The 72,089-nt window shown below is 36.2% G+C and overlaps 1 protein-coding gene across 1 annotated transcript; it reads left to right on the top strand.

Annotated features, from left to right (window-relative positions):
- The first annotated feature begins 55,635 nt into the window (after positions 1-55,635).
- On the top strand, positions 55,636-68,724 carry LOC144444370 (solute carrier organic anion transporter family member 1B1-like). Its single transcript, XM_078133786.1, has 11 exons — positions 55,636-55,648; positions 57,045-57,237; positions 58,277-58,722; positions 59,452-59,760; positions 60,457-60,615; positions 61,354-61,534; positions 63,669-63,807; positions 66,349-66,527; positions 67,411-67,472; positions 67,988-68,271; positions 68,677-68,724. Exons 1-11 carry the CDS (start codon positions 55,636-55,638, stop codon positions 68,722-68,724), a joined length of 2,013 nt encoding a protein of 670 aa, XP_077989912.1.
- Positions 68,725-72,089: the final 3,365 nt, after the last annotated feature.

Raw genomic sequence — 72,089 nt, 5'->3', positions numbered from 1 at the left:
GAATAATTACTCAGAGACACTTAAGAGCTGTGGTTCAATTTAGGATAGAACTTGAAAAGTTCCCATTTCGAGAGTTTTGGTAACCCGCAATGGAATTTAATTTTGCAGTCAAGATGAGGTAAACAGACTAAATAATCGATTTATTGCGAATATTTGACCACTGGGTGATTTTATTCCTTAGTTACCATCATTTTTAGTAAGCCCGTGTTTCACGGTTGGCTCTTTCCAGGACGGAGGTATGTAGGAGGGACAATTGTCAGAATCGAGTCCCGGATTACTCCGTATGCAAGCAGGACTTTAATGTACATTGATGTATTCGATTTCCGCATTGTGAATTTGTGTCTGGTGGGTACAGTCGACTGGGAATACTGGGTTATGGTCATGAACAAATTTAATTATGAGTTATACACAGTCAATTACGCTTCAAAATTCAGAACAAATCAGATAACAAATAATTTTGGATTTAAAAAGTTGTCACTGGATATTGCCATGCACCGCTCATACGAGTGTGCACATAGGCGTACGGAACCGATCGTACAGACCATACGCAGGGCGTAAAATGAATGTTTTTTGCTGCATTTTAGGTAAGACCGCTTTTTCTCATAGTAGTCATTTTCATAGGACTAATAAAAGGATAAAAATTTAACACAGCTGTGAAAATATACAATAAAATGTATCGTTCATAACTAACATACCTTTTTACCAACATTGTCGCAACAAAACGATGTTGTAAAGCTAGCGATAATTGGACGATGGTAAACTTCTTGGCCAATAAGATACATTATTACAACTTACAATTGTGCGACATGTCAAAGGTTATGTTGTCATCTTAATCGCTTCTGTACATCACCTAGCGAGAACGTAACGCGTTCGGTGTTCCGCGTAACATTCTCTCTGTTTTCCGTGTACTTGACGATCGCACAGACACGTGAAAAGATGAACGATATCCCTGGACACTTTCATAGATTTGCATCCTTGTAGCTATAGCCTAGAAGATGTTAAGATACTTCATACACGATTCATTCCATTATCGTTATGTCGGTACATCTTGAAACAATGAAAGACAAGATTCACCGACAGTGTTCGAACACAGACATGCACAAGTCGATACTTCTGAAAACAACAACAACAACAACAAAAACAAAACATCAACAACAACAACAACAACAACAACAATACAAAACAGTCTGCACAACACGCTATCTTGTTACATGTGCTAGCATATCATATTTCACGAGTTGATAACGGACCATAACATCTCCATAGGAATTCTAAAATGCATGAATCTGTTTGTTTTTAGGCGACCGGTGTCATGCGCCAAAGTTTGCGGTTGTATGATATGCGCATGCGTCGAAATTGTCCGAAAATTCTTCGAAAATTCTGTCGCACATAACAATGCGACATTGTTTCCACTGCGACACAATTTCCGATCATTGGTATTACTCAAAGAACCGTCCGATCTAATAATTAAAGGCAACTATATAGAAAATGAAACTTGCGACAAACTTTCCGACTGTCAGACATACACTTAATTTAAATTATAACCCATGAAATTTATTATATGGTGATTGGTACCCTTTAAAGTTGATCTGAAATTCTGTTCAATTTGCATTTGCCCCTTTTTATTTCCATTGTAACAAACTTTCCGACCGTCACGATCTACATTAAACCAGTCGATGACATTTATTCGTTGTGATTAGTATGTTTTGAAAGTTGATCCGAAATTCTGTTCACTTTGCCCCTCTTTTGTTTCCTTTGCGACAAACTTTTCCTACCGTCAGATCTACATTAACTCATAGCCCATGACATTTATTCTATAGTGATTGGTATGTTTTGAAAGTTGATCCGAAATTCTGATCGCTTGTGTTGTGTTTACATCCGGTATATTGTCTCGATAGTAACCTTCGACATCGATGCCTCAGGTGTTAGCACAGTTGAACTTGGAATTTTAGATGTGGAATTTTATGCAAATGTATGGTTTACGACAAATGAAGCAAATGCCCCCTGCGTAGGCCAAAGGTTGTACTTCCGTCTTCCGGTGATGGTCTTACCATTGAATCACACAGTCTGTGATATAGTGCAAAATATATGTTCGTACAACCCTTACGTCGTCAGTATTACTCGTCTTACCTATGGAAGACTTATAATAACACTTTAATATTTGGTAGTTCATTGTAAAAGTACTCCAGAATCACGTTTATTCAATCCACGGTTTGAGTTTCTTCCCTTTTCTCTTCCTTCCTAGTATATGCATGATCGACATGGATTAACATTCATTGGTCATCCCAGTGACAAATTCATCTAGTTAGTACCTTATACATTCCGGAAATTTCCAAGGACCCGTGTAATAATAGACTGTACAGCTTTTTTTTTTAAATTCAGAAATCGTCATCACCCACACAGCAAAGTCAGTTACCTGGTCTGAAAATAATACTGCAAGTAATTGAAAAACTATATAATTCCTGAAAGTTTTATGAAGAATCAATTATGGGAAGTAAATTCAGAAAAAATACGCACCCATTATATATATGATGTTCAAATTATTGGTGTAAATGTCACTATTGATAGGATGAATTTTACCCAAAATGGAAAATGATAGATTCATGACAACAATATTGATGGGATTGAGACATTTACCCGCTAAAATGGAAATGATACATTCATGACAACAATACTGATGGGAAGACTTTTACCTGCTAAAATTTAAAATGGAAATGATAAATTCACGAAATTATTAAAAGCTGGGAGAAGATTGTTTCCCTTTACAACATTTTGCCACGTGTATAATAGTCGTTATTTGATTGGCAAAGAAGAAGGGAATAGCATAACAACGATAATCTCTTATAAATATTCATTTATTCATATTTCTCGTTCTTTATATGACGATCTAACTTGATATAATCGTTGGATACGGTCACCGTGTACCATTTATGGGTTACGGAGTGACGGTTCCCTAAAATTGCGTCTTTACAATCTTGTATATGTTAATGACACCTCAACGTTGTCACAAAATCCTCGTCAGACTAATTGTAATGGCACTTTAAATTTCAAAAAGAATAAAAAATACACATACATAAATATGTGAGCAGGCTGGTTGTATACACGTCAACAGCCCCAAAGACAATAGGCGTTAACTTTTTGTGCACACAATTTATAACGGAAATACTGAGGAATGTGACTCTTTCGTCAGATATATCAATTGCAGAAGGTATTTACGGACTGGTATATGTCTCCGGCCTGAAGTAGGTCGATGGATTTTAGTATTAGCCAATAAAAAAATATCTGACTCCATATATAAAACCCAAAAGCAGGACATGGCCACCCCGTCATTTATTTCTAAAATACAGTACTAGCTGCATATCATATTCATATGCAAGGTATTTCGTCATCACTCGGAGAATGGATTGTTTGATTTATGTCTCGCAAACAAGTACTTTGCAGCATCTACTCAGACGTAAAGAGCTTAAGAGAGGGACAATGTTCACCACTAATGGGGAGGGGAGGTTCCTGGAGGATCTCCCCTACATATACAAACTACTATGACTATTCCTTTAGATCCTCGTAATTTTGAAACGTATAAATAACGAAATTAACAGATGGTACTACGTAATTATAACACCGGCTTACAGCAATTGGGTGTGGTCTCTTAGTGTACATATCTTGTTGCGTAGATCTGTATACTTCATTTCATTCTCAACACAGAAGGGTCGACTGAACAGGATATGTCATGAGAAAGTAAGTATTGGTTTTAGTGGCATTCTCACTGACAATTTCTCTCATGTTTTTTTTCGAACAATAGAAATAAAAAGAATGAAGGGGAAGGGAGGTAACGACAGCTACACTTGTGGCATATCTACATTATTTAGACTTTGTACGTGTTAAAGCTTCTTTTCAGCAGTCAACACTCTTTTGTGTGAAACAGGCTGTTGTCCCAATGTGTTGTTATATCTTAACAGTGTGCCTTGCATTATGAAATTAGTTCTTTCATGTCAATCGTATCTCTAAAGACCAGATTTAATCTGAATGTATAGATATGTGGGCCTACACACAATGTTGGAATGCAAAATTTCGAACTATAGGTACTATAGACTATAAAAGCATTATATTATATTATATTATATTATATTATATTATATTATATTATATTATACATGATTTAACACTTAATTTAGAATATTATGAAATATGAACCTTGCATAGCTCACATATTGCCTAATTAGCGTAAAATCATTAATTATGCATATAAAGCAATACATGCACATGCACATCATTTTCTGAAATGTAAAGCTTGTACTCTAAAGATATTGCCTAATATCAAAATGATTATTTGTATAAATTACACATTACAGGTAAAAACTATCTAAAAAAAAACTCCATCGAACACATGTGCTTTGTTATGGTTGATGTACCAAGTTAAATGAAGTTTGCATTCTTAGATATAGCCTAATTACTGAAAATTAATCAAAATTAATTAATCAAATTAAAAACTATACCAACAGGCTTTGAAAGATACACTTTGTTGTGGTTGATGTATTTGCCAAATGTTATTGAATTTGAAGTATGTATTCTGCAGATATAGCTTAATTACTGAAGATCAATAATTATTCAAATTACTTATTAAAAGTAAAAGCACTAAACCACACACCGTGTGCACATTATTATGGTTGATATATAAACCAAAGTGTATGAAATTTGATTATTCTGAAGATATACCCTGATTACAGATAATCATTAATTATGTAAATTATTCATTAAAGTTGTAAGCTACATAAACAAACTTTATAGGACATATGGTACGAATGTCTGTATCTTACAGACTAGTGATCATATGGGTATATTAATGTTGTTATGTTATACAATAGACAGTGTTGCTCGAGTAGAACTATGACCACTATTCAGTGAAAGGTTGTATTAGCACCAAACGTAACACGTGTATTTCTCTTATGGACACAATTTAAATGAAATGAATAAAGCATAAACACAACAAGCTGTGATATGCAAGAAATGGCTTGGTTTTTGATAAATAACTTAGAAGAAATCTTGCACCTGATAATTTGGGGGTTGTATGTATCAAATGATTGGTTATGCAGTCAATATTGATTACTGACTAAAAACTGTGACCACGATTTTGTCAAATTTGGATATGTGGCATACATGTGCTTCTACAATGTCACCTTTGGACCAGGTTTGACTGAAACCGGCTGTTGCATGTCAGAGATATGGATGTGAATCGATTGTGATAGCGGATATAGCTCCCTCACAACCGTCGGCCGAAGGAGGACTTAAGTTATAATAGAATTTGCATTCCTCTTAAAAGGAATGATTATCAGTGCCTAAAGAATGTAATACGTTTATTATTAAATTAATTAAGTATCACATTTCCATTAACAGATGACATTCTTGAAGAACAATAAGCCGGAAATTATTTTATATTGGATGCTCACACTGGCATTAGGTTACCCTGCACTAGTCCTATCGAACCCTATAAACAATGACGAGGAACATACAATTGATGGTAAGGCTTTGATACCACTCTGACCGTCTGTAAAATTTACCGCATTGCAACTTAACATTTGAAACATTACAGACTTTGACATGGTGCCACACTCATCCAACGTGGCTGGTTATATTGAGGGGTGAATAGTCTGTCTGTCTGTCTGTCTGTCTGTCTGTCTTCCACCATTTTCACAAAATGCACCCTTGAAATTGAATATAATTTGGTACAAGACTTTGCCCTTAGGGAAGGCAATCAGTTTGAATCTGGTTTTCTATGATTTTGTGTTTTGTATATAAATTTCTGTGTATCATTTTATGATTATTTTTATTTTTCTTCACAATCATTTTGACACTACTGCATAAATTGTTTCGAAGGCAATTGAATTGTATTTAGCGTTGTAATATACTGTGATTATATGAGCATACTTTATAAGATTATTTTGAAGAGGAAGAGTTTCTTTCAATTTTAATACTGTATGCAAGAGTAGCATAGATGTTTCTGGAAGATGTCTCTGGGAAAAGAAAAGAATAACAGAATCCCACACCCCATAGTTCTTTTAATGCAAATTCATAACAAATGATTCCAGACATCGTAACTGATGAGATCAACACTGTCTTTATTCTCAAAGACTCGCGCTGTGTTCCATTCAAGCAACAGGTAGATTTCATGTTTTTAAATATATGTAGAATAAGACATGGTGTAAACAACATTCTATTTAAAAATTCTGAACATTTCATTGACATATATACTACTACTTAGGGACTGATCAGTTTCTTTGGTCTGGAGGAGGATTGGTGGAGAGGGGTCACCCGGTTTTTGAAATTGTCAGTTGTAGGGGGGGGGGGGTCATGCTGATTTGAAAATTGTTGGGGCGGGGAGGGGTGCATTGTGTTTTGGATTGTGATGGAAGAAGAAAATCCTTTTCTACAATGGCATATAGCCTTGTCTGAATTGTGGTATATGTAAATATTTTTTCTTGTCCCTGATTCGTACATGAATTCTTTAATATTACTTATTAGTTCAAACATAACTATGCATATACATATACATGTTTTACCCTGCTACCACACTAGTTACGTAACATATCCTGTAAATGCTTGACTGTTTCACAATCAATGTTTCACTTATATTGCAAATTAAAATTAAAATATCAAATTCAAAACAATTTTACTATGCAGTACATATCATCTGGCTATAATATGTATTTTGCTGTGGCAAAGTTGCAAAATGTGTTGTATATGTACACTTAGTAAACGACTTCTCCTGAAGTTTAAATTGGTTTCAAAAAAATCACGACTAAAGAGCAAAACATCTCAGCCCCCCCCTCTCATTGTCGTAAATTGTGTTCATTCTCTTAGTGCATGGTGGATATACAAAAGCTTAGTTGTCTCTCAATTCATTCTTGTATGCATCATTAGAGCCAAATATAAACCACAGTATATTGACAATTGTAATGCGGTACACGAGCGTGACACTTAAAAACTCATTCAGCATGTAGTTCGACCCAAGTAGTTCATTTTTATTTGAAGACAATGTTTTTGAGCTTTATTTTCACTGATATATTTTGGTAAAACAATCTGACAATAGGCAGGTTCGTGAATGGCACTAATGGTAGAAAAAAACTACCAGCTGCAGATCGAGCAGTGATATACGACTAATCGAATATAATGTACTGCCCGAGAGTGCCAAATATTAAACTGAACTTTAAATAAAATAAATATGCTCTTTAATCTGTTAGTAGCAGTTACGATTTGATCATGGCCATTTGTATTTAGAATTCAATTCAATTCTTACCTATTGACAAGGCAGTGTAGGAACATGATCCACCACATACATTTCTGTTACACAAGTGATAAGCGCACGCCTAGTGTATGTAGCTTTATGGTGCAATTTTGTTATTTTCATTAGTCATTTCTTTTCTGTAATGGTCATTTTGGTATTTAGGCAACATCTTAAGAGCTTTAAATCTGTTACGGTTGGTAGTACATACATTAACGATAACAAGCACATCTTTCCTATAAACTAGTTGATGTAGCTTTTATAATTTAGCTTATATTTGCCAATTGCTTATTGACATTCTGATCCATTCCGTCAATGTGTATGAAAAACAAAAGTTTACGAACATTTCCGACCTGACGGAAGGCATTCAGTTTACATCTGGTTTTATTACATTTTCAATTATTATTACATTCACATACTCTCTATTGTGATTTTTGCATTTGTTATACATTTGAAACAATTAACCATATTTCTATATTGAGTAAGTTCTGCGATCATAATGGGTTCTAATTGACTGCTAATTACTATGTAGACATATCTAAAATTTCCTTTTGATTATCTAGAAACGCTATTGCTTGTGGTATGTGATGATAACAACGTTTACACTGGATATGAAGCGACTTTCCCGTATCTAGAAGGTCCAATTGGTGATACAAATATCATCATAGATTTGACAGTGATGAACGATGGTAATCTGTTGGGACTTGATGTAGACCATAAACTAAGAATAAGTTCTGCAGGTGTTTTTAGATGGTCCGCTCCACTTGACAATTCGTGCTGCATGAATGCAATAGAAGCCACGAAGGATGGTGAAGTATTTGGTGTCGGTAACGAAAATGAACTTTTTGTGAGAACTAACCTTGTTTCACCATGGCAAGGTCCGATACCAAACAGTGGTGGCATTGTCACAATCGCAATGTATTTTGAAGGTGTCATTCTACTCGCTCTGATGGTATCACGTATGGAATTCTGTTATGAAAACGAAAACGGATCTTTAAATTTCTGGCAGTGTGATGGACCACAGTTCGATGTCAAATTCCAAGATATGACATTCCCACCAAGCGGCAATGTTTGGAGATTTCCTGTAGGGTCGGCAATGAGTGGCGATGCATTGGGAACGACAGGGATGAGAATAACTCACGTTAAAACACCTTACATTGGTAGGAAAACTCCCTCTGACTAATACTCCCTAGCTAGTAGGCATTGTCAGAGAAATTTGAAACACCCATGGCCACCACTGATAAACCTTTGTCAAATTCCGTTGGCATGTATTGATTTTCATAGTTCAATAAACTAACCAAATGTAGCTGTTCAATATATATTGTAAATGATGTCGTTGCATTGATAGTACTAGTATAGCAAGCTGATTGTAATGTTTAAATATCTCTCTCTTTTCTTCTATGCAATGAAAACTCTGACATAATATGTGAACATACTTCACCGATTTACTATTTCAGGAAGTGGTGGAAATAATCCTGACTATGTTTTAGCAAGTAAATATCTGTTTGGTCCAATGAATTCACTTAATGTACTTGCAGTGGGAAATGACAACCATTTATACACAGGCCGACCAGTTGGTAAAGGTGTCTATGAATACATAGGACCCCTCGAAGACACTTGTTGTATCATTGATATTGAAGTTCTACCTGATGGTTCTTTTCTCGGTGTTTTGACTGGCTATAGTCTAGCTAGGAAAACCGCATTCGATGGTAATGGTTGGTCTGACACTTTGCCCAATAGCTGCTGTGTGATTGATATCAGTGTTACAGAATATGGTAAACTTATTGGACTAGACACAGATAGAAATTTGGTTATTCGTCATGATTTACATATGCCATGGAGCGAACCTCTACTTAACAGTGGCAATGGCTCAAAGGTAGAGGCAACAGTGAATGGTGTCATCATAGGTCTTGAAGCTGGCCATCTGATGGTGAAGGAAATGCTCGACAGATCCTGGGTAAATCTCATCGATGATGTACATCTAAATTCACTGCCAATTGTTGATCTGTCAATCGGTAACGAAGGCTTTGTAATAATCCAGGATAATGGTTCAAACAGTCAAGTCACCATTGTATCACTAACAATTGGAAACCTTTCTGCTTTTCAAGGTAATATATTATTCATAATTTACTTTCTCTTCCATGTTATATTCATAAATATCCTTACTTTCTAAATACATTATTGTTTAAATCGGGTATTCAGGAACCGAACACGTTTACTGTCATTGGGTAAGCAGTACATGCTTTCATAAAACTAAATAAATTAACTTACAATTGCTTTACTGGGCAGAAATGATTTACTGTTGTTGTTGTTGTTGTTGTTGTCACGTGACAAACAAAGTCTGGGTTGACCGCAGGATTGAACGAACGACCACCATGATATGAAATAGCTTTTATTCAGCAGCGAAACTGCATGTTAAAATATAAATAGTTACACTTGTACGACAATTGCAATCTATTCAAAGTTATGCGAGATGAAATGAAAAGTTGGAGCTTTTATTTGTAGAGAAGGTGAAGATAATTATGTGGTACAAATTAACGATTGTTCGAAAGTGAGAATATGCCCCAAGAATAAAACGAGCATAATTATGTAAAAGTGGTATTATACCAGCCAACAATGTCAAGAGTTAAATAAGCAATACAACATACGAAACGTTTGATATGAGCATTATTCACGAACAAATAAATATGCAGACAATTTCAATGGTTTTATATATTATAAGGATATATTAGAGATAGTATTGGTTCGACACTCATTTTGATAGATTTGGTTATCAATGTGAGCAAATTAAATTTGACGGTTCATCAAGTAAGGATGCCTACTGACGATACTCACAATTACAATAAAAAATTATCACTTCCTGATTTTATCAAATCATCTTGATTTCATTTCCCCGAAACAAATGTGGCAGTGGTAATCATCAGCACTATGTAAGTGTATCCTGATAGTGATGTACTATTTCGTTTATTTTTATAGCATGGTCTTTCGGATCGGGGGTTGGGGTGGGGTTGGATCTGTCGACATTCCCGAATCTGATACGCAAATTGTGTTTGCGTCTCAGACCTTCAAAAACAGAAGCAATTGACGACTTTCAACTACTTTACACTAGATTTTCCTTTCGACACAAACATGCAAAATTCGCCTTCAAACATCTGCCATGCAAATCGACACGATAAGTCATCATAGCAGTTAACAAGCTTGACAGTATTATAAAGCTATATCAGCAGCAATCAGGTTTGGATATACAAACCGTTTTAAAAGCTCTTTTAAAAAGTGTGTTGTACTAAATTATGTCGACAAGTGTTTTAATATCCTTACGCTTTAATTCGTCACAGGTGTGACGACTCAAATGGAGAGCACAGCAGTAGCAACAAACTCTGAAAACAAAGGTAAGCATACTTAAAGACCAGGAAAATCTGAGGTTGAAGAATCTGAGGATATTACCGAATCTGGTACGCAAATTGTTTTTGCTCTAACACTGTCCAAACGAAAAGGGCAATTGCTACATTTTAAACAGTATTCTATATTCGATAAAAAAAAAACATGCACAATTAGCCTTTAAACATCTGCCTTGCAAATCGACAGGACCAGCCAACAAAGCAGGCAGTGTTAACAAAGTAGCCAGAATATTATAAATATATATCAGCAATCAGGTTTGGATATACTCAAACCGTTTGGAGAATTTATTTTAAAAAGTGTGTTGTACTAAATTACGTCGACAAGTGTTTTAATATCCTTGCAATCTAATTCGTCACAGGTGTAGCAACAAACTCTGAAAACAAAGGTAACCATACTAAAAGACCAGGAGAATCTGATGTTGAAGAATCTGAAGATATTCCCGAATCTGGTATGCAAATTGTTTTTGCTCTCACATTGTCCAAAAAGGGCAATTACCAAGGCTCAACTTGTAAAATTATGAAATGGCTCTCCAGAGCCACAATTTGATGAAAATATCGTTATATAATGGAGTTTGAAGGCTTGCTAATTTGCAAGAACGGGTTAAAACTGAGTATAGGGGGAATCGTTTCATTTCAATCAAAGACAAAGAGCGAATTGTCAAGTATGTATGTATGTATGTATGTATGTATGTATGTATGTATGTATGTATGTATGTAGAAAGAAATGCATAAGGAACTAATAAACCAGTCCGTATATATAGCTGTTAAATCCGACGTTTCGAATAATTATTCTTTTTCAAAGGAAAAATTGGCGAGACAGAGAAATGCCAGGTGAAAACTTTGTTATGTATGTATGTATGTATGTAGAAAGAAATGCATAAGGATTTTGTGAGACAGTCAGAACAATTGCAAATAGATGTAATCCGACGAATAAAAATTCCTTTTCAATGTATTCAAAGGCAAGACATAATAGTAAACACCGATTATATATTTGAATGTTATGAACAGGACGACAACCGTGTGTGTGTGTTCATAAAGTCAATGTATTTATAAAAGTGTATTTCTTTTCCGTGCAGTGCCTTTGCAATATTTCATGCAAACGAAAATAGAAATACTGACACTTATATGAATCACATTTCAGTAGCATACTTTTGCCACCAGCAAACTTTTGCGAAGAACATTTGCCACATGAGGCTTTGAGACTTGAGGTTCGACAGCAGGAAGGGTTTTTCAAATATTCTTTTCTGTACAGTATTAGTCTTTCTCAGAATGTTCCAATATAGAGCAAAAACACTTCAATGAAATACTATTAGACACTATGCAATCCTAAGACAAATTTTGAATGCGTCATGGAATCAAATGGAAGTATAGCTGTTGTTTATAGACGTTGTATATAGCAACGATGCAGTTTGTGCATGTTTATCTCTTTTAGATATTGATAGTACAGAATTAACATAACATCCATCTATACACATTCGCTTTATAATTGAATGAAAAAGATAATTATATATTCCAGGATCCAATTATTCTGGGAGTTTTCTACTGTTTCCTTTGGTCGTCGTTCTAATAGCTGGCTATATAATAAGAGCATACAGACAGAAGAAGAAAGAAAGGAATGTTGAATCTCAAGGTAGCTCTCCTAAAGTGCAACCAATAACCAAACCAAACCAAGAAAACGACCATGGAATTGTCATGACCGAAACGTAAACCGGGGCCACAAGACAAGGCGATAAACATGATTATGCCATGCACGAGCCACGTTCAACAATGAATATGGCATACATACTCTTGTCGACGTTCTACGTCACGACAACACACGTCTACTCATTGGTTCTGCTGTGTTTGAAATATGAGAAAAACGCTCACAATTTCCAAATCTGTTTATATTACTGTGGATAGTATAATTATATTATTCCCTAAGCAATAATGTTCTTCATTCAGACAGAAAATAATCATGACCTAAGCTACTCGTCTAGCGAATCGTACTGACAAGATCCCCTTATAGGCTGCTTTCACAAAGACTTGTTTGGGGTGGGGAGATTTTTTTCAACCCCTCATTTTTTTACTCTTTCCCCTTGCCATAGCCCACAATTTTGAAGTACCCTCTTTGCCTGGATCAACAATTTTGAAGTACCCCCTTACCATTTTAAATAGCAAATAATTTTTTTTTTACAATACACGCACTCTTACATACATATATACTGATCATATTACCATCCAAGTACCCTGCCTGTAAAAAAATGTCTACAAGAGACATTCTCTTTGCAAAAAATTAAAAGAATGTGTTTTACTGTTTCTGACCCTTTGGCACGTACTGAGATATTTGGGAACTTTTTTTCCTTTAAAAAAATAATCTTATCAAACACGTCATTGTCCTTTAGCTCAAGTGTTTTTGATGTAGGCATATGATCATTTTTAAATTGATAGCAACATTTCTGTAGATATTCACGTTTGAAAATATTTTGTCATTTTTGAGGATACATGGTCTCGGAGGGTCCTAGTTTTTCTCTGAAGACAAAAACCTCTCTGATACACGTAAAAGAAAATTATTGACATTACTTCATTAACAGACTACATGTAACTGTTGTTACATGTCCAACCGAGTCTTTGATTTCTGTTCAATAGTGTATCATTTCATTGATGTATTGCAGTTGAATGTCTTCTTTATAATTACAGTTGCAAATGTTGATGCACATGCTATTTAAAAACAGTTTTGTATTGGAATGTACGAGTTCAGTCCCTTATTATTGTGCAGTAAAAACTGACAACTAGGACAGAATGACATTGAATAACACTGTAAAATGCAGTCTTGTATCTTGTTCTTGTTTGATTTAGTTGAATATACTGTCAAGCGAAAGTTAATATATAACTCAAACAAGCCAAGACACATTTTCAAGTCACAGAACATTGCACTGGGCAAAAGGTTGAATAGACATGAATCTACGAAAATGTACTGTATCTGCAGATCTCACATATACGCTACGTGTACTGAAGTATACGAACACGTATACTAGACATTAAATCTACCGAAATCTACAGTTCCGTAGACTAAGCGTACACTTAAGTCTTTTGTTCCAGCTTCCAGTCATTTTTGCACACTGTATATTTTATGTATTCGTTACGTATACGTTCGTGCCGCCATAAGGAGTTGTTCTCTTTTCACCATTAGTCTAGTTGCTAGGCCTTCGGTCTTTCTTCCAATACGAGACGCTTGTCGTAACGTATGGGAGGAATGCCCGAATGACTCGCAGCTAGACTGTAATCACAGACAAGTAAGAAACTCTTTCTTGTATTATACGGCCGTGGAAGCGTACCAATCGGTACTCCTCGGCAATGTCGTGGACGACTTGTTAACACCCCAAAATCAAATCACAGATGGTCTGTGATCAAAATCTAAATACTGTGATCGCGTTCAACTTGTTTAAACCACAGACAAGTAGCAAAATCTCTTACTTGTCTGTGGTTAAACTCAAGTTGCGCAACAAATCTTACTCAAAACATCCGTTTGCATTTGATATTTTAGTGTTCTGTGATGTGCCAATTTGGTTTCCGATACAATTCACACAAAACATCGTTTTCGTTTCATTTTACAGTGTTTTTATATGTATCATTTAGACATCTGTACATTTTTCTCCACAACTTTCGGACTTTTGCAATGTGTTAAAGTACCGTCAATGGTTAAAACTATGCCCGGTTAAAAACAAATCTTTGATTTGCATATACATTGTACAAAATAGTACAACAATGAAATATCAAAAAGCCATCTGTCAGCTCATTATATGGCCTTCATCACTAGATCGCGATATCCTGTACACATTGTGCGATTGATAAAATTGTCCATCATAATGCTAGTTTCGTTGAAAAAAACTTAGCTATCCGAGCAATACGCCTTCCTTCGCCGAAAAGACAAAAACGTCAGCCTGTGATGGTGAATTAAAACAAATGAAAATTGAACATTGGAGTAAAACGTTCGATCGCCTGCCTCGCGGCTGTGCATATTCTACTGCCGTCCTGGGTACATACATGTACGACTTGCGGTTAGGTTATACCACATGGATGTATTAGTATTATCACTAATACATCCATGGTTATACATATAGAAATACAGATACAGTTTTGCAGTTTTAAGTGCAGTCTAGTTTAAAGGAAATACAAGATAATGACCATTAATTAAAATTAAACATAAGATAAATGGGACGTTCTTTTATATTGGGTCGTCAGGCCGGCCCTGGAGCATTGCATTGTGCATGTGTCCTGGAACTTGAAAATGTACATGGGCCAGCGCGAATATGACAGCGGAACCGATCTGCTGTAAGCCTACAACTGGTATTTCAAATGAATGTTCCTCAGTAGCTAGTACTGTATTACTGTGCAGACCATAGTGGTATCGGACACCGTTTCTCTCTAGAATTCCTGTGAAATTAGTTATGCCATGCCTGCAAATGCTCGAGATTGTTTTCAGTAAAGAGAAAGTAAAACGGGTCACTGCTGACGAAAAAAAAGAAACATGCAAACAAGCAAACAAAAAAGAAACAAACAAACACACACACACACAAACCAGCAAACAAACAAACAAACACACACACACACACACACAGTCTGTATTTGTAGAAATGTTTATGAATATTTTACTACGAAACTACAACTAGCCCAAGATAGTAGCCCAGGCCCTGCTTGTACAATTCCACAAGTAAAGTAAAATGAGCTGGATCATTTGAGTAGCTATTGTATAATATACTGCTCACACATTTATGTAAATATACGCAAATTAGCCACCCCTTATTTTTTTTCATCTGTGGAGAACACTGGTACTACTGACAATAGACTACACCCACCAAATATTATGGCAATCACTCCAGCGGTTTTTGATTTAAGTTGTTTGCACAGACAGACAGACACTTTGCCATGCCTTTAGCACTACTGAACCCTGTCAGTTCAGTTGGGCTAATAAAATGTGTACTAGAAAGTAGAAAACTGAATTATTCTGCAGTCAAATGCTGTGCAAGATAAAATGTGTACTAGAAAGTAGAAAACTGAATTGTTCTACAGCCAAAATAACATTATTTACCAGTGCCAGTAATATCAAAGAAACATTGGGGACAGTAATGGCAATTTTGAAGGTTTTGACTAATATTTTGAACACAGCAGAATCAGTGATGGTGACATACGTTGTGACATAGAACCAGAGTTATATATTCCATATTTTTTGTTCTAAATGGCTTTTGAGTGCATAGTGTAATTTCAAATTTAGACAGTGTTCAGACTGGTGTACATTTTAGGGACTATCATGATTGCAGATTTATGGTATCTTTCCTTTATCACATGCTATAGAAAATGTATTTAGTTGTGTCAATGTTGCTTTATCTACGATGCTGTCATGGTAGTATATAGTTTTATATTTTTATCAACAACAGAATATATACCAATTTAAAGTTGGAGAGAATTATAGTTGTAGTAAATGAAATATTTTAGTTGACACAAAATAGCATGATATATTAATTTGATTACTTTTTTGTCAAAAACAGGTCATCAGTTACAATGTACATACTGCTAACAAAGTATTGCAAAGAAAATGATCTAGTGTACATTTACATACATATAACAGTATCAAATGGATACAAAAATGATATTTTTACATGACTTTGTTTTACTTTCCTAAAGCATTTATGAAATATTAGTTATTGTAAACAATTTGGCTTTTGTGTGCATGTTGCACCATTATACCAGTTGTGTAGATTCCCATTTTTATCTACATAAATATAGTCTGTGTGTGAACATGTAAAATGTAATTGTATTTTGTACAGTGACATTTATCAATAATGTGTCCTCAGCTACACACTGTACCTATATGTTGAAAAGAACAATTTCTATCTACTGACATTACTTGTACAGTTTGGGTTATTCTTCTATGGAATTTAGTGGGTCAAAGACACATTGAATCCATATCTTGGTTCATTTAAAGAACATAAAAAGTGTATAAATGTAGTACCAGTACATGATATTTGGAATGTGTTGTTACTCCTGTAAAAGAAATGTCAAATTTACTGTTCAACTTTCTTTTATGAATAAAGTTTCCTATTTGTTTATTCAGAAGTGATTGCAGTGTAATTAAATTTCCTCTCCCCATATTTGTAAAATATAAATGTTACATTGTTGTTGTTGTTGATTTGTTTGTTGTTGTTGTTGTTGTTGTTGTTGTTGTTGTTAGCTCTTCCTTCTTGCTAGCAAAGGTTTATCTGTTTTGTCAAAGTATTAGAATACAAAATCAGGTATATGTGCATATTGCCAGTATCCACCATCATATAGCAATGGAGAACTGAAAGAATCATAATTACAGATAATTTGAAGATTAGAAGTGAATACGATCAAAATATGGTGATGTTACCTGCAAAATACAGAAAAATCTTTATTGAATAAACAGGTTTATAAGCCAATAACCAGGCACAACCTGTGTTCCTAGAATGCTACCCTATAGCTAGGGCCGGTACCCCGTGGGTGTGCCGTGATGGGATCGGCTGTGCTAGAATTCTTGTGACCTTTGACCACAACACTGACCTTTGGAGTTGACCTTTTATGCAAATCTTGAACGTTAGCAGGCCTATAACGTGGGGGTACAATGCTGGATATACGTTACGTATACTCCGTGTACGTTAGTCTGACGAAGATCTACTTCTATTGGCGATAGTATACGCACTGAGACACTTCCTGTCGGCGTTAATATACCGACAACGTACACTAAGCGTACTGGGATGTTCCGTCGATGGTAATATACGCTACCTAGATTTACTACACACGTACATGTTATCTGCGTTTGTGTATATTCAAGTACATCTCTGTACATGTTAAATCTACGAGTGCGTCCGCACACATATACGCTCAGTGTAGATCCACTTTTTTGCCCATTGATTGTTGTTGTTGACAAACAAGTACCTCTGAATTTAAATTGTCAAACAACAATGCTCGATGCACATGTACAAACTGTGTTGACAAACTGAAATCTTGATATTTGCACATTCTTTACAATGTCCAGTATGACAGGAAACTCTACATTAAACAAGACTCCAAAATTAAAATTAATTAAGAGCTGAAACATTGATATTTATTCTATGTTCCCAAAATAAATTCATGACACGTACGTCAATCCATCGAATGAAGAAGTCTTCCAAACTTTGTTGAAAGACTGTAATTTTAGTGTAAATATTATTCCGCCTGAATTGTGAAACAGTGTTCTAGTATTCTCTTACCTGAAATTTAAGGCAGTGCTTTCTTTTGTGGCCAGAAAATACAACCCTTTGGCCAGTATGTGGTCTTGAAATTGATCTAGTTGTTCCATCAATGAATCCCCAGCAATTATGCAGTGAGGCCCCCTTGTTATGGATTGCTGCAGCAAATGTATCTGGGTCAAGCCATGCCAAATTTAAGGATGTGAGAAGATGGTTAAATTGCCCATGGATATATTCTACAATCTGCATAAAAGAGCACACAAAAATCACACAAATTTGAGATAAGTATAACCACACTGACAAATGTAAAAAAATCAAATTACTGATTGCTATTAGCAAAGAGCAATGGACGTGGCGTAAATACGACACCAAAAGCAAAATGTATGCGCACCAATTGCAAGAGAATTGTCCACCCAATGATCAAATATTAGCAATCGATCGAATATCTACGCCATTTCCATTCCTCTGATCGTAGTATTCCCTGCTTAGATCACAAAAAGCGTCGAAATCGGACCTTTTCAAGTTCGAACTGCAACATTCAAATGACCCTCGTTCACACCGCCATATTTGATATGGTTGAGTGAGATGAATAATTACCCAGAGACACTTAAGAGCTGTGGTTCAATTTAGGATAGAACTTGAAAAGTTCCCATTTCGAGAGTTTTGGTAACCCGCAATGGAATTTAATTTTGCAGTCAAGATGAGGTAAACAGACTAAATAATCGATGTATTGCGAATATTTGACCACTGGGTGATTTTATTCCTTAGTTACCATCATTTTTAGTAAGCCCGTGTTTCACGGTTGGCTCTTTCCAGGACGGAGGTATGTAGGAGGGACAATTGTCAGAATCGAGTCCCGGATTACTCCGTATGCAAGCAGGACTTTAATGTACATTGATGTATTCGATTTCCGCATTGTGAATTTGTGTTTGGTGGGTACAGTCGACTGGGCATACTGGGTTATGGTCATGAACAAATTTAATTATGAGTTATACACAGTCAATTACGCTTCAAAATTCAGAACAAATCAGATAACAAACAATTTTGGATTTAAAAAGTTGTCACTGGATATTGCCATGCACCGCTCATACTAGTGTGCACATAGGCGTACGGAACCGATCGTACAGACCATACGCAGGGCGTAAAATGAATGTTTTTTGCTGCATTTTAGGTAAGACCGCTTTTTCTCATAGTAGTCATTTTCATAGGACTAATAAAAGGATAAAAATTTAACACAGCTGTGAAAATATACAATAAAATGTATCGTTCATAACTAACATACCTTTCTACCAACATTGTCGCAACAAAACGATTTTGTAAAGCTAGCGATAATTGGACGATGGTAAACTTCTTGGCCAATAAGATACATTATTACAACTTACAATTGTGCGACATGTCAAAGGTTATGTTGTCATCTTAATCGCTTTTGTACATCACCTAGCGAGAACGTAACGCGTTCGGTGTTCCGCGTAACATTCTCTCTGTTTTCCGTGTACTTGACGATCGCACAGACACGTGAAAAGATGAACGATATCCCTGGACACTTTCATAGATTTGCATCCTTGTAGCTATAGCCTAGAAGATGTTAAGATACTTCATACACGATTCATTCCATTATCGTTATGTCGGTACATCTTGAAACAATGAAAGACAAGATTCACCAACAGTTTTCGAACACAGACATGCACAAGTCGATACTTCTGAAAACAACAACAAAAAACACACAAAAAAACATCAACAACAACAACAACAACAACAACAACAACAATACAAAACAGTCTGCACAACACGCTATCTTGTTACATGTGCTAGCATATCATATTTCACGAGTTGATAACGGACCATAACATCTCCATAGGAATTTGCGGTTGTATGATATGCGCATGCGTCGAAATTGTCCGAAAATTCTTCGAAAATTCTGTCGCACATAACAATGCGAAATTGTTTCCACTGCGACACAATTTCCGATCATTGGTATTACTCAAAGAACCGTCCGATCTAATAATTAAAGGCAACTATATAGAAAATGAAACTTGCGACAAACTTTCCGACTGTCAGACATACACTTATTTAAATTATAACCCATGAAATTTATTATATGGTGATTGGTACCCTTTAAAGTTGATCTGAAATTCTGTTCAATTTGCATTTGCCCCTTTTTATTTCCATTGTAACAAACTTTCCGACCGTCACGATCTACATTAAACCAGTCGATGACATTTATTCGTTGTGATTAGTATGTTTTGAAAGTTGATCCGAAATTCTGTTCACTTTGCCCCTCTTTTGTTTCCTTTGCGACAAACTTTCCTACCGTCAGATCTACATTAACTCATAGCCCATGACATTTATTCTATAGTGATTGGTATGTTTTGAAAGTTGATCCGAAATTCTGATCGCTTGTGTTGTGTTTACATCCGGTATATTGTCTCGATCGTAACCTTCGACATCGATGCCTCAGGTGTTAGCACAGTTGAACTTGGAATTTTAGATGTGGAATTTTATGCAAATGTATGTTTTACGACAAATGAAGCAAATGCCCCCTGCGTAGGCCAAAGGTTGTACTTCCGTCTTCCGGTGATGGTCTTACCATTGAATCACACAAACGGTAGTCTGTGATATAGTGCAAAATATATGTTCGTACAACCCTTACGTCGTCAGTATTACTCGTCTTACCTATGGAAGACTTATAATAACACTTTAATATTTGGTAGTTCATTGTAAAAGTACTCCAGAATCACGTTTATTCAATCCACGGTTTGAGTTTCTTTCCTTTTCTCTTCCTTCCTAGTATATGCATGATCGACATGGATTAACATTCATTGGTCATCCCAATGACAAATTCATCTAGTTAGTACCTTATACATTCCGGTAATTTCCAAGGACCCGTGTAATAATAGACTGTACAGCTTTTTTTTTTAAAAATTCAGAAATCGTCATCACCCACACAGCAAAGTCAGTTACCTGGTCTGAAAATAATACTGCAAGTAATTGAAAAACTATATAATTCCTGAAAGTTTTATGAAGAATCAATTATGGGAAGTAAATTCAGAAAAAATACGCACCCATTATATATATGATGTTCAAATTATTGGTGTAAATGTCACTATTGATAGGATAATTTTACCCAAAATGGAAAATGATAGATTCATGACAACAATATTGATGGGATTGAGACATTTACCCGCTAAAATGGAAATGATACATTCATGACAACAATACTGATGGGAAGACTTTTACCTGCTAAAATTTAAAATGGAAATGATAAATTCACGAAATTATTAAAAGCTGGGAGAAGATTGTTTCCCTTTACAACATTTTGCCACGTGTATAATAGTCGTTATTTGATTGGCAAAGGAGAAGGGAATAGCATAACAACGATAATCTCTTATAAATATTCATTTATTCATATTTCTCGTTCTTTATATGACAATCTAACTTGATATAATCGTTGGATACGGTCACCATGTACCATTTATGGGTTACGGAGTGACGGTTCCCTAAAATTGCGTCTTTACAATCTTGTATATGTTAATGACACCTCAACGTTGTCACAAAATCCTCGTCAGACTAATTGTAATGGCACTTTAAATTTCAAAAAGAATAAAAAATACACATACATAAATATGTGAGCAGGCTGGTTGTATACACGTCAACAGCCCCAAAGACAATAGGCGTTAACTTTTTGTGCACACAATTTATAACGGAAATACTGAGGAATGTGACTCTTTCGTCAGATATATCAATTGCAGAAGGTATTTACGGACTGGTATATGTCTCCGGCCTGAAGTAGGTCGATGGATTTTAGTATTAGCCAATAAAAAATATCTGACTCCTTATATAAAACCAAAAGCAGGATATGGCCGTCATTTATTTCTAAAATACAATACTAGCTGCATATCATAGTGATATGCAAGGTATTTCGTCATCACTCGGAGAATGGATTGTTTATGTCTCGAATTCAAGTACTTTGCAGCATCTACTGTACATGTATACCTGAGAAGCTTAAGAGAGGGATAATGTTCATCACTAATGGGGAGGAGAGGTTTCTGGAGGATCCCCTACATATACAACCTACTATAACTATTCCTTTAATTCCTCGTAATTTTGAAACAGATATAAATAACGAAATTAACAGATGCTACTACGTAATTATAACGCCGGCTTACAGCAATTGGGTGTGGTCACTTAGTGTACATATGTTGTTGCGCAGATCTGTATACTTCATTTCATTCTCAACACGGAAGGGACTGAACAGGATAAATGTAATGAGAACGTAAGTATTGGGTTTGAGTGGCACTCTTACTGACAATTTCTCTTATGTGTTTTTTCGAAGGGAAAGGGAGGAAATGACAGCTACACTTGGGGCATATCTACATTATTTAGACATTGTACGTGTTAAAGCTTCTTTTCAGCAGTCAACACTCTTTTGTGTGAAACAGGCTGTTGTCCCAGTGTGTTGTTATATCCTAACAGTGTGTCTTGCATTATGAAATTAGTTCTTTCATGTCAATCGTATCTCTAAAGACCAGATTTAATCTGAATGTATAGATATGTGGGCCTACACACAATGTTGTGTTACATACAATTTTGATATGAAGATATATTTACAATTTTAAAACTAGAATGTAACGATTTTGACATGAAAATATTTACAGTCTTGAACAAGAAAACGATTCAACGAGCTATGGCCAAACGTATCGATATAATGGCTCCTATTGTCTTTTAGCCAAGCACTTTAGCAAAACCAACACACAATTATAGCTACAAAAGAGTACATTCCAATCAAGTACAAAGAACAAAAGAATACAATTGAACGAAACAATGGAAAAAGCTATCAGTAGCGAGAACAATAAGTGCCTAAAAACCTAATCTCCGGTGATGTTATTATAGCTTTTGTTAGTGATAATGTCAAGTTCAAGTTAGAGTGCTGGGCTTGAAACAAAGGGAACCATTGGATGAGCTTTCAACTCTAGAGACATCGGATGTTTGAAACGTCTCTTGACGCCGGATGCAGATTTAGAATAAGAATTGTGTTGTGATTTTAATATGCTTTGCATATCGAGAAACGCCCCTTTTCTGGGCTATAAGATAGGATAACTATTGTAACTAGAGATAGAGAGATGGATGGAGAGATGGATAGTAGCTTGGGACTTGTTGGGGAGATTCTAAGATTTTAAATCTCCCGAGATCTGTATTGAAGTGGTTATCCAGCCGGTGTCAGCTAATAAATCATCTTGAAGTTTTATTCTGGTCGTGTCCCTATACAGTGATTTCGTGTGTACCTCTTGCTGAGTGTAATTCCTCAAAATACGTTGATCGGTAATTCTATTTGACATATCGAAAAGAGATTCATAGATTGTCAATAGAGTGAATTTATCCCTTTCAACAGTTGGAATGCAAAATTTCGAACTATAGGTACTATAGACAATAAAAGTATTATATTATATTATATTATATTATATTATATTATATTATATTATATTATATTATACATGATTTAACACTTAATTTAGAATATTATGAAATTTGAACCTTGCATATAGTTCACATATTGCTTAATTAGAGTAAAGTAATTAATTATGCATATAAAGCATTAAGATTTGGAGTTACGCCTCTAAGCTTTCAACGACAGGTGCGCTTCTTTACCATCAATACATGCACATCATTTTCTGAAATGTAAAGCTTGTATTCTAAAGATATTGCCTAATATCAAAATGATTATTTGCATAAATTACACATTACAGGTAAAAACTATATTAAAAAAAATCCATCAAACGGATGTGCTATGTTATGGTTGATGTACCAACTTAAATGAAGTGTGCATACGTATACTTAGATATAGCCTAATTACTGAAAATCATTAATTAATCAAATTAACAACTATACCAACAGGCTTTGAAAGATACACTTTGTCGTGGTGGATGTATGTGCCAAATGTTATTGAATTTGAAGTATGTATTCTGCAGATATAGCTTAATTACTGAAGATCATTAATTGTTCAAATTACTTATTAAAAGTAAAAGCACTAAACTTCACACATCATGTGCGCGTTATTATGGTTGATATATGCACCAAAGTGTATGAAATTTGATTATTCTTAAGATATACCCAGATTACAGATAATCATTAATTATGCAAATTATTCATTAAAGTTGTAAGCTACATCAACAAACTTTATAGGACATATAGTACGAATGTCTGTAATCTTACAGACTAACGTGATCACATGGGTATATTAATGTTGTTATGTTATACAATAGACAGTGTTGCTCGAGTAGAACTATGACCACTATTCAGTGAAAGGTTGTATTAGCACCAAACGTAACACGTATATTTCTCTTATGGACACAATTTAAATGAAATGAATAAAGCATAAACACAACAAGCTGTGATATGCAAGAAATGGCTTGGTTTTTGATAAATAACTTAGAAGAAATCTTGCACCTGATAATATGGGGGTTGTATGTATCAAATGATTGGTTATGCAGTCAATATTGATTACTGACTAAAGACTGTGACCACGATTTTGTCAAATTTGGATATGTGGCATACATGTGCTTCTATAATGTCACTTTTGGACCAGGTTTGACTGAAACCGGCTGTTGCATGTCAGAGATATGGATGTGAATCGATTGTGATAGCGGATATAGCTCCCTCACAACCGTCGGCCGAAGGAGGACTTAAGTTATAATAGAATTTGCATTCCTCTTAAAAGGAATGATTATCAGTGCCTAAAGAATGTAATACGTGTATTATTAAATTAATTAAGTATCACATTTCCATTAACAGATGACATTCTTGAAGAACAATAAGCCGGAAATTATGTTATATTGGATGCTCACACTGGCATTAGGTTACCCTGCACTAGTCCTATCGAACCCTATAAACAATGACGAGGAACATGCAATTAATGGTAAGGCTTTGATACCACTCTGACCGTCTGTAAAATTTACCGCATTGCAACATAACATTTGAAACATTACAGACTTTGACATGGTGCCACACTCATCCAACGTGGCTGGTTATATTGAGGGGTGAATAGTCTGTCTGTCTGTCTGTCTGTCTGTCTGTCTTCCACCATTTTCACAAAATGCACCCTTGAAATTAAATATAATTTGGTACAAGACTTTGCCCTTAGGGAAGGCATTCAGTTTGAATCTGGTTTTCTATGATTTTGTGTTTTGTATATAAATTTCTGTGTATCATTTTATGATTATTTTTATTTTTCTTCACAATCATTTTGACACTACTGTATAAATTGTTTCGAAGGCAATTGAATTGTATTTAGCGTTGTAATATACTGTGATTATATGAGCATACTTTATAAGATTATTTTGAAGAGGAAGAGTTTCTTTCAATTTTAATACTGTATGCAAGAGTAGCATAGATGTTTCTGGAAGATGTCTCTGGGAAAAGAAAAGAATAACAGAATCCCACACCCCATAGTTCTTTTAATGCAAATTCATAACAAATGATTCCAGACATCGTAACTGATGAGATCAACACTGTCTTTATTCTCAAAGACTCGCGCTGTGTTCCATTCAAGCAACAGGTAGATTTCATGTTTTTAAATATATGTAGAATAAGACATGGTGTAAACAACATTCTATTTAAAAATTCTGAACATTTCATTGACATATATACTACTACTTATGGACTGATCAGTTTCTTTGGTCTGGAGGAGGATTGGTGGAGAGGGGTCACCCGGTTTTTGAAATTGTTAGTTGGAGGGGGGGGGGTCATGCTGATTTGAAAATTGTTGGGGCGGGGAGGGGTGCATTGTGTTTTGGATTGTGATGGAAGAAGAAAATCCTTTTCTACAATGGCATATAGCCTTGTCTGAATTGTGGTATATGTAAATATTTGTCTTGTCCCTGTTTCGTACATGAATTCTTTAATATTACTTATTAGTTCAAACATAACTATGCATATACATATACATGTATTACCCTGCTACCACACTAGTTACGTAACATATCCTGTAAATGCTTGACTGTTTCACAATCAATGTTTCACTTATATTGCAAATTAAAATTAAAATATTAAATTCAAAACAATTTTACTATGCAGTACATATCATCTGGCTATAATATGTATTTTGCTGTGGCAAAGTTGCAAAATGTGTTGTATATGTACACTTAGTAAACGACTTCTCCTGAAGTTTAAATTGGTTTCAAAATAATCACGACTAAAGAGCAAAACATCTCAGCCCCCCTCTCATTGTCGTAAATTGTGTTCATTCTCTTAGTGCATGGTGGATATACAAAAGCTTAGTTGTCTCTCAATTCATTCTTGTATGCATCATTAGAGCCAAATATAAACCACAGTATATTGACAATTGTAATGCGGTACACGAGCGTGACAGTAAAAAACTCATTCAGCATGTAGTTCGACCCAAGTAGTTCATTTTTATTTGAAGACAATGTTTTTGAGCTTTATTTTCACTGATATATTTTGGTAAAACAATCTGACAATAGGCAGGTTCGTGAATGGCACTAATGGTAGAAAAAAACTACCAGCTGCAGATCGAGCAGTGATATACGACTAATCGAATATAATGTACTGCCCGAGAGTGCCAAATATTAAACTGAACTTTAAATAAAATAAATATGCCCTTTAATCTGTTAGTAGCGGTTACGATTTGATCATGGCCATTTGTATTTAGAATTCAATTCAATTCTTACCTATTGACAAGGCAGTGTAGGAACATGATCCACCACATACATTTCTGTTACACAAGTGATAAGCGCACGTCTAGTGTATGTAGCTTTATGGTGCAATTTAGTTATTTTCATTAGTCATTTCTTTTCTGTAATGGTCATTTTGGTATTTAGGCAACATCTTAAGAGCTTTAAATCTGTTACGGTTGGTAGTACATACATTAACGATAACAAGCACATCTTTCCTATAAACTAGTTGATGTAGCTTTTATAATTTAGCTTATATTTGCCAATTGCTTATTGACATTCTGATCCATTCCGTCAATGTGTATGAAAAACAAAAGTTTACGAACATTTCCGACCTGACGGAAGGCATTCAGTTTACATCTGGTTTTATTACATTTTCAATTATTATTACATTCACATATTCTCTATTGTGATTTTTGCATTTGTTATACGTTTGAAACAATTAACCATATTTCTATATTGAGTAAGTTCTGCGATCATGGTGGGTTCTAATTGACTGCTAATTACTATGTAGACATATCTAAAATTTCCTTTTGATTATCTAGAAACGCTATTGCTTATGGTATGTGATGATAACAACGTTTACACTGGATATGAAGCGACTTTCCCGTATCTAGAAGGTCCAATTGGTGATACAAATCTCATCATAGATTTGACAGTGATGAACGATGGTAATCTGTTGGGACTTGATGTAGACCATAAACTAAGAATAAGTTCTGCAGGTGTTTTTAGATGGTCCGCTCCACTTGACAATTCGTGCTGCATGAATGCAATAGAAGCCACGAAGGATGGTGAAGTATTTGGTGTCGGTAACGAAAATGAACTTTTTGTGAGAACTAACCTTTTTTCACCATGGCAAGGTCCGATACCAAACAGTGGTGGCATTGTCACAATCGCAATGCATTTTGAAGGTACCATTCTAATCGCTCTGATGGTATCACGTATGGAATTATGTTCTGAAAACGAAAACGGATCTTTAAATTTCTGGCAGTGTGATGGACCACAGTTCGATGTCAAATTACAAGATATGGCATTCCCACCAAGCAGCGAATTTTGGGGATTTCCTGTAGGGTCGGTAATGAGTGGCGATGCACTGGGAACGACAGGGATGAGAATAACTCATGTTAAAACACCTTACATTGGTAGGAAATCTGACTAATACTCCCTAGTAGGCATTGTCAGAGAAATTTGAAACACCCACCACTGACAAGCCTTTGTCAAGATAGAAGAAAATTCCGTTGGCATTCATACTTCAATAAACTAACCAAATCTGTTCAATATATATTGTAAATGACGTCGTTGCATTGATAATACTAGTATAGCAAGCTGATTGTAATGTTTAAATATCTCTCTCTCTTTTCTTCTATGCGCTGAAAACTCTGACATAATATGTGAACATACATCACCGATTTACTATTTCAGGAAGTGGTGGAAATAATCCTGACTATGTTTTAGCAAGTAAATATCTGTTTGGTCCAATGAATTCACTTAATGTACTTGCAGTGGGAAATGACAACCATTTATACACAGGCCGACCAGTTGGTAAAGGTGTTTATGAATACATAGGACCCCTCGAAGACACTTGTTGTATCATTGATATTGAAGTTCTACCTGATGGTTCTTTTCTCGGTGTTTTGACTGGCTATAGTCTAGCTAGGAAAACCGCATTCGATGGTAATGGTTGGTCTGACACTTTGCCCAATAGCTGCTGTGTGATTGATATCAGTGTTACAGAATATGGCACACTTATAGGACTAGACACAGATAGAAATTTGGTTATTCGTCATGATTTACATATGCCATGGAGCGAACCTCTACTTAACAGTGGCAATGGCTCAAAGGTAGAGGCAACAGTGAATGGTGTCATCATAGGTCTTGAAGCTGGCCATCTGATGGTGAAGGAAATGCTCGACAGATCCTGGGTAAATCTCATCGATGATGTACATCTAAATTCACTGCCAATTGTTGATCTGTCAATCGGTAACGAAGGCTTTGTAATACTCCAGGATAATGGTTCAAACAGTCAAGTCACCATTGTATCACTAACAATTGGAAACCTTTCTGCTTTTCAAGGTAATATGTTATTCAGAATATACTTTCTCTTCCATGTTATATTCATAAATATCATAGTACTTACTTATTTACTTAGTACATTCTTGTTCAGGAACCGAACACGTTTACTGTGGGTAAACAGTACATGCTTTCATAAAACTAATTTTAGTATGCTTTACTGAGCAGAAATGATTTACTGTTGTTGTTGTTGCCACGTGACAAACAAAAGTCTGGGTTGACTGCAGGATTGAACAAACGACTACCATGTTATGAAATAGCTTTTATTCAGCAGTGAAACTGCATACCAAAAGATAAATAGTCGCACCTTTAAGACAAACGCAATGTATTCAAAGTTATATGAGATAAAAAATAATAAACCTGGAGCATTTGTTTGTAGAGAAGGTGAAATTTGTTTGTAGAGAAGGTGAAAATAATCATGTGATACACATTAACAATTGGTCAGTATTTTGTACTGTTTGAAGTGAGAATATGCATTGAGATGCAAATGGCTTATGTAAAAGTGGTATTATACCAACCTACAATGTCAAGAGTTCTGCCAGCGAATACTGGTACTTAGACTTTTTTCAATAAGTAGCAAATCATACGAAACCTTTGATAAAGAGCATTATTGACGAAAAAACACGATTTGCAGACCATGTCACCTTTAACGGTTTTTATTTATTTAAGGATATATTAGAGTTAGTATTGGTTCGACCCCATTCCAACAGATTTGATTATCGAGGTGAACAAATTAAATTTAATGTTTGGAGATGAAGTAACGATGCCTACTGATGATAGTCACAATTACAATTATATACTAATATCATTTCTCGATTTTATCAAACCGTCCTGATTTCATTTGCACGAAAACATTAGGCGGTGAAAACCATCAGTACTGTGTAAGTGTAACCTGATAGTGATGTACTGTTACGTTGTTTCTTTTTATAGCAGGCCTAGGGTCACAAACGTGCAAAATTCGCCTTCAAACATCTGCCTTGCAAATCGACACGATCAGTCAACAAAGCAGACAGTGCTAACAAAGTAGCCAGAATATTATAAATCTATATACAAAAACCGTTTGTAGAAGCTCTTTTAAAAAGCGTGTTGTACTAAATTACGTCGACAAGTGTTTTAATATCCTTGCAATCTAATTCGTCACAGGTGTGACGACTCAAATGGAGAGCACAGCAGTAGCAACAAACTCTGAAAAGAAAGGTAACCATCCTAGAAGACCAGGGAAATCTGAGGTTGAAGATTCTGAAGATATTTCTGAATCTAGTACGTTAATTGTTTTTGTTCTCACACTGTCCAAAAGAAAAAGGCAATATTACCAACGCTCAAGTACTTTTAAACTGTATTTTGCTTCCGACAAAAACATGCAAAATTCGCCTTCAAACATCTGCCTTGCAAATCGACGCGACAAGATCAGTCGACAAAGCACACAGTGCTAACAAAGTAGCCAGAATATTATAAATCTATATCAGCAATCAGGTTTGGATATACAAACCGTTTTAAAAGCTCTTTTAAAAAGCATATTGTACTAAATTACGACAAGTGTTTTAATATCCTTACACTTTAATTCGTCACAGGTGTGACGACTCAAATGGAGAGCACAGCAGTAGCAACAAACTCTGAAAACAAAGGTAACCATACTAAAAGACCAGGGGAATCTGATGTTGAAGAATCTGAAGATATTCCCGAATCTGGTAAGCTACTTGTGTTTGCTCTCACACTGTCCAAAAGAAAAAGGCAATTACTAACGCTCAACTGCGTTTAAACTGTATTTTGCTTTCGACACAAAAATTAATTTGCCTTAAAAAACATAACATGCAAATCGACATGATAAGTCACAAATGCAGACAGTTTTAAAAAACAAAATTGTAAGGTAATTATAATTCTACATCATACACTCTATTGCACTCTCAGTGGTACCTTGTGACCTTATGCTTCTTAACACACAGATACTCTTAGAACACGCTCATATAAATCGTCATGAATATTCATGATCAGAATTCATCTTATACATTGCGTATGTTTGTTCAGTCCCATAATATAACAGTGGAACACTATGAGAAGAATGAAGATGAAATAGTTTCAAGTTGGTGTTTCTAATTAATCGAGCGAAATATTTGTGAAATCATGATATGGCTCTCCAGAACCAAAATTTGACGAAATACATTATTTCATGGAGTTGTCTTCCCCTTTGAAAGCTTCATAATTTGCAAGAACGGGTTAAAACTGAGTAATGGGGAAATCGTTATATGGATGAATATGCAAATGAAATATTCTGATTTGACCTTGTGAACCAAAGGCAAATAGTGAATTTTCATATATGTGTGTGTGTTCATTCATTTAAGATTAAAGACCATGTATTTAGAAAAGTGTTGTTGTTTTTCGTGCTAGTGCCTAAGCAATATTTCTTTTAAACGAAAATAGAAACGCTGGCAATTACATGAAATATATTTCAGCAGCATATACTTTAATCAAGGGTCATTTGCCACATGGGGCTTTGAGACTTTGAGGTCCAACAGCAGAGCTGATTTCTCAATAATTGTTTTCTGTACAGTGTTAATCTTCCTCAAAATGTTCCAAAAAAAAGCAAAAAATTTCAATAAAATGCTAGACACTATATTAGACACTATCCATTCTTATGGAATTAAATGTATAGCTGTTGTTTATAGAAGTTGTAAATAGCAACGATGCAGGTTGTGAATGTTTATCTGATTAAGATATTGATTGTACAGAATTAAGATAATAGCATCCATCCATACACAGTTGCTTCATAATGGAAAGGAAAGAGATAATTATATATTCCAGGATTCCATCATTTTGAGAGTTTTATACTGATTCCTTTGGTCGTCGTTGTAATAAATGTGATTATGATAAGAAGATGCAGACACAAGAAGAGAGAAAGGACTGTTGAATCTGAAGTTAACATTTCTGAACTGCAAACAATAACCGAATAATGGCAAATACCCAGGAATGGTCAACCAAGGCCCACAACACAAGACAATAAACATGATACGCTAGATGGTGTATGTTATATAATTGATTGTTCACGATGTAAGCCACATTTATTTAAGAATCTTACTTAATATTAGAGCCCATTAGAGAACGCAATGTGAACTATCGATGTTAATTTACATGATATAATTAAAGCTTCTAAGTGACAAAGCCGTATATGTTTATCACACAATTACTGATACACTGCTACTAATGGCCTGTGATTAAAATTTGGATTATATACATATAGCTTCATATTCCTAGGGTGTGACATCGAAGTACAGTAATATGAAATACATAAAATTTTATATTACTATACTTTGACGTCAAAGGATAGTAATACTGTCGGAACTTCTTTCAAAGGGGGATTTGATAAATTTGGGGTTAGAAATAATAAACACGTAAAAATATGGTTTCTTTGTAAATGAGCGATTTGTAAGGCATTTTCTGTAGATGGCTGGAAATTGCAGACGAACCTGTCGTCTGCAGTGCAAAAATTAAATTTGTTCTATCAAATCTGTCGTCAAGCAACGGTACGGTATCGCCTGATGAAATACACGATTTTATCTAAAACCATAGGAAAAGAAACAGTGAAGTCAACCAGCTAGCAACGCGTTATTCGAAACAACTTGTCAGGTGGTCCACAGACCCCCCCTCCCCCCAAAAAAGGTCGTTGTGCCACACAAGGGAAGTTTAAAAATGACAATATTAGATGTACATATGGATATTTAGATTATATAAGAACAAATGATGTCCATTCAGTTATGTTCATGGACGAGGCCGGTGTGTAAACATGAGCACAAGACAATCCGACAAACCAAGTACGGACATTCAGTGAGAGGAGAGATATGTGTAGAACTGGGCAAGTACGTGACTGGCGAATTTGACGGCGTGAAGTACAGTGATGTTATTCGAGGTCCAGGTAACACTAATGAAATATATAACATATTTTGATGGGGCCTCTAGAGCTTATACTGTTGACGGACAACCAGCCCTTGCACCAGGCGACAGAGTTGTAGTTGACTATACTATAGTATACACCGTTATGAAGGTGAGCAACTTTTGGCACATTTGGGTTGAGGACATTGGGATCGAACTAGAATTTTACCAATGTACTCCCCAGAACTCAATCCTATTGAGGAAGCTTTTAACAAATTGAAAACTATTTTATGTCAAAATTTCTATTTCTATTATGTCCATTATAAATGACATTGTCACAGTGGCCGTTTTGGAGGCTGTCACAATCATCACTGCTCATGATACGAGTTTTACAGATTGAAATACCAATTACATATACCTTGTAATTTAAGATGTGTACATGAACCCTCTATTTCACGAAAGATGCTGAAATATTCATATGTTTATTTGTTTATTCAGTGTTATCAAAAATGTTTAACCTTTATAGTCAACGTAATAAATAAATATGTTCTCTGATGTTATTAAGTGCAGACTGGAATGTCGCTGGCGCATTGTGTGAGTTTAATATCCCCCAGTGTGTTGTGGCCACGCATAGCTGAGAACAAATCTGCTTACTCGTTGCAATCAGAATGAGACAAGTTTGCAGTTATTGTACTAGTATAACTTGTCAAAGCATACATGTACTAATTTGGAACATTGCATAAGCCTACTAATGATTGAATTCGACTTTTAGCGCCAAATTCAAAAATAATCTATAAGCCAACACTCTAATTTTATGTTGCATCATGACTAACTTTCACAGACATAAACACACTTGTTAGAGAGTCGGGTCAACATCTAGACGGACCCGGTGTTGTTTTTGTATCAACGTTTTTCAGTTTGATAGTGATAAAAAGTAGACTTTTTCTGGCACCTTCAAAGCCAGTTTTCATTGTCCACCACTGATAAAACGACGTTCTGATCACAGACCGTTCTATATCTCCTGCAATGGTTGTATTTAATTAATTTTCACAGGATAGAAAAAATGTGACATTTGAAAGTTATTATATTGCTCATGGAATGCATTGTTGACCCGTTCTGTGTATGTTCTGCTTTGGGCGGGAATAAATACTGTTACAGTACTTCAAATAATGCCAAGTTTGTGTAATTTGTTGCATGCAAATGAGTAGAATTTCATACACGAACACGTATATGTAGTATGGCGTAGAAAATGACATACTGCAGTTACACAATGAAACACTGCAATGCTTGGATGTCGTAAGCCGATTCGAGAATGTCATTGTGACTTACTGTCATAAAGAGATACCGTAACATTAAAATGACATACTGCAGTTACGAAATGAAAATACTGCAAAGCGTGGATGCCGTACGCCGGTTCGAGAATGTCATTACTACAACTTATTGAGATGATGAGATACTGTGATGCGAGTTTACCATTTGTGATTATTCACTTCCACGTGACGGTGCTACATGTTGATGTATGCCCCCATGTGAAAACTTTGCAATGATGAATTAAAGTAGTTCGAGAGGGTGATGATACATTTCAGGATAGGAATGGTATTTAATAACAGAAGTATAAATTTGCAGCAAATGGTGCTATCCATGTGATCATATATAATGATGTACGGAGAAATCCAAACGTTCATTCAGAATCTGATCAGGTTTTTTTGGACAGGATTCTGCCCATATTTCAAGAAACAAAAACGTTTGCAGTAACATGAATGGTATGAAATACTCTCGAAGATTAACAGGGGGGGTGAAAAGTATAAATGCCTAGTTCTGCAAAGGAAAAACACCATTTTTGTAAGTTGTGCTCAGTAACTGCAGAAAAGTGGCACAAGACAAATCACTCATGGGACATGACTGTAGCATCTTCAAACATGGAATCATGTGTTGACTCTCATCATAGGAGACGGAATGGACTAGCTTTGCTGTTTTCCATTCTCCCTTTACATTTTTACCTATTAAGATTGTAAAATATTTCTTCTTTTTCAATGATGTAACACATGGGTAATGAATAATAATCATGGTCAAACGGACATGAATATGGAATGGATTAATTGCAAGCAAAATCCGCAATATGGGAAGGATGATTGATGTACTGACTGTTGAGGCCACTTTAATAGATAAAAGGATAGAATACCTTCTAACGAATGCAGAATTGCCAATGGGTATACAAAATGAATTACATGATGAAGCCTATGAAAAAGATTTAGAAATTGTCCAACAAGAAGACCATCCTGGTACTTGATGTGGCCAAACAAGCATTCTCATTCATTAGTAAATTAAAGACACAGTAATGTGTGACACAAATGAATGTATAGCAAAATATATAGCATCTTCAATATCAGAACAAAATTGTAAACAAAATGAGACTTTACATATGAACTATGTGTACAAAAGTACAAATCCAGGTCTGGTGTTTTCAACCTCATAGAACACTGTCATGGTAAAATATGTCAAAGATCTCTCAATAAAAGAAAAGAGTAAAAAGGAATGAGAATAATGTTACTGATGAAAAGAGAAACATATTGCAAGCATCAATACAGTTTGAGAGAATTTGCTGTTGACTACTAGCCATTTCAGTATTTAGAATGCATTCTATTGCATTTGTACAATTAAAATGATAACGCCTCTCTTTTTCGATTTTGAAGCGAGTGCAATCTATGTGCTCTTATCTTTTTCCATTGGTTCTTTGAATCTTGTTATCCAAACACCAAATGAACATCATTTCAGTATTTGTTTTGACATGTTGTCCATGTACGGTTTGAATTGACACATGGGGCACATCATTGTATATGTCTACATCATCTCTCTGTGGTGCCGAGTTAGATTCAGAAAAGATTGCACTGGACAAAACAGTTAACATTAGAAGTGAAACATTCATCTGCAACAGCATTTAAGAAAGTAAACTCAACCCCCCCCCCCCACACACACACACACACCAACTTGGTAACATCGCTTTTACTTCCTTCCACTCACTTAGTTTCATAATGCTGTCAGTAATATGCAGATGTCAACTGAGAAATAAGAATGTTAAATTGTAACACATCTAAAGTTTTATAATATATTTCCATATTTCCATTTCATGGTCAATCATTGTTCATTTTCTAAAGAAACTCCACTGGGCCCTTTGGCGTACGTTCCCTTGAAAGGGATGCCACCTTTGACAAGAAGATTATTGACAATTCCACAAAATTCTGCTAATACAAAGTCGGTAACAGAAATGCAAAGATACATTCATAAATGCATATAAAATTTGAACCAACCTACAATTGAAGGATGGGATAAGGGTAATCCCAACTCCTCCCCCACATTTCACATAAAACATAAAATCCAATATTAAATATATACTGACAAGAAGAAGAAGAAGAAGAAGAAAAAAAGTTGCAAAATTCCAGAAATCTAATGTTTCCTGGTTCTTAGGGTCGTATATCAACAATACTGGTGCTACCAGGTTTTCTTCCAAGTTAAAGTGTGACGGCTTTCCATTGCTCCTATACACGGGAAGGCGCTAACTGGTTTTACTGATCTTCACTGTACTGGGGGTGGTGTTCTTGTTGGGTAATTTTAGGGATCGACAAATACTGGGATGATATGGCTCTTAACGGAATGAACACGGAACTAAATAACATGAAATGTTGTTTAAATCACAAAATAAGATTAAAAAACACATCAAACTAAAACAAAATATCAATCATACAACTAACGTCAAAGCTGATCTTTTTGAAAAGGTGACAATTTCCGATACATAATCGGGGATATGACAATATCATACAACAACAATGTTTTGCTGTAAGATGAAATCAGAACCCTGCAATTTTGTCTAGCATTATTATCAAAGTGGTAGATTGATCTTGGCATTTTTTATTTATCCAAGTCAAATCATGTCTCCACTACCGAGGTCATATATACCTGTACTGTATATCTTCTAAACCCACTGGATGTTGACCACTGGAATATAAAATGCAATATTTCTATATTTTAGGCAGATGAGATTTACGTTTTACCAACAATTACGAATTACACAAATATTATTATTGTCACAATATTTAGTCCCTGTCAAAAATTCAAAAATAATGATCTTTTTTAACCATGTGTACAGTAATCCCATAATTAATGTTGGCAAGTATAGATATACGAATGTCTATAATAAATATCTTTTTTTTGTAGCACTTCATAAACAAAATAGCCAACTTACTCTCAATTTTTGGAGGTACACTTCCCAGGAGTAGATAGTGTCGTCCTCAGAATTTAAGTACATAAAAGTATCATTTGTGTAATCATATTGATCTGCATAATGGAGCTTAAAAGAAAACAATACCACATAACTTTTGATCTTTCAATTGGATGGAAAACATTTGTTTCCTTGGCCTAAACATCATAGCACTCTGAAATGTTACCTTGGAATAAGTCCACCAGGAACGTTATCATTTACCTAAGTTTGAATTCACATTAGATCGCCATATAGTGCCAAGAAGTTCATATCTTCACAATTTAGGAACGATGACGTAGTACATGTCCGACAGAGGTTTCAATATTAGGGATTTGCTGACGGCGAAAACGTTCACATTAAACATACCCATCAATTGTCCAGGAAAACCGTTTTATGAATCAGAAGAATTGCAAGTGTGCAAATCATGTTGAGAGAGCAAATGTTGAACAATTTTCGTTTGGTTCAAAGCATTATGCCATCGACATTCAAATCTCTCACAAACCAAATAGTCAGTGTGTGAGTTTTACGGCGAACTTAAATCAAAGGCTTGCAAAATAAACCCATCTTTGCAAATAATTGGTTTATATTCATTTACAGATATCCGACCTAGAAATAAACAGGTTGCTGTACATGCCAACTTCTATATATTAAAACTGTATGCAACAAACAAACAAACAAACTTGTTTATAAAACAGTCCATCTCCAGAATATTTTACGCTCAGCAACGTTTTGCTCTCCAGTTGTAAAAAGTCCATCATATAAATACATTTTAGATTCATAAAATTGAATGAAATTTAAAAACTTTTGCATAATAATACTATATACATTTATATATATTTTGACATATTTTTCTTTATATTTCGCACATGTATTTGCAGGAAATGGGTTAATTCGGACAGTTGTATAGATTTTAAGTGCTTTTTTTGACTAAAATACTTAAAAAACGACTAAATGCTCAGACATACTTCTATGTACTTGTATATGCGTACACCTAACAACCATGTGTCAGAATATATTTTCTTTGACCTCGAGTGGTTTCTAACTTGATATATTCGTTGGATACGGTCACCGTGTACCATTTATGGGTTACGGAGTGACGGTTCCCTAAAATTGCGTCAATCTTGTATATGTTAATGACACCTCAACGTTGTCACAAAATCCTCGTCAGACTAATTGTAATGGCACTTTAAATTTCAAAAAGAATAAAAAATACACATACATAAATATGTGAGCAGGCTGGTTGTATACACGTCAACAGCCCCAAAGACAATAGGCGTTAACTTTTTGTGCACACAATTTATAACGGAAATACTAAGGAATGTGACTCTTTCGTCAGATATATGAATTTCAGATGGTATTTACGGACTGGTATATGTCTCCGGCCTGAAGTAGGTCGATGGATTTTAGTATTAGCCAATAAAAAATATCTGACTCCTTATATAAAACCAAAAGCAGGATATGGCCGTCATTTATTTCTAAAATACAATACTAGCTGCATATCATATTCATATGCAAGGTATTTCGTCATCACTCGGAGAATGGATTGTTTGATTATGTCTCGAATTCAAGTACACCACGTATACCTGAGAAGCTTAAGAGAGGGACAATGTTCATCACTAATGGGGAGGAGAGGTTTCTGGAGGATCCCCTACATATACAATCTACTATGACTATTCCTTTAATTCCTCGTGATTTTGAAACAGATATAAATAACGAAATTAACAGATGGTACTACGTAATTATAACACCGGCTTACAGCAATTGGGGTTGGTCACTTAGTGTACATATCTTGTTGCGTAGATCTGTATTCTTCATTTCATTCTCAACACGGAAGGGACTGAACAGGATAAATGTAATGAGAAAGTAAGTATTGGGTTTACAGACAATTTCTCTTATGTGTTTTTTCGAAGGGAAAGGGAGGAAATGACAGCTACACTTGGGGCATATCTACATTATTTAGACATTGTACGTGTTAAAGCTTCTTTTCAGCAGTCAACACTCTTTTGTGTGAACAGGCTGTTGTCCCAGTGTATTGTTATATCCTAAAAGTGTGTGTTGCATTATGAAATTAGTTCTTTCATGTCAATCGTATCTCTAAAGACCAGATTTAATCTGAATGTATAGATATGTGGACCTACACACAATGTTGGAATGCAAAATTTCGAACTATAGGTACTATAGACTATAAAAGTATTATATTATATTATATTATATTATATTATATTATATTATATTATATTATAATATTATATTATATTATATTATACATGATTTAACACTTAATTTAGAATATTATGAAATTTGAACCTTGCATAGTTCACATATTGCCTAATTAGCGTAAAATAATTAATTATGCATATAAAGCATTACGATTTTGAGTTACGCCTCCAAGCTTTCAACGACAGGTGCGCTTCTTTACCATCAATACATGCACATCATTTTCTGAAATGTAAAGCTTGTATTCTAAAGATATTGCCTAATATCAAAATGATTAGTTGCATAAATTACACATTACAGGTAAAAACTATACAAAAAAACTCCATCAAACGCATGTGCTATGTTATGGTTGATGTACCAAGTTAAATGAAGTGTGCATTCTTAGATATAGCCTAATTACTGAAAATCATTAATTAATCAAATTAACAACTATACCAACAGGCTTTGAAAGATACACTTTGTCGTGGTGGATGTATGTGCCAAATGCTATTGAATTTGAAGTATGTATTCTGCAGATATAGCTTAATTAGTGAAGATCATTAATGGTTCAAATTACTTATTAAAAGTAAAAGCACTAAACTGCACACATCATGTGCGCATTATTATGGTTGATATATGCACCAAAGTGTATGAAATTTGATTATTCTTAAGATATACCCAGATTACAGATAATCATTAATTATGCAAATTATTCATTAAAGTTGTAAGCTACATCAACAAACTTTATAGGACATATAGTACGAATGGCTGTATCATACAGACTAGTGATCATATGGGTATATTAATGTTGTTATGTTATACAATAGACAGTGTTACTCGAGTAGAACTATGACCACTATTCAGTGAAAGGTTATATTAGCACCAAACGTAACACGTATATTTCTCTTATGGACACAATTAAAATGAAATGAATAAAGCATAACTACAACAAGCTGTGATATGCAAGAAATGGCTTGGTTTTTGATAAATAACTTGGAAGAAATCTTGCACCTGATAATATGGGGCTGTATGTATCAAATGATTGATTATGTAGTCAATATTGATTTCTGACTAAAGACTAGTACTGTGACCGCGATTTTGTCAAATTTGGATATGTGGCATACATGTGCTTCTACAATGTCACCTTTGGACCAGGTTTGACTGAAACCGGCTGTTGCATGTTAGAGATATGGATGTGAATCGATTGTGATAGCGCAGATATAGCCCCCTCACAACCGTCGGCCGAAGGAGGACTTAAGTTATAATAGAATTTGCTTTCCTTTTCAAAGGAATGGTTACCTTGGTATCAGTGCCTAATGAATGTAATACGTTTATTATTGAATTAATTAAGTATGACATTTACATTAACAGATGACATTCTTGAAGAACAATAAGCTGGAAATTATGTTATATTGGATGCTCACACTGGCATTAGGTTACCCTGCACTAGTCCTATCGAACCCTATCAACAATGACGAGGAACATACAATTGATGGTAAGGCTTTGATACCACTCTGACCGTCTGTAAAATTTACCGCATTGCAACATAACATTTGAAACATTACAGACTTTGACATGGTGCCACACTCAGCCAACGTGGCTGGTTATATTGAGGGATGAATAGTCTGTCTGTCTGTCTGTCTGTCTATGTATGTATGTATGTATGTATGTATGTATGTATGTATGTATGTATGTATGTGTGTGTGTATGTCTGTCTGTCTGTCTGCCATCATTTTCACAAAATGCACCCTTCAAATTGAATATAATTTGGTACAAGACTTTGCCCTTGCGGAAGTCATTCAGTTTGAATCTGGTTTTCTATGATTTTGTGTTTTCTATATAAATTTCTGTGTATCATTTTATGATTATTATTATTTTTTTTCACAATCATTTTGACACTACTGCATAAATTGTTTCGAAGGCAATTTAATTGTATTTAGCGTTGTAATGTAGTGTGATAATATGAGCATACTTTATAAGATTATTTTGAAGAGGAAGAGTTTCTTTCAATTTACTGTGAAAAGAAAAGAATAACAGAATCCCACACTCCATTAGGGTGTGGGGACATAGTTCTTTTAATTCACATTCATAACAAATAATTCCACCGTAATTGATGAGCTCAACACAGTACTGTCTTTATACTCAAAGATTCGCGATGTATTTGGCACACACATCCAGATATATTTGAAGTGACACAAGAGGGTAGTTCACATTACACTCAGTCTTTCAGAGGTGTATGTGCACATCTTCATGATGACTTGAGTCTCTATGTTCATATGACGGAAGAGAAATATGTCAATAAATTTACAAATGGTACCAATTGCAGACACCGTAAATATGAAATGACACGACTAAAACACTTGCAGAGCCGGATTGATCTAGCCCTCACAGACATGGAAACTGGTGATAGCACAGATGTTGAAAAAGAAATCTGTTTAACCAGTTTGGTACCAGCAATTCAGAAAGTGAAAGGATGTGCTGTACACTGCTGACTAATTTAACAGGAGCTGTCCTTCAAGTTGACATGTTGATACCAGCAGTAAATGATGTCGTAACAGAGTGAAGTAATTTACTTCAGATTTTAGTTGATATGTGTCTTCCTCCAGTGAAACCAATATGGGCAGATCTTACTGATGCCGGACCAGGTGTTGGTGTGTCAAACATAGAAGTACGGTTTAGAGAAGCAGAACTTGCTATCATCCACAATTCAGACTATAGGGTTCGATGTCATCGCTCTTGGGGAGATAGCGGTCAAGGTGAAGCAGAGAATACAAACTCTGCCATTGGAGATGCAGCGGTAGATGGCAGCACCATCCAGTGGGAGAAATACAAGAGATTAGGGGGCATGACCCAAGATGAGATTGATAACTTGACATTAGCTGACTATGAGGAACTTGAGAAAAGAAGAATGGAGGCAAATGCCTGGGAAGTGGCAAAGTAAGTAACCCACCGAATTGATGGTGCTCCAGTATTTGGTGAATACATGAAGGCTTTTGTTTCTGACAGGCCTGATGACATGTTTTACCTTGATAATCGTGACCCCATCCATGAATATACCAAAGCCAGTAGTACAACTGCAAAAGAGTCTGTGCCTGGTGCCTGGATCAGCATACTTTGAACGAAATTTCAAATGTATTGATAGACATTTCAAAATTGGGGAACTGTACATTGAGTTCATCAAGGCTGGCTGTACAGAAGATGGTGAACTCTGCAGTTATTGTAAAAAAATCACCCTTTCGTTGGCCCACCAATGAAGAGAATACCACAACCTGTTCCAGACCCCGAACAACAATTTCACTACATGGATGTGTTCAAGACACCAATTGTTGATAGTGAAGGAAGGCCTAGGCAACCAGATGACTGGCAGCCAAGAGTTAATATTACCAAGCGATTCCACCTTGGCGAGTTGGCTGTTCAAAATACTTCTCAAAATGTTGCAAGAGTTTGCAGTTGAAGAGGAATATGTATAAATCTACCTACAACATCTCAACAATTTACAACAAATAAATTCGCAAAAAAGAAAGATAGACAACAACAACAACAACAACAACAACAATAATAATAATAATAATAATAATAATAATAACTACAACAGAAAAGGAAGGAAAGAGACTACACAGACTACAACTGGTTAAACATTGTCATGAATGGAACATTAAAAACAATGACTGTGTCTGAACTCGACAAATACTTAGAACTTCATAAATTGTCAAAAAAAAGGCAAGAAAACTGACAAAGTGAAAGCAGTCAATTAGCAAGCATTGTAAGACTTTAACAACCTAAACGAGATTACTTTACAAAGAATTGGATTTCACATGCATAAGGAGATTCTCATAATGAGGTCTAACCTATACAGGGAGGTACTTAGCCAGCCACCTTCTATCTTACTGTGGGAGAAATTATCACTGTCACTGCTACTGATTGAAAGGAGATATCTCCAAAAATGATTTTGTTGTGGCAAAGCTGAAGGCTATTTTGCAGATGTGCACAGCTTCTTAATTGCCGTCTCCTGAAGATTAACTTGTTTTAAAACAAATCCAAATAAAAAGCAAGACATTTCAAGATTTGTCTTTCAGACTTGTGATGGCTCAATGACTGCTCAGCCCCTTCCCATGATCGTAAACTTTTGTTCAATTTCTTTTAGTGCAACAGCTTAGTTTATTCTCAATTCACTCTTATATGCGTCATCAGAGTCCAGTAAACCGCCATGTAAGATATTATATAATTGACTCAAATATAAAACATAAAAAATTCAATTGATTTTCAAACAAAGAGTGCTTTTCACTCACATGCGTAGCCCACGTGAGGATATTTTGCCCATCACCCAAAAAAATTAAATGCCAAAAATATGGGGAGGTCGGGCCTCTTGCACAGCTTTTTTTCCTTTTTCTGGCCTGAGGTACAAGATGTAAATTAGGTAGCCTTCAGTATTTAAAGGAGGAGGGCCGGAGGAATCGGGGGTGGGTCACATTATACAAACCTGTTCTTGGGGGATGGGCATATTTTGCATTATCATGTTTGAGGTGGGTCACATTTTACAATCCGTAGTTTTGTGACCAACTTGAAGATTCAATTATTGTTAATTTGTTTGGTGTGTTTTGAGATGTAAAAGTGAGATGAGCACTCAACATTTATTTTTACGAGTACTTTACATACCACAGTATATTGTAAGAAAATTGTTTTATAAAACGATGCATTTTGTTGAGTGTACCATCTCACCTTATCACTCACACTGTCCGTGAATGTTGTTGTTAAAATATGATGGTGATGGTAGCACTACTAGCAGTGATGATGACGATGATGATGATGACGATGATGATGATGATGATGATGATGATTTAGTTTTGAATGTAATAGAGAAGACGGACAGTGATACATGTACTGACTCAAATAGTGACACTGAGTCAGATTAGAGTGACACTGATAATGGCAATACTGAAGGTGAAGGTGATAATGATGACAATGATATCAGGGAACTTTTACAAGTGACCAGATCAGGCAGGGTATGCACAACATGGAAAGCACGTTTTTAGCTACTAACTAGATTCTGTATGATTAATATAAGAGAAATGGGACTAGCCAGTCTTTTACTGTTTGTCACTTTATCTGTACAAATATTACTTTCTAATACAGAGTCAAAATCATTTAATTTATCTGTATGTATACATATAATGGGAATATTGATTAACGTTTAGTGTATGCAGTTGTCATGGGAGGGTCATCATTTACAAAATGGGACAAAGGGGAGGGTCACATTTTACAAATGAAGAATGGGGGGGTCATGTTTTACTTAACAGACCATGTGTGATTTCCTCCGGCCCTCCCCATGTAAATAATTAAGGCTCCCTTAGATCGAGCGCATATTCGGAGTCACTGCATGCATGTTGAACGACAATTTTCCTTTCACGTGATACATAATGGTATGCTTACCCTGTCTGTTCCCTGTCAAAATAGAATGCTGGACTCGACGTTGGTTGTTGTTTTTTGGAGTTTCAATTGCTGACAATATTGCGACTTTCTGTCTTCAAATGAAAGAATCAGTTGTTGTTCACAAAAAATGCAAAATTTATGTGCGCGCTTCTTTTGCACTTGCCCCGCACAAAGAATTTTTAATTCGCTACACTGCAAAGAGTTACAATTTTTAACTGGACACTTTTTATTAAAAAGTTAAAGCAAGCCTACAATAGAGCGCGACATATTAGAGAGGCCAGTGTAAGTATGTACAGTCACTTTTGACTTGAGTGAACCAATTCAAAGAGCGTGTGCATCACGTAAATAATGATTTTAATGGCATAGCTATGTATTCGAAATGTTGTATTTCTTCCTAACAATCTTGGGGGGGGGGGGGGTGGGCAGCGCCATTGACATTTACGTCAATGTTGAACACCTACATTTGTTGCCACAATTTTCTGTTTGGTTTTCGCACAGGGTGCTGTTCTATCACATACATATTTTATTTAGAAAACTACATATTGTATACATGTTGGATTTTCAATTAAATAAACATCATTGACAGTTTTTATGCCATGGTATGATGACACACTGAAAATACAAATCGGAAACTTGATTGGTGAGCTCAGACATTCAGACAGACCGGTCAGTTTCTCCAGCTTGGGGGGATGGGGGATGGTGTCAGTGTTTTTTTCCATTGGGGCAACAAAAAGTCACTGACCCTCGTGAATAAAGTTTCATAGCATCTGACAGTAAGCTGTAGAGGGAAGAGCTTTGAGTCTGGGATATGTCCACCTCGTGTGTGAGTGTGTGTGTGTGTGTGTGTGTGTGTGTGTGTGTGTGTGTGTGTGTGTGTGTGTGAATGGGGGGGGGTTCTAGGGGGTCTCCCCCATAGAGGCCCTGGAGGTTTTTACTTCTAAAGGCAATGTTTAGGCTATTCACAGACACTTTCAGACAATAATTTGCAAGCTTTACAAGACAGCTCTAACATGCAAAAAGCAACTACATAAGGTTGAAGCATTTTTGAAATAAAGTTTCATGGCATCTTGACAGTTAGAGGTCGAGGAAAGAACTTTAATTTGAAACTGGAACATGTCTACCTCTTATGGGGGAGGGGGTTGTAGGGGGTCTCCCCCTAGAAGCCCTGGGGGATTTTTACTCTTAAAGCCAAAGTTTCAGGCTATTAACAGACACTTTCAGACAATAATTTGCAAGCTTTACAAGTCAGCTCTAACAATTGTAAAAAGCAACTACACATGGTTGAAACTTTTTGAAATAAAGTTTCATAGCATCTTGACAGTAAGAGGTGGAGGGAAGAACTTTGATTTGAGGCTTGGACAAGCTTTTCAAGTTTTTTAACCAATTTTGGTGAATCTTATTGTTGGTTTAACGAATGAGTGGCCTCTGGGGTGAGGGGCAAAGGGGTCCCCCCTGCCAGATCTGTAGTTTTTTTTGTTTCTATTTAGGCAATTTTTAGGTTATTCATAGCCTCTGAGATATATATTGCCAAGCATCGAAAAGCTAAAGTAAATATAACCTTTTTAAATAAGTTTTCCATGTTATAAAAATGGGCATGTACAATTGGTATAGGGGGCATTGATATTGCATGTATAGTAAAGTTACTGATGTGGGAGAGCACTTTAGGTCATACCTAGTGTACAATAGAAACTTGAATTTGAGTTGTGGTGTTGATACATGTAGTGTCTGAAATAGAAAGTATATCATCCCTTCTGACAAATTCATACTGAAGAGACTAGACAAATTTAGATTAAGTTCTTTTATAAACTATCCAATAGTATGAAGATTACCATTACAAAACCTTCAAGTTCACTTTTGCCTGAAAGTGCAAGATAAGTGAAGCACTGATTGTGAAACAGCCAACCATGGCATGTTCTGTAACTAGTGTGGTAGCTAGGTAATACATGTATTATATGTATAATTTTATGTATAGTTATGTTTGAACCCTTACATGAAGTAATATTTAAACCATTTATGAAAGAAACAGAGACAAGAACAAATATATATATGTACCACAGGCTAACGAAACTGACTGGTCCCTGACATGTGTTTGAAACTTTTTGTCATGATTTGACAAGTGTCCTGGTTGGAGAGGTACGAGCAGGTTGAACAGTATACTCGAACCTGTCCATCATTTCCCTGCCAAGACATTTTTTTTTCTAGCAGCAGTGGTCCATCTTTTTTTTCTATCACCCACTCATATCCGGATTTTTTTTCAAGCAAATCCACTTGGCATCTTTTTTTTCCCGAAATCTTCCAACCCCCCCCCCCCAGGATATCAAATGGTCCACCCCTTATGTAAACTTCAGGCAGAGTTTAGAGCAGATTGTCGATTTAGCGATGGACAAGTATTATAATTATAATAATAAGTTTATTTCCATGTACAAGCTAGGCCACCGGCCTTTCGGTACATAACTTATAAAACATTTACATATCTCAAAATCAAAGGTGTCTAAGGCGAAAAAAAAAAGCAACAAAATACGAAAATTATCCCGTCGTGGGTCCTCTTTTTTTTAAACTATTAAAAATATATTTTGCAAGCCCCAAGATTACTTTTTTGTTTTGTGTTTGCATTAACAGTACAAAGTTATGATATGTAGAGTTTGAAATATAATGTTGAGGAATATAGCATGTTCTTATGTCAGAAGTAAAAGTACAAATCATTACAAAGTGATATTCATCATCTACTAAGTTTTGTGAACAAAATTTACAGATTACAAATTTACAAATTTACACCTACCCCACAATCACTCAATTTATAGAACAGCCTTTTATGATCTACATTATCAAAGGCTTTTTGAAAATCGACAAATAAACAGTAAAATGGCAATCTGCGTCTACTTAGATGTTTTTGGATAAGGGCATTCAAAATAAAAATGTTGTCCACTGTACTATATTTTCGACGAAACCCAGCTTGTTCCTCTGGGATTTTGCCATTTTGCTCTGCCCATCTATACAAACGGTTATTTAATATACCAGTGAAAATTTTACTAAAAATGCTGAGTAGAGTGATTCCTCTGTAGTTACCCGGATTTTCAGGGTCTCCTTTTTTAAAAATTGGTATAATAATTCCCCTTGCCCAGCCAGTAGGAAATTCCCCCGAGTCAAAAATTCTATTGAAAATTTTGTTTAAAAGTGAAAGTAATACTTCCCCTGTAGCCTTGAAAAACTCTCCAAGAAGATTGTCTGGTCCTGATGATTTGTTATCTTTTAAAGCTTTGATGCTTTCAATGATTTCATCATTGGTGATATGGGCATTCAGTATACCTGTTTCCTCTGATACTAGGTCACTATGGGAATCACTCGCTTCGGCAAAATGAATATCATGAAAATCATCCTCATTTCCAACATCAACATTTAACAAGGAGGAGAAGTAGTCTGACCATTGTGATGTTTCAATACTATTTTGTGGATTTCCAGTGTGTTTATACCCCTTTAAAATTTTCCAAAGGGAATTTAGATTACGTTCACCTCTCATTTTTTCTTGCTGTGAAATATTTTGTGTTTCAAACTTTACCCGACATAGTTTAGCATATTCATTGCGAGTTTTTCGGTATTCCTCAAAATCGCATGGATTTCCTGTATGGCGGAATTTATTTAACCAATGAAATTTCAATTTTCTCTTATCCTTGCACTCTGTATTGTACCAATTTGCTCCTTTAGGATTATCTTGATTTCTTGATTTGTGACTTTTAAACATATTGGCATTTTGGCCTGCCTTTTCAAGTAAGGCAGATAAATCTTTTACCACCCCATTTATATCGAAATCAACTTGTTGTTCAAGATCATACAATTTTCGTTGAATGTCGTTTGATGTGAAAAAGTTTTCAAACGTGTCACTTGCATCATCTTTCCATTTATATTTACCTCTGACCTTGTTATGTTGATGCCCAATGTATGTTGATTGTTCACAATGTTCACTTCTAAATGTACATTTGAAACTATAACTTAATGGGAAATGATCTGACCCAAGCATAGTTGGGATTTCAAAACTACTGATAGCACTAAAGAAATCACTTGACACACACACACATAGTCTACAGTACTTCTGCCCTTATTTGCTATGCATGTAAAATTACCAGTTTTGTCACCATGTATTCTACCGTTCAGAAAGTGTACAGATAAGGAGCAGCATAATGAAAGCAAACTTAAACCAAAATTGTTTACAATGGTGTCTTTAGCTACCCTCGGGACTGAAAAACTATCAGGAATATAACAATTTGCAACATCTTCAAAAAACGTAACATCATCGTCTGAGATAAAGTCAGCTGCTGTACCACACCTTGCATTGAAATCTCCAGCAATTACCAAATTAGCATTACAATACTTAGCTTGAATTTCAATTAGTTTATCTTCTAGATTATCAATTCCATTGTTGTAATTAACGCTGTTATAAAATGTGGCACCTTCTGGTACTACATATGTTACACAAAATATAATGTCTTTCTCAAGTCCCCAGAATTCTTTACTGAGATGCAAAATAACAGAATCTTGAAGATCACATTTAATTTTTGTAATACCCTCTTTGAAATTAGATCTAACAAGTACAAGAACACCTCCACTATAGCGACCTTTCTGTGTAGTTCGTTGTCTACAACAGCTGTATGCAGTGTAGCCTGGTATCATATCAACAAAATCATTCTCACTCGTAGCCCAAGTTTCTACAAAACTTACTATGTCGAACCCTTTACAATAATTTATAAATTCAGGATTATTCAACTTGTTTTTCAGACCATTGATATTCCAGGTTACCAACTTAACATTATACAATTGTGGTTCTGGTGTACTTACTTGGCCTTGGCCACACCCTTATTCAGTGTCTCGATGTACAGAAACGTGGTTTACATGAGTTATAATTTGGTTTATCTCATTGTCATATTTGTAGACTGTGGTCTTATTTCTTTCATTTACAATAAGTTTGTCGTATCTTACATGCGCCCGTTTCGTTTCATCTTCGTCTAGAAGTTCTCGTCTTTTCGCGAACAATTTTTTTCCTTACACTTCGCACTCTTGCCGAGAAATCTTCATCCACAGTTATATTAGTATTTATGAGTTTCTTTCCGTTTCTCTTAATCAACTCTTCATCCTTCCATGATGCAAACATCACAACGATTGGTTTCGCTCCACGAACATTTGGTGCATTCGTTATCCTATGTGCTCTTTCCACTTGTATCTCTTTCTCTATACCCATAGTGTCCTTCATAATTTCTGCTATTTTTGACTCTGATTCTTCCCACGATTCTTTACCTTGATCTTGAGGGACTCCATAGAATACAAGATTATTTCGTCGCGTACGGTTCTCCAAGTCGTCATTTGCTTTAGTTATGTTACAAACACCTTTCCTAATTATTTCCACGTCTACTCTCATTTGTTGATTTTCTCGATGTAAGTCTTCATTTTTGTTCACCAGCTCCTCGTTCTTATCCTTGAGATTTTTAATTTCAGCATGCAACGCTTCTAATTCACAGTTCAACGTTCCAAATTCATTATTCATCTTATCCGAGAGGTCGCCAATTCTTGAGTTTACTTCATCAAACTTTCCTTTCAAATCATTTCGTATTTCCTGTAATTGTTGTAAGATCATATCTCCTACACTTTCATTTACTTCAGTGAAAATCTCGGATTGTGTACTTCTGTGTGTTGGTGATATGGACGGCGGGGCCGGAGTCGCTGGAGTGGATTTTACGCTCCGTAAATTACGCTTTTCAGGTAGAGGGCCCGGATTTAGCTCAACATCTCCAGCACATATAAGAAGACCACTTATAAGAAATATCAAATGCAGCAGCATTATTACCTTTGGAGAGTGTCCACTCCACCTTTCAATTTTGTACATTTCATTATTTATTACACATATAGTGACACAAACCATCATTTGTTTCATCCATCAGAAATTTTTTTCATTCAATGAATCAGTCATCCATTCAAGCCCCCCCCCCTCCCCCATTCTTGTGACCACAGTTCTTCAAACATTTACCTATGTTCCCCGGCCATAAACAACACACTGCACACAAAGTGATAAGGGGCTTAATTTGTTTATGTCCAAGCATACTTGTACACGGAAAGCACAGCACGAAAAGTGTGTAAAGATTATGACTGTAGTAAACTTAGTGACAGATATATTGTATGGCTATGTATATTCAAGTGGGGTTCCAGGCCAACTGTTAGGGCTCGTGAAAATTAGTTCAGCTCTGATTTGCGTGTGTGTCACTTCCTGTCATTGTTGAGGGGGTATCCGTGCCTACAGGTCCCATTTAAACTGGGAGGAGTTGTTTTATATTACCAAGTCGAACAATTATGAGTGCTGTTAGTCAACGCCGAGATGAGCATAACGGTATGTGTGCATTCGTGAGTCTATGTTTACTTACTTTGAGAGAGAGAGAGAGAGAGAGAGAGACAGAGAGAGAGAGACAGAGACAGAGACAGAGACAGAGAGACTATAAGAAAAGTCATATTTGACCACGTCTTTCCATCCTGGTAAAGCTTGAGCAGAGGATGTGTAAATGTTGTGAGTATGAGACGAAGTTCCACCTTTGACATACTTTACCCCCAATGATCTCTCCTCTGGGGCCTGTACACAGTCAAAAGTGGTTATTGCGTCTCGTACTACCCCTAGACAGATATGGTATTTAGGTGGGTCACAGGTAGGGTAAAGGTTGGTAAATTAGACTTTTCGAGGAGAGAAAGGGGGGGGTATAGGAGACGGAACACTCCCTGGTCTTTTTTTCGAAGGATACGTACTGCACGTATTTTCGCATTCAACAAATCGCTTTATGTTATATTATAATGCTACCATTAAACTTTGCTTTGCGCCCTGCAGTAACAAACTTTCCTAGGAGCAGACATGACAATCACAAGCCTTATTTTGATTATTGACACAAGTTGCTAGCTTCGTATCTGCGTACTTCCCTGACAGTTTGTTTACTGAACATGGCTGTCAGCCCAGACAGCTGAATGATATATATTTACTGCTGTTTAGAGTGATTTAACTTGTCATTGAATACTAATGTATCACTTGTTTCAAAAGCAAACAGCACATTCTCAATATTCTTGGCGACTCACTGATTATCACCTCAGATTGGCTATAAAAATGCTAATTACGTTTCTTTCATTTACAATAAGTTTGTCGTATCTTACATGTGAAACGCTGTTGATCGGCTTACTGTGCAGTTTATCGATATTGAAATGTTCAAACGGGGAAGTACTCACTCGCACTGCTGTTCCAATCGTCAGTCTGTTCCATTTAAGACTATAACGTTGAATTAGCCGACCAACTAGTTTCTTCTCAAACCCTCTCTTCTACGAGGTACCGTACCGACTTGGATTGTGTTGAGTAGAACTTACAACGAAACATACGTATCTGGTTCAACGAACGCCAAGCTAACCACTTGGTTGATTTTATTACATGACCAATCTCCGTCTCCGCCTCCCCCCCCCCCCCCGAGATGGGCTAAAAACCCAACTTAAATACATTTCAAAGTTTACTCAAAATCTCTATTCTTAGAGTATGACGTATTCTTAAGTCTTATGATGAAAGACATCATCCGAGATCTAATATCCAATCACCTTCCCTAGATTAGTAATACAAGTTCATATCTCAAAGACCATAAAATAGTCATGTCATAATAAAACTTGTTGACAGTTAATCGTACCTGGTACGAAATAGCGATGTTGAGATGTCAAGGACCTATGTTGTTACGCAACGGAATGTCACTGTATGTACAAAGTTTAAATGCTTTTTGACTTCAACTTAGAGTTCATAATGAAAATTTACCAAAATATCCTGAATGGATATATTTTAGATCTGTGACTCGTAACACATGCGCCCGTATCGTTTCATCTTCGTCTAGAAGTTCTCGTCTTTTCGCGAACAATTTTTTCCTTACACTTCGCACTCTTGCCGAGAAATCTTCATCCACAGTTATATTAGTATTTATGAGTTTCTTTCCGTTTCTCTTAATCAACTCTTCATCCTTCCATGATGCAAACATCACAACGATTGGTTTCGCTCCACGAACATTGGGTGCATTCGTTATCCTATGCGCTCTTTCCACTTGTATCTCTTTCTCTATACCCATAGTGTCCTTCATAATTTCTGCTATTTTTGACTCTGATTCTTCCCACGATTCTTTACCTTGATCGTGAGGGACTCCATAGAATACAAGATTATTTCGTCGCGTACGGTTCTCCAAGTCGTCATTTGCTTTAGTTATGTTACAAACACCTTTCCTAATTATTTCCACGTCTACTCTCATTTGTTGATTTTCTCGATGTAAGTCTTCATTTTTGTTCACCAGCTCCTCGTTCTTATCCTTGAGATTTTTAATTTCAGCATGCAACGCTTCTAATTCACAGTTCAACGTTCCAAATTCATTATTCATCTTATCCGAGAGGTCGCCAATTCTTGAGTTTACTTCATCAAACTTTCCTTTCAAATCATTTCGTATTTCCTGTAATTGTTGTAAGATCATATCTCCTACACTTTCATTTACTTCAGTGAAAATCTCGGATTGTGTACTTCTGTGTGTTGGTGATATGGACGGCGGGGCCGGAGTCGCTGGAGTGGATTTTACGCTCCGTAAAATACGCTTTTCAGGTAGAGGGCCCGGATTTAGCTCAACATCTCCAGCACATATAAGAAGACCACTTATAAGAAATATCAAATGCAGCAGCATTATTACCTTTGGAGAGTGTCCACTCCACCTTTCAATTTTGTACATTTCATTATTTATTACACATATAGTGACACAAACCATCATTTGTTTCATCCATCAGAAATTTTATTCATTCAATGAATCAGTCATCCATTCAAGCCCCCCCCCCCCTCCCCCATTCTTGTGACCACAGTTCTTCAAACATTTACCTATGTTCCCCGGCCATAAACAACACACTGCACACAAAGTGATAAGGGGCTTAATTTGTTTATGTCCAAGCATACTTGTACACGGAAAGCACAGCACGAAAAGTGTGTAAAGGTTATGACTGTAGTAAACTTAGTGACAGATATATTGTATGGCTATGTATATTCAAGTGGGGTTCCAGGCCAACAGTTAGGGCTCGTGAAAATTAGTTCAGCTCTGATTTGCGTGTGTGTCACTTCCTGTCATTGTTGAGGGGGTATCCGCGCCTACAGGTCCCATTTAAACTGGGAGGAGTTGTTTTATATTACCAAGTCGAACAATTATGAGTGCTGTTAGTCAACGCCGAGATGAGCATAACGGTATGTGTGCATTCGTGAGTCTATGTTTACTTACTTTGAGAGAGAGCGAGAGAGAGAGAGAGAGAGAGAGAGAGACAGAGACAGAGACAGAGACAGAGACAGAGACAGAGAGACTATAAGAAAAGTCATATTTGACCACGTCTTTCCATCCTGGTAAAGCTTGAGCAGAGGATGTGTAAATGTTGTGAGTATGAGACGAAGTTCCACCTTTGACATACTTTACCCCCAATGATCTCTCCTCTGGGGCCTGTACACAGTCAAAAGTGGTTATTGCGTCTCGTACTACCCCTAGACAGATATGGTATTTAGGTGGGTCACAGGTAGGGTAAAGGTTGGTAAATTAGACTTTTCGAGGAGAGAAATCGCTTTATGTTATATTATAATGCTACCATTAAACTTTGCTTTGCGCCCTGCAGTAACAAACTTTCCTAGGAGCAGACATGACAATCACAAGCCTTATTTTGATTATTGACACAAGTTGCTAGCTTCGTATCTGCGTACTTCCCTGACAGTTTGTTTACTGTACATGGCTGTCAGCTCAGACAGCTGAATGATATATATTTACTGCTGTTTAGAGTGATTTAACTTGTCATTGAATACTAATGTATCACTTGTTTGAAAAGCAAACAGCACATTCTCAATATTCTTGGCGACTCACTGATTATCACCTCAAATTGGCTATAAAAATGCTAATTACGTTTTGTGTGTGTGTGTGTGTGTGTGTGTGTGTGTGCGCGCGCGCGCGTGCGTGCGTATTTGCACTTGCACCCTGCAGTAACCAATTGACTTACCCGGGAGCATGACAATCACAAAACTTATAGATTTATTGACATAAGTTTGAAACTTCTAGTTTCAACTACAGTAACTTAAATTAGTTTTTTTATTGTAGCTGTTGGACAGTTATATAATAAGCCCAGACAGCTAAATGATATATTATTGCAGCAGCAGTTTCGAGTGATTTCTCTTGTCAATGAATACTAATTTATCACTTGTTACATAAGCAAACAGCACATTCTCAACATTCTTGGCAACTCACTGCATATCACCACACATTGGACATAAAAATGCTAAAGCCTTCTAGTATCCCGTAGGATATTTCACTCTGTCTTGTTATGCGTACAATCGGCACTTGGAATACCTCTTACAATCACGTAGGGCATCATTTAAGCCTGGATGCCAGCTGTGGTGTAACCACAGTCTGGTTAACGTTAACTCTCTCCATTAACACATAAAGTTGTTCATCAATCAGCGAACCCCCAGCTGCTAAAGTGACGTAAACAGTGTATAAGTAGCATCCTGAACTGACAAATATACCACATTTGGACATTACATAACTGTCCCAATACACACTAACCTTATGAGGGACTGTGGTTAGAATTTTGTGATTGATTAGCAACGACATGATATTATTGACTGTGTGGGTGGTTGTGGATGAATTTTAAATTACATCTCAGGACTTATAGAGCTATAGGTTTGACTATACTGTGAGTGAAGGTATAAATCGTAACGATACTGTATAGGAACTAGACTAATCATCATTCTACTGTACAGCACAATCTGATTAAAATCCGATGTTCGTTCATTGCTATTTTACCTTCGTCATTTTGCCTGAATTGACCTTCGTAGTACATGTTTACATTTTTAGCCTGATCGCCTCCTCTACGTAGAGGAGGCGATCAGGCTAAACATGTAAACATGTACCATGTTCAGGCAAAATAACGAAGGTAAAATAGCAATGAACGATTAGCCGACATCTACATCGGATTTTAATCAGATTGCTGTACAGCAGCTCATCTTACAGTTCGGTTCCTCAACTTTGGATAAAGGGAACGTTAGTTAAATGGTCACTGCACTGAAGCTGGATACATGATAGCATAAAAATTCAAATTCAAATAGGAAAATCAGTTGTATTCCACTACAAGAAAATAGCGCCAATGGCATTGTAGCACAACTGTACAGTTTTAATAAATGTTAAGCCACATGCTGATCAATGGTAGGTGTGGGTGTTCATTTGCTGAATGATTATTCAGTTGCCTATCCAGCCCTGTTGTTATCTTTGCAATATACGGGATCGTTTTGGCTGTTGTTAAGGGCGTGTTCTTGTTGCTAGGTATATTTGCATACATTTTTAAATGCTTATTCACTTGTTTATTAATCCCTGTTGTGAAATTTGCAATATATGTGATCATTTAGCTGTTTCTATGGGCATGGTCTTGTTGCTAGGCATATTTACATACACTTTTTGAATGTTTGTTCACTTGTCTAAGAATCTCATTATCTTTGTGAAATACACCACCGTTTTGCTATTGCTATGGGCATGGACATGGTTGCTAGGGAAATTTGCTTGCAATTTTGGAATGTTTACTCACTTGCCTACCAGATGATGTCATGTGACCAAAATATACTGCCATTTGGCTGTTGCTAAGGGCATGGACATGGTTGCTAGGGAAATTTGCTTGCAATTTTTGAATGTTTACTCACTTGCCTACCAGATGAAGATGTTATGTGACCAAATTATACGGCCATTTGGCTGTTGCTAAGGGCGTGGTAATGGTTGCTAGGGCCAATTGTGTCAAAAAGCTTTTGAAGAAAATCTGCAGAATAGCAATTCTAGAAACACCTCACCAAGTTTCAGTCTTATTGACCAAGTCCTTTTTTACCAAAATGTTCACTTTTACACCTAATTTGCATATTATTGATGAAGTCATTATATTCTTAACATTTCTTCATCTATACACCCCAAGATGCAGCCCCTTTAATTTTCAGCCGAAGGATTTTAAAAAATTCCAAAAAGACATATTTTAGCCCTAATTTCCATATTACTGATGGAATCATCATGTCATGAACAAATCTTAATTTACACACAGCTAAGAATATTCCACCAAATATCAGACCAATCTGCCCAGCAGTTTTTGAGTTTAAGTTTTTTGACCAAAAATGACATTTTTTTTACTCATTTTGCTTTGGAGAATTTCCCAACTAGACACCAAAAGTAATATCCCCCACCTAATACCAAGGCAATCGATCTGGCAGTTTTTGACTTTAAGTAGTTTACACACACACACACAAACATACACTACTGAACCTTATAAGTTCAGTTGCGCTAGAAACGAAATCGTAGATCATATGCTGCTCCGAATCCGTATATCCATACATGTTAATGGATATATTTGTGAGACAGCTTCTGTCCTATTTTTCAGATTAAGTAATGGTTTTAGTACTAGTCGTTATGCTGTACAGTGTTGTATTTTTATACAAAGCATGGACAATTAATATGACAAAAGTTACAAGGCAACTAAAACACTTAAAATTAAAGTTCTCGGATTAGAAATATGTCAACATTGTGCTGGCAATTCAATAGTTACAAACGTTGGCTGTTTTTCTTACAGCAAGGAATGATGACAATGGGTTGTCAGATACGAAACCGAGTGATTCTGACGTCATCGAAAGTGAGAGTAGTAGTTGCTGTTGTATCAGAGATATGAGAGTCTTTGTGGCTATCATTTTCTGTGTCAAAACCATCTACCACATAGGATATGCTTCCCTATTTGCTACGTTGACAACGATTGAAAGGAGATATGGGTAAGGAAACAAATAGTTTTCCTATGTTTTCGTTTTAATCTTAGTGTGATACTAACAGTAACTGTACATGTTGCAATTCCATTTATACATCAAACAAGCCAAGTTGGACTCGTTGGAACTTTAAAAAATACCGATTTCATACCCTGGTTTCATGATCACGTCGGGATATTAGTTCTGTTCTACTCAAAATAATTGGGCCTAAAAAATATTGATTCCACCTAGTTTTTCACTGCCGACCCGAGACTTGTTTTTGCGTATTCGAGAGAAAAAAAAATAAAATCGCAAAAAGTCTCACGAGAAATTATGGATGTGGAAACCTATTGTAAAATTGAGCGTAATCGAAACCACGCAATTTTTTTTATTGAGCCTAGTCAATCTGCTCAAAATACCATTGTAATTCACTTATATTATGATTGCGCAGGTACAATACTAGTATTCCAAATATTTTTTCTACTCGGAGGTTATACCGTTACTCGTCGAAATTCGTAGTGACAGGGGCCCATAGGTCACTTGTATTTCCCTTAGGGTTATATCATTACTCGTCGAAATTCGTAGTGATAGCACATAGATTTGAACTGGCTCGATAGATACATACAGAACAGGTATTTGATAAATAATTCCGTAGGTGTTAGCAAGTTTAGGTATGTGTTGTTATATATTTTTCAATGTTATTAAAGTTTAGACTAACAAAATCGAAACAAAACGCTACGGAAAGAAAATATATGTTCGTTTAGAAATTCGTGATTTTGATGAGGGTGTCGGTTTTTGTTTGTTTGTTTGTTTTTTCCTCGAAAATAATACGAAAGTCTGCAGTACGATTTCGTGTGGGTTTTGTGTGCATGGCTTGTATTACTACATTGTGTACTGTACAGACGTCCCTTCTATACATGTATGGATAACTGTTATTGGTAGTTATTCGTGTAGGATATTTTAATTTACTGACACATATTTCACTTGTGTATGTTTTGTTTGTTTGTAACACGGTTTATGATTCCCTGTGCTTGATCCTTATTAAGTTCGTAACAACTTCCCCCCACAGCCTTTCAGCATCTCAACAAGGCTTTCTCGGCAGTGCCTTTGAAATTGGAACTCTGTGTACCCTCCCCTTCATCTCCTATTTTCTCGGAAAGCGGACAAACCATCGTCCACGATGGCTGAGTTTTGGCGTTGCTCTTATGGGGATAGGCTACATCATACTCGCCCTACCACATTTCCTGTCGCAGCCATACCAGTATGATAAAGCTGGTAATTTTTCCCTCGGAGGTGGTAGCCCCGAGCAAGGGCTATGTAGTGCAAGGACAGCTAACGACTCGGAGAATGAAGACTGTACGGAGGAACGCCTTGCCCAGACAAAAGATGGCGAGATGGCGTACATACTCTTTATAATTGGGCAGGTAATCGAAGGTATTGGTTATGGATTTATGTTCAGTTTGTCCTATTCGTACATCGATGATTATTCTGGCAAACGTTCTGCAGTTTATTTAGGTTAGTACACAGTAAAACGTCAGAGTTTTTTCTTGTTTTCTCCTCATTCGTCAATTATTTTAACAATCAACTCAAGCTGAATTTGGCAACTGCATTGAAAGTATGCACGTTTCGCAATTTGTCAGGCCTCAGGCTATCAACGATGATGTCATTATGGACAACGTGTCCAATGGGAATTTTTGTTCCCTACCCTTCCTTTCCTTACTCCTTCACTAGTGACATAGGTGAAACGTCTATCCGTGCGTGGTCTATCATAATATATGTGTCTAGGTGGAGTCTAGTGTAGAGTTCAAAATATATTGTCTGTTGGGTTGTGACTCTCAGTAATGAATGTTGGATAGAGAGTTCTTACAGCTCAATATAGATGGGGTTTTACTGGTCAGCAGTCACATTGGCAGTTACTTCACGACTTAAATATAATACATCACTTGGTGATCAGTTATGTCTCTTGTAGATGTACTATAGTGACTATTTCACATATAGGAAAACATATTGTAATTCTTGTCGCATAGAAACATTGTTGATATTGATTTGTAATTACTCTGTCGTTCATGTTTGTCAGTAGTAATATGTTGTTGTTTTTGTTTCTTTGTTTGTGTCTTTGTTTTGTGTGGTGTGTTTTCGTAAACATAACTCAATAACTTTATGGTTACACCTATCATTATACAATTTTGATTCGTGAATTTCAAATAAGAATGTGAATAACTTTATAATTTTTTTCTTTGCTAGGTCTGATTGATGGCACAATGGGAGTAGGGGCTCCATTGGGGTTTGGTGTAATTACTCCATATTTTCTCACCAAATACGTTGACTTTCATCGCGTAGACCTTTCAGATATTAACATAGACGATACAGACCCTCGCTGGGTTGGAGCATGGTGGATTTCTGTACTAATTTACAGTCCTTTCTTGCTTGCTCTGTCCATTCCGTTATTCTTTTTCCCAAAACAACTGTTACCAATGAATTTCATGAACGATCAAAGAGATAATCAAGAGGAAGGACAGACCGAAGACAGAAACTTCTGGCTTCGCGTTAAAGGTATTTTAACCCTAGAGATTTTGTTATTGAGTTTCGGGGTGATAAGCTATTATGCTGCCAAAGTTGACATAAAGCACTGTTTGGTTGATATTGATTATTTACAACAGCGGAAACCTAGTAGCTTTCTGCCAATTAACAAACTAAAAACTATTATTGCGACATATTGATATACGCTCAGCTAATCATCGGGCGTTTGCATGGCGTTTCTGATGACTTTGATTTGGCACTATACATATTTTGGGATATCCAGTATTTACACCATCTTGATTACAGAGTGACTATATCCACACTGCAAATAAAAGCACCGTCATGACCCACTTGTGTAATCTACCAAAGCGGGGGGACACCCGTAATAGTTTCAGTTTCTTCTGTCTTGGTACACTGAAAGTTTGGTTTACACATGAGTAACTTGGGCTGTTTAAACTTTTAAATATAAACACTATTGTTATCTGGAGCATGTGCAATTTATTCTTTTTCTTTAACTAGCAGGTGGTGCAGATGCAGTGCATTCGATTCGTTATTTTCATTCATTGTCTGCGTGATAGACACGTGTGGATAATTTTAACGACTAAATATAAGAGTTGCAAAAAGATAAATCTGACAACGGTCATCGACAAGTGTGGTCAATATGAATATTTAAAAGGGACGTTGTGGTTGTCCTTAATAATGGATTTTTTGCTATAACTTGCCTTGCAGGTCTTTTCGTAGCAGCCCTTGGGTTGATAAGAAACCCTATATTCATGTTGGCTGCTATTGCTTATACCATCAATGTCCCTGTTGGACTTGGATATTTTTTGCCACGATATTTGCAAAAAGACCTTGGGTACACGGCCAGTATGGCAAACTTGATTGTAGGTGAGTCGAATGGGTAAAATTACACATTGTTGTTCATTTTCATTTAGATCACTGTATGTGTTGAAACCCATTGTTACACGAGTGTGGTTATCTACACGGTTGCATCAAAATTGTGTAATATTGCACTGGTCCAATATTACACGGGTCCAGTGTTGAATTGCATTGGTCCAATGTAACATATAGATATTGCACTGGTCCAAAGCAATTTTAAGACAATACTCGTAACTCTGTAGTATATGCAGCACTCAAAAACATAACGCACATGTCTTGAATATCTAACCCCAAAATTGTATACAGTACAACATGTGATATTTTTTTTGTTTTACGCATTTGTAGGTCTCAAATGTTTAAAATTCGTAAGTAGCCCCCCCCCCCCCAGTAAATTATAGCCGTTCCCTTGGCGATCTGTAAATGTTCCGATAGAGCCCATTTTTAAACAGTACCATGTTTTACAACTGTTAAATTCACTCCCACACACATGCACAAATTTTGTCCAATTAACCTTCCACATTAGCTTGTCTTCAAATGTCTAAGTTACTGCGTCTCTTCAAACAATTGATGTTCCATATATTTTGGAATCACCCCGATTTTAGAATAGACATTAAAAGTATACCCAAACTTTTCTGCAAATTAAATACTTCAGAATCTATGATTATTACATACGATTAGAAAATAAGTGCATACATTGACACAATGGGTACATCATACATGTAAAGTACTACATCTTTTGTCCTTCAGCACTATTGTGGATATTTCCAAACTTTCCGACCGCAGTAGCAACAGGCATATTGATAAAGAAGATGAAATTAAGTATGCTTGGTTTGACAAAGTTCATGTTGATCCTTGTTGCCACCATTATCATTACAAACTCTCTCGCCATAACCATTCCATGTGAAGGGCCGTATTTAGAAGGAACAAGGTAAACAAATTCACCAACACCGGACAAAATCATGAGAAGCGCAGTATGTTTTATTTAGGTAATAATACATAATAGCAGGAGCAATATTATGATATACCCGATATCACATCTTCATTTATCGTATCGCCGTGAGTGCCGTTTCCGCAGTTGTAATTAAGACGAGTGTTACGTTGCGGAAACGGCATGAACGGCGAAAGATACGACGCGACGGGACGAACGAGAAGATATCACGGGTGATAAGGTGTAAACCATTTAATTCGGAAAAGAAAGTGTTCCCCACCAAGAGCGAGAACAAATGTTATCGCTTGACATATGACAGAAAATAAATTGCACCATGGTAAACAATTCACAAGAAACAAATTGGTGCCATACAGGTGTTCCTAGCCGAAACCAAACTTTGGCATAGTTTCCCATGTAAATAATAGGTCTATTTAACAGCTTTGTCAAGACGGTGTCACTTTTGACCGAGTCATCATAATCGTAACGATTTGAAAGCGATTTTAACATATAGCAAATTTTGTATTTGTGTTGCGATTTAAGTATCAACATAATATATCGACCAATTTAGCAAGCACTCAATCGAGTAGGGTCTCGCACGTCTTGCATCAACTTCACATTATTCTTTCATTACTATGATGATACATTATTTTTCATGGGGGATATTCATATTTGTGTATTGAAAGATTGACAAAATATAGTCGTATGCTGATTACGGCAACTTTTGGATAAATTTCCCAATGTTCCTCTTTACCAAAACTAGTGGTCGGATAGGCCTTTAAACATAATATTGCCCTATTATGTGTTATTTATTTCATTGCACGGAACAACTATTGCCACTTAAATGTAGGTGTAACCAAATTTAGAGTTAACATTGTAAAGTAAGCTTGTAGCACTTGACTTATCATGTGATGTAACATTTTTAGCACTACTGAACTGATAAGGCTCAGTAGTGCTAAAGGCATGGTGCGGTGTCTGTCTAGTCTGTCAGTCTCTGTGTATGTGTATGTATGTGGTGTGTGTGTGTGTGTGTGTGGTGGGGGGATGACTTAAACTCAAAAACCACCACACGAACTACCTTGCTATTTTGTGGGCACATTACTTGTGGTGGTTTTTTGGGAAATTGTTCAAAGAAAAATGATAGCTTTACAGGTGTGATATTTGGGTAAAAAATGTTAATTTTGGTCAAAAAATGTAAACTGAAAATCTCATGTGCAGAGTGGGCTGAAATTTGATTGGAACGTTCTTGTAGGTGTGTAGATTGAGAATTGTTCATGACCTGGGGATCTCATCAGTGATATGCAAATCAGGTCTTAAAAATTGTCTTTTAGTCAAAAACCTATAATTTCAAAACTACTGAGGAGATTGAGCTGAAATTTAATGGGGATGCATTGGGGTGTATAGATGAAGAAATATTAAGCACATAGTGATCTCATGAGCAATATGCAAATTAAGTGTACAAATGTGAATTTTGGTCGAAAACTTATAACTCAAATAGTACTTGGTCAGTGAGACTGAATAAACATTAAAAAATGTTTGCAAATGTAAATAACAACAAGACCACGTCCATAGCAACAACCATGGGATGATGGTATATCACAAAGATAACATCAGGGATTCATAGACAAGTTAACGAACATTCAAAAAATGTATGAACATATGCCCAGCGACATGACCATGCCCATAGCAAAAGCCAACCGAGCATGTATATTGCAAATATAACAACAGGGCTGGATAGGCAGCTGGATAATCATTAAGCAAATGAACACCTATACCTAGCATGGTTCAACATGTGGATAAACATTTTTAAAAACTTTACAGTTGTGCTACATTTTTTTAGAATGTCACATGTCTCCGTTATAGTCAATGACAACGTCTATAGCATCAGTAAGATGTTTATAATGATCGCTGTTTCGCAGTTTCCTGCTTCAATGTGACTATGCTACTTCACCACATAGATATATGTTTTGATTCAGGTACCATGATCCCCTGACTGTGTACGTGTTAAGAGTCTTTATCCTGTTATCCTTGACAGTGCAATTATTAGGATTACTGTTAAGTTTATATTTAACCTCACATAATACCAGACTAAAAGTAGCTAGCTTATGTTTCGTCATAAATTATTTTTTGTTAACAGGGATGGACAAACAATGGATTTGTCATGTAATGCACAGTGTGAATGTTCACTGGATCACTATCAACCAGTGTGTGGTTCAAATGGTCTGATGTACTACTCCCCGTGTTATGCAGGGTGCACGAATGCACACAGCGACAAGGTGATTATTTCTAATGTGTGATTGGATATGATTTAAGATATTTATCCATTATATACCCACAAAGACTAAGAGAATTGACTTCACAACAAAGTTAATATGCTATGCAAATTGTTTCAACGCCAGCAAATAAAAAATGTCAGTAGAGTTTAATTTTAGTCTATTTTTTCGTGATTTTCTCATTAATGTAAAATGTTATGGGTATAGATAGTAACTTACAGGCACGTGTAGAGGGTTCTAACCTCTCCCCCCCCCCCCCTCCATTTTCCCCATGTCGGTTTATTTCCTCTACATTAACCGAAAAAATTAACAAGGGCTCAACATGGTTTCTTTTCAGCTTTAGTTGGTGAATACCTCACATCTTCATATTAGTGAAAGATCTAAATAGCACCACCGTCAACCACAGAAGGCAAGGCTCTGTATAAACCATGCGTTTACAAACTCATGAAGGTGTTTAACGTGGAGTATAGTATGTCCAATATGTTGCTTAAAGATAAAACTAGCGTCAATGGCATTATAGCACAACTGTGTATGGCTGTTGCTACATGTATGGGCATGGTCTTTTTGCTAGGCACATTTGGTAACATTTTTGGAATCAATCGTTATTCACTTACCTACCCATGTCAAGTTTCATCTTTGCAATATACATCATCATTTGGCGGTTGCTATCGGTGTGGTCTTGTTGCTAGGCACATTTGCATATATATTTTTTTAATTATTCACTTACCTACCCATCCCTGTTCTCATCTTTGTAATATGCATAATCATTTCACTGTTGCTAAGGGCGTGGTCATGGTTGCTAGGGCCAGTTGTGTCAAAAGGTTTCAACAATAACTGCAGAAAAACATTCCCACCAAGTTTCAGCCCCATTCACCATGTACTTTTGAAGATTTGAGTTTTTGACCAAAATTGAGAGATTTTTACACTTCATTTGCATATCGCCAATGGAATCATCATGTTGTGAATGCCCTTTCATCTACACATCTCTAGATACATCCCCAGTAAATTTCAGCCCAATCTGCTCTGAAGTTTTGGAATTATAGAATTCCACACCTAATTTGCATATCACTTCAGGGATCATCATGTCATGAACAATTCTGAATCTAAACACTCGTAAGAACGCTCCCACCAAATTTCAGCCCCATCTGCTGAGTAGTTTTGGAATGATGTATTTTTAAACAAAACGACACATTCTTCGCCATGATTTGCATATCACTGAATGGATCATGTCACGAACAATTCTTAATATAAACACTCCTGAGATTGTTCCCACCAAATTTCAGACTGGTCTGCTAAGTAATTTTTGAGTTTAGGTTTTTCGACCAACAATCACATCTTTCGACTCAAATGCATATCTCTGATCATTTCTGTTTGAACAATTTCACAACTAAACTCAAAAAGTAATGTCCCCACCAAATACTGAGGCAATCAGCTCAGCAGTTTTTGAGTTTAAGTCATCCACAGACAGACAGACAGACAGACAGACAGACAGACAGACAGACACCCAGACACCGCACCATGCCTATAGCACTCGAACGTCATTAGTTCAGTTGTGCTAACTAGCAACTGAAATCAACATCCCTACCAAATATCAAAATATTCTTCCCAGTGGTTTTTAACTTTTAAAGGTGATTCAAAATGCTCACATTCACTATTGGTACTTTGCTAGACATGTTTGTGAAATGTATACTGGTTTTAAAACTTTAAAAAAGCGTCTGCAAACACCTCAAAATGACCTTTTTTCAGTCAGTTCCCTTCGGATTTACTTCGAGAGTTTTCGGGTATTTCCGGTCCCACCTAGACCACGGGATTTTGTGACGTCATAAGGGGTACTCTTTAGCACGTAGCCTATGACAAGCGTAGTCAACAGGTGAATAAAACTCAACAGCGTTGTGAAAAAATACATTGCTGGTTGTTGTAATAGACATCAGTAAACAAAAACTACAGTGTACATGTCTTATCAACCAACATTTACCGATATTTACTCACACTTTCTGACTAATTGTCTGTGTCTGTGGGTATAAATGCTGATATATTATGTCCCCATATTATGGCAAAATAAATCAAAACGGCTAGACTAGATATACATAAACACTTGTAATGTCGCGTGTTTCACATTCATTGACTTTTATTTATCTGTTTTTTTAAAAGCATTTCCTCACACCCACCAAGAATCATGTTTGTCGACCCAAATTGTGCATCTCGGATGCGATCATTTTCATTTGAACAATTTCCCAACTACATGCCCTAAGTAATGTCCCCACTAGATGCCAAGGCCATAGGTCTGGCAGTTTTTGACTTTAAGTATTTTACACACACACACACACACACACACACACATTTCACCATGACTATAGCACTACTGAACTTCAGTTCAGTTGTGCTAAAAAAGAATCCACATTTCCGATTCAACTGTGGGTAAAGGGACGGGCAAATTCGCCATGGGGCTAAATGTGTGTGGGGGGCAACGCTCCCTGATTACTGAAGTGAGTATATGACACAAGCACGATACAATAATACACGAGTTGTTCTGATTATACTCAGAATTTCACCAACTGTGGATGTATCGAATCTGACATCACAAAGCTGGAGGATACGTTTGCCTATGATGGTTTGTGTGAATCTCCCCTGTGCAAATATTTAGCCGCACTCCTGGCAGTTATGTCAATATTTGCCATCGCCAACAGTGCTACTAGTCTACCCTCAGTCATGATGGCTATGAGGTAAATGTACATACAATCGAATGTCCGACGATGTACGATTCTCGGCTTTATCGAGACATTATCTTAATGACATGAATTGCATTTGGTAAAACAAAAACAATACCAGTTGTATGATTTGTAAACACCTGTAACGTTGATGGTAACAGTAACAGTGGTGTAGAAACTGTAGTGATAGTGGTAGTAAAGGTAGTGCTAACATTATGATGGTAGTACCGATGTTTGTGGTTGTTGTTGTGGTAGTGACGTTTAGATAGTATTGTAGTGTTGATTGCGATGAAGTAGTGGTAGTAGGTATGGTGGTCACGGTGGTTGTTGCGATAGTGGTGGCGGTAGTATGGCGATAGTAGTAATAGAAGTACAACTTATGATAGTAGTACAAAAGGTAGATGTGGTTGTGATGTGTAGTGGTAGTAAGTTGGAAGTATTTAGTAGTGGTGCAGTGGTGTTAACTGATGGTGGTGATAGTAATTATGGTAGTACCTAATATAGTGGTGGTTGTGATTGTGTTAGCAGTGGTGGTAGTGCTAGTAGTTGTGATAGTGCTGGTGGTGTGTTGATGTGTTAGGAACTGTAGAGCTGGTGGTGATAATTAGTCTTATAACAGTGGTGGTGGTGGTGGTGGTGATGGTAGTAGTGATAGAAGTTGTGGTGGTAATAGTAGTCGAGATATATGCTTGTGGTGGAGATGCCAGTGGTGGTGGTGTGGATGGTAGTAGTCCTAGCATACGTAGGTGATACATATTGTTTGAACTAGTAATATTAATAGTGGAATAAATTTAGCAGTAGTATAGTGATAGTTAGTTGTTTTGCGGTATTATAAGTAGCCGTGGTATTTTTGGAGTTCCCAAAGTACCCTTATCCAAATTTTTTGTTAATTCTACAGGTCTGTTCATCCAGATCAGAAGTCCTTTGCAGTGGGAATAAGGTCTACAATCATATCACTGTGTAAGTATCTTTACTCTTAGGCTCAGAATAAACGTCGAAGTAGTGAGCCAGATAACGTACTTCGTACCGAAAAGAGGTAGCAAAAATTGTAATTATGTCGATGCATACAATAAATACGGCGTGGGATAGACGTCAAACCCAATCTGTTGAATTTTAATAGAAAATGATTAGCTTAGAGGGTCCAGTGGCGTATTGTCGTCACGTTTCCATAGAAATGGCAAATGGTGGAATATGGTTTGGAGCACGTATTTCGATATCAGACTTAAGAAGACATGAGAGTATGGGGCGGAACGATTGATGTTCTATATGTACATATCAACCGGGTGACAAGGGTAACTCTAAGGTTCTTAAAAGTTTAGCAGCACATTGAGGAATTAATTCAATGAATACTGTTATGTTTTCATCAACTATTTGATGCATTGGCAGATTTTTATATTCGAAGTCCGACACTTCATGCAATTTTTATCAGGTAATAGTCGAGCAAATGTCAATCTGATTTCAACGTTTTTCCTCAGATTTCTTCATTACACCACTCATTGCTGGCGCACTAATCGACGCAACATGCATCCTGTGGCGGGAAGAGTGTGATGAAAGGGGAGCATGTGCACAGTATGACAACTTCATGTACAGAATGTTATATTTGTCGGCAAGTGCCGCCTTAAGTGGCCTTTCATTTGGAATTCTGATGATCCTCCTGTGTGTTCTGAAGAGACGAAAGGTGAAGGGTGATCCCTCGTCTATGCGTACCTTTAGAGACAAGGACAAAAGCAGCAGTGGCATTCAGTTGAAATCCATCAAGGTAGGTGTATGTTTTCCTTGTGTAATATCTTGTACTTTTTTAAGACCTTTGTTTTTACCTTACCACACATGTAATAAATGTACAGCTTGCCCTGCATATATTCAACAGGTATGGTGCGTCAATACTGTTAAAAGCAAATGTGTGTACTGAAGATATGTGTTTAATGCAAAACTTATTTATGTTAGTTACATACATGTAGAATACAGTGTGTAGACCATTTCCTAAAATAGTTAATTCAAACAATGTTAGTCTGATTATTAGGCAATCATACATATGTCAGTATAAAACTAAAAAAGTAACATAATTATGAAACATAACAGTTACAACTGTTGGAGATATACTAGCATCATACTAGCATATGTACAATGATAATAACTGCTAATGGTATTGGTTTATCTCTTACAGGACACTGGACAGGATAATCTCGGCCATACTTCTAGTATAATTACTTAAGCTGACTGGTTTTCGAAACATGCATAGGAAACAAGCGTATTAGGTTGTTATGAATATAGTAGTAACTATGTGCATGCTATGTTATGTTCTGTCCTGTTAACTACAGAGTGAATGTAAACGTGCGATACTCAAGTCACACCATCACATTTGTGTGTTTCACGTAGGATACAACGATACTTAAATGTGCATGTTCTATACCGTTAGTATATGCATCATACCCAGAAAGCTATCCAAACATCAAAGACAGTGCTTAGCGAATACTACAGTGTATTTAGTCATATAACAATTATGATATAGAGATTTAAACAAAATAAGTTTGATTTCAATTGCTGCGACCACACTTATGGTATCAAATTATTAACTAATCAGTATGATGCGGTTAACAAAAATGTCAAGTTGACGAACACGGGGAAGTACTGCTATCCTAATTACCAATTTTCAGCCTCCTATAAACTGCACAGTGAAATTTTCACATTTTGCAAACTTCTTTCTGTTTGTGTGTTTTCATAGCATATGTAGCATGTTTTCTAGTGTTCTTGAATGTGTTCATCTGGTAGGTATATAGTAGTCCTACATTCTGTCAAAATGGAGAATAGTTGTGAGTGTTGTTTCGCTTGGACAGGTTGACAGGCTTTAGCCTCAGAATGACTGTTTTGCTTGATGTACCACTGAATAGGTGGGATTTGCAGCCAATTATGCAATTACTTAGCATGTGAACTTACCTATGCTTTTCATTAAAGGGACGTGTTCTGGAACGTGTTCGTATATTTTGTCATTTTTGTCTCACAATAAGAAGCAAGGAACACATAGACACAGATCTAGACACATGGACCGACACAAAGCGATCACAGATCACCTTCCCAAACATGCAATAAATCATCGTTCACAAGAGAAAAATATAACAAAAATGTATTTTCAATGTGCCCTATATAATCTCCCAAAATTCACATTGGTTGTCATGAAATAAGATATAAAATATGGAAACAAAATTAAATAAATAAATAAATTGAAAGTAGCAATGTTAATATTTGAATAAGAAGTTGTGTGAAACTCGGCAATTTTAACCTACATGTTCTTCATTACACCATAGTCAAATGGCCTGGTCATGGTCCATAGTTGGCTCGTCCATAAGTTTTCAAGTGACCTATCAGTTCGTGTGAGACCACAGGTAAGTAGTAGTCGCCATCTTGGATCCGTCATATAGAATTACCATAGAAATGTGTATGCTTTCCCACAATCCTTGACGGTATTTTGGGGTGGTTGGTCGTCTCAGCCAATGAGGTACTTAAGGGAGTTACTGTTGGAACCGTGCTACAAACAGCCAACCAAATAAACAAACAACTATGCATTGGTAAATGGAATATCATTTTCAACTCATGAAAAACTATATATCTACCTACCTACCTACCTACATACCTACATACATACATACATACATACATACATACATACATACATACATACATACACACATACACACAATACATACGGGTCTGTATACTTCTGAACTAATGTGCTATGATACTATATATCCTCATCCATACAAGCAACACAAGGGGTGTGACTAGCTGGATCGGGCTGAACGTTCATGCATAACTTTTTCAACCCTAAAAAACACCCAAAATTACGATCTCATGACCAACTTAATGTCGGGTACATGATATACTTTACCCTCACTCACTGATTCGGCCTCTTTCTTGACCTTTCATCGACGAATGTGATCGTGGAATCGATGATTGAAAAATCGGTTTGACCCACCCTCTTCACCAAATATTCATATGTCCTAAGTATAGGAATTTGGAATTCATCCTGACATTTAAATGTCTGGCCTTTTCTGGACTTTCTCAAATAAAAAAAATATCTTTAGATTTTATTGACATTGTTTAACGAGAAGAGGAGAAAATTTCAACTGTAAACATGTAGACAATCAAAGCTTCGTGCTGTAATGTTACCGCCACCCCAGGCACAAGGCCGTGCGTCAATTTAGTGACCTAACGATATCGGTCACATTTGATTGATACCCTAACATACCTGCAGTATTAGCTGGTAGATCAGTTGGAGATTATTTGTCAACAGCAAACAATGACACTTTTACTTGAGGAAAGTAAATACATCACATCGGCATAACAACAGGTGTATTGTTAGCAGACAACGTTGCTGTACTTGAGAAAGTGGCACCTGTTAGATTTACTGATTACAATTTAGATCATATCGGATGAAGTTGTAATATAAACACAAAAAGGCAATAAACCATTCTTAGGAGCCCTTCTTTTACCTCCCGCACTGACACATGTATGGTATTGGGTCAGGTCAGGTCAGGCCAGGTCAGGTCATGGACATGCACTGAAAAGACAAACACATTTCTCAAACAAGTTGATACGACGGGGTCGTATAGCTTATATTAGTCAGTAGCCTCCCACTGGCACTATTAAACCACCATATGCCATAGACTATTGCAAGTGATAATTATTTAGACATGCCAACTATACCTGGCTCGGAATCAGGATGACCCGACAGAAGACATGTTGACAGTGCGGCATACGTTGCCTGTTGGTGATGAAATGTCAGATAACAAGCTGCCACAAGTGTTACGTTGATGAATACGACACTTTGTAATGGTCGAGTGGGAGTTAGTCAAGTCAGTCGTATCTCACTATAAAGCAATTTCTCATACCAGTCTCTAATACACCAGGATCGTTCTTGGTCCGCTAGCCGGGAATAAGCTCACACTGAGATCTATAGTTTAGCTTGCCATAATCACGGCCTCCATTTCATTTATACTCTTGCAATTGGATAATAATGAAATCATACGATTCTAAATTTAACATATCACGTCATTACAACTTACAATTGCTGGCGCGTCTCAACCACACCTGGTACAAACTGTTACTTCTCATAAATCGATCATTATGTTTTCTCAATTACATATAATCGTATGCACCCGTGCCCTGCTCCTACTCGTAAGATCACATGGACATTAGCCAATATCGCCACAATTTTGTAAATTTATTAGACCCAATTCATAAATATACGATTTTTTCAATCGTAACATAAACTACTTTATAATTGAACATAACAAAGACCAGACTAACACTTCAGATATAAAACTTAAATGATTTTTTGTGATAATGTTATCAACACACAATTCATGTATGATTGAGTACTTTGCTTTAAAACAAGTCGTTTATTGTCGCCTTTACAAACAATCCTTGCAGTATTAGCCACAGTTTGACACTCGTTTCACAGTCATGACATTCCGTGTGTACGTACAGCTCTATTTGCACAACACTTATCTTGCCACTGGTCATACATCAAATTTTGTGAGTCTGCACAGAAGTACGCCATTGGAAATCGAGTATTTGGAT

This window comes from Glandiceps talaboti, chromosome 2, assembly GCF_964340395.1.
Source record: "Glandiceps talaboti chromosome 2, keGlaTala1.1, whole genome shotgun sequence".
NCBI lineage: Eukaryota > Metazoa > Hemichordata > Enteropneusta > Spengelidae > Glandiceps > Glandiceps talaboti.
This window is presented reverse-complemented; position numbering and strand designations above follow the sequence as displayed.

Coding starts and splice junctions, on each gene's coding strand:
- LOC144444370 (XM_078133786.1), top strand. Junction 61,535..63,668: donor CCGTATTTAGAAGGAACAAG/GTAAACAAATTC, acceptor TTTTGTTAACAG/GGATGGACAAACAATGGATT. Junction 67,473..67,987: donor GTCTACAATCATATCACTGT/GTAAGTATCTTT, acceptor GTTTTTCCTCAG/ATTTCTTCATTACACCACTC.